Genomic DNA, 66148 nt, shown 5'->3' on the forward strand with positions numbered 1-66148 from the left:
TCACTAGGAGTATTTTTTAATCCTTGTGGCATAACATTCCATTCATAATGCCCAAATAGTACTATAAAATCTGTTTTATATCTATCCTCTTTTAATTAGATCTTGTTTATTAGGTATATGATATCTAATCCATTTTAAGAATTTATTTAATAGTTTGTAGTTAATGACTAGTCTTGGAGCTCCTCTCTCTTGTTCTAAAGCTTTATTAACATAAAATTATGTGCAACTCCACAGAGGTTTTGATATTCTTATTAAACCTTTTAGTAAATATTCTTCTAATTCTTGTTTACAATATTGTAATTGCTCATTATTCATTTGTATTAGTTTAACTTTAGTTAGAATATTGTGTTTATTAAAATCTTCTTTATAGGGTAGACTGATTTCATATTTTTTTCATGAGTGAAAAGCTATTGGATTTGTATCACAAATTTATTTTTCAATTCTTTTTTCGCAAATTTTAATAATATTTTTTTTATATTGTGGCTTTTTAATTGTTCTATTTTTTTATAACTTATTTCTTCTTTAACATTTTAATTTTTTTATATTTGCTTTCTACTAAGGAGATATTTTGAAGTCTATTTAATTGTTTAATCTTAGGTATATCTAGAAATTTAAATTCTAATGATTTTCCTCTTATTGCATAACCTATTATTCCATTATTATTAATATTACATGGATATAATAATGTCAAAAATGGAGTACCTAATATTGTAACGCCCCGAATTTTGTAATATAATTTAATGGTATGTAAATATAGATGGATGCGTGTTTTGCCACGTGTTGGTGTATTGATTGACTTGATGGTGATATGAATGTAAGGATGTGCCTTAGTTTGATGGGATTGTGTGTGTGAATACAGATATATGTAAATATATATATACGTGTGTGTGATTGGAATTTGGATTGAAAGAAATAGGTTAAGTCTTGGTGCAGGGCATTCTTACTGTAGCGAGATAATTCTTGGTGTAGCGAAAGGTCACTGGGAGGAAGGCATGCGATTGTCGTCTTCTCGCTGTAGCGAGAGACGTCTTGCTGTAGCGAGAGAGCGACAGTTTAGGGTGCATTTCTGGGTGCAATGCTGTAGCGAGAGGGTCTCACTGTAGCTAGATTCTGCAGATACCAGAGTGCAAATTTGTCTGAGTTTTTCGCTGTAGTGACAGAGGGCGTCGCTGCAGCGAGGCGCTGCAGTGAGAGGAGTTACTGTAGCGAGAGTGTCGCGACCAAAGGGGTATTTGAAGGGTTAGGGTTCGAGGAGAGGGTTATTTTTCACGATTCTCTCTACCCAAACCCATTCCTATCGATTAAAAGCCCTCTAAGGACTTGATTGAAGGTTGGAAATACATTTGGAGTCTTTGGAGGTAAATTCTAAGGTTAGGGTTTCAGTTTTCGTCCCTCTCCTTCATTTTCTGAAGCTCCCCCTAAGTTTCCTCAGGATTTCTGTGTGCTTTAGGGATGAAATCCGTGTGGGGAGGCGATTCCATCAACGTTTTGCGGCGGGCCTTCATTTTGAGGTAAGGGGAGGACTTTACTCTAGTTACCTTTGTTCGGAATAATTTTATTCGAATGAATATGGTAATGTGATAGAAATAGGAGGTGAGGTTATGTATCTTGATGGATTGTACGAGTTGGGCTGAGTCCGGAGGTGTCCGACCTCCGGTACATTGTGTGAATTGTGTGATAAGTTGAATGTGGTAGGCATTGTATGAGAAACCCATGTTGCATGTGATAGAAATGAGAATGTGATTAATGTTGAGTAAAATGTGATACTAACTAGCAAGTGTACTAGATAGTTGTAGCAAGTAATAAAATTTGGAATTCAATATGAGCCCCAAGTATCATCCACAAGGATCTTATTTCAATTACCAATTCACAATTTAACAATTAGTTGAGCAAAACAATTCATTTGAGAGGTTTGTAACATGTAAAAGTAAGAAATAAAAACAATAAAAGGTAATAAACTTGCTGTAAAAACAAAATACGAATTTTGTATTGAGAATGCTATATGGAAAATAGTTAGGAATTACTTTACCAGATTTTCAATTGCAATGTAATCATGTTCTAAACTCTTGAGAATTTTAATTGATTGATAATCAATTTCACTTCTTTAACCAAAGGACAATTCCTTGCCTCATTAATCCTAATACCTAATTAAATCTCTCTAATCCCTTAGGTAAAATTTAATCAAATACTACATTAAGTTCTGGAAATTATAGGATTACTAGATTATGATACTTATTCCTAAGATCTCAATAACCTAGGTATATGATTCAGATCTGAGAAACAAACTCAATTTCCATTGATGAAAATTCCTCTAAATTCAATTGAATGAAGGATTAATTCATAACTGCATTAAGAACAGAATCACATACTCAATTCAATTAAAATCTCAAGATTCAATCCACAATTACATCACAATATCAAACCTGGATCCATAGATCCCTAACCAAAAAGGTTTAGAACAACATTACAATAGAAGAAGGAGAAGTAAGAGAAGAAGAAGACAAGAAGCAAAAGAACATCTTCCAAGACCCAATCTTCACTTTGATTCCTCTAAAAATGAAGCTTGAAAGTCGCTCCCAATCTTTCTCTCTGACTTCCCTTGGAAGTTAAAACAGTTACCAAGTGAAAAATAACAAAAATGAACCAAAAGTCCTATTTTCTGAACCTCTAACTTCTATTTATATGGTTTTTCCTGCCTTTTTCCTTTCTACATGTTAATCTCTGAAAATTCTAGCATCAAAGTTCTTCTAGAAGCTTCTAAAACTGATTTAAGAACTCAAATCATCTAAAGTTGACACTTAGAAGTGATATTTAAAATTATGTTATTTTTGCTTAGCTACTCTGAGCACTTGAAGTGGCTATGCGCTGACTGCGTAGCTACTCTGGGCACTTGAAGTAGCTACACGCTCAATTGCGTAGCTACTCTGATCACTTGAAGTAGCTACGCGCACTATGGAGTTCTGAATTAGCCTTGGGCGTAGCTACTTTGAACGCTTGAAGTGGCTACGCGCACTGCGTAGCTACTCTGAACACTTGAAGTAGCTACTCTCTTGATCTTTATAAATTTTTTTCTTCAAAGTGTTCACTCTATGTACTCAGAGTGATTATGACCTTCATATAACACTTGTTTTTCATCTTTTAAGCTCAATTCCTCTACTTTCTTTACTTCAATCTTCAACTCAAATTCTTAGCTCAAGCTTTTGCATAAGGATTAAGTCATTTTTAAGTCAAATTGTTCAGAATTAGACTAAAAATCTAAAAATCAAAACTATTTACACAATTATGAATATTAATGTAACTTTTATGATATTTTCAAGTTTACTTAGCACTTTACTACTTATTTATTAACAAAATTATACTAAAAATTATGGTAAAATGTGGATTTATCACCACCCCAAACTTAGAATTTTGCTTGTCCTCAAGCAAATCAAATCATATAAAGGGAAAAAATTTATCCACTAATTGAAATTAAGGAACAAAACTGACTTTTTTAAAAAAATTTCTATTTTTTAGTTCTATATTTTCTGATTTCTCATTCTCAATCAAGTTATTAATCTATTCAATCATCATGACAATCACACTGAATTAATCACATAAGCAACAAAAACTTGTCATCTGAGTTCAAGTAATTCAGCAAAATTTCATGTGAGTAAAATTGAAAAAAAAACATGATTCATAGCTCACAAGTACTGTTTCCCTCATCACTCAGCAGTGTTTAGGCTTAATGTTTGCTCTCAAAATCATCATTTTTACCACACTCTACCATAGGCTTACAAATATTCTCAATCTCCTCTGCAAATATACAACAAGTCACATATCAAGAGGACTTTTTTAGGTGAAATTGAGGTTAAAGGACAGGTAGGTGTTCAATCAATTAGGGAAACAATGTGGTTACTTCCAAACAGAAAAGATGCAATTCAAGTAGATGAATGTTCAAAACTTAAATTGAGGTTACCTCATCTTTCTCATTCATCCAAATCTGCACAAAATTTACAGAATTTTTGTAGCATTTAAAGAACTATCATTGCATCAATTATACAGAGAATTTATTTTTTTCAATTCTTTTCTGTTTTTCACACTTTTTAAAACTTTTCTTTTCATTTTTCTTTTCAAATAACTCAGAGCTTTGCTGTTGCCCACCCCAAACTTAGAACTTTGCTTGTCCTCAAGCAATACAAAACAAGAAGCCACCCCAAACTTAGTTTTAAAAAAATTCATCTTTGATTAAACTCAAATTGCCTCTTTCTACTTTAGATAGGATTCATGGTTTTTCAGCAAGGCTTAAATTGAGGTTTTTCGAAGAAAAAGGTTAAAGGCACAAAAGGGGTGAACTAGGATTCTCAACATAAAGGGAGGTTTATTTAGGCTAACTAAGCATGATCAAAGAAGGCCTCCATCATATATGTGAGATCTGCAAATTACATATTCAATTAAGAAATAAAGCAAGTTCTAAAGGTGCAACAACAAATGAGATTAAATTTCATACATCAAGAATTGTTATTCATGAGGCTCAATTCTCACCAAGGTATTTTAAAGTGAACATGTCAAACAATCAACCTTACAATTAACTATTTCAAAACTATATGCACACAGTGGCAAGACTACCTCATTTTGAAAATTACAAGTGTGACAATCATTTGAGAATGGGAAAAACAACTTAAAAAAAAATCAGAATGACAAAATTGCAATCAAATATAGTGTATTCATAAAAGTCAATTCATTATCTAATATAATATTTTTGTGTTTTTCTAGGAATTTTTTAGTGTATATGAAGCTAAACTCATGAGTAAGAGGTACAAAATTCACCCCCCTTTCATGGCAGCTTGTGCAAGTGTCAAATCCAAGTGCTTGGGTGTTGTGTAATGGTGACATATTCTGCACAAAACACCAGGATTCCTATCAATAACGCAGAAAAATAGAATAGTCAAAATACAGAAATATAAAACTAAATGAAATTTGTATTCCATTACTACTGAAAAAGTACTAAAATAAGTTCAAAACAGCTGACAATTAACTACTAAACTTGCAGAAATTAAAGTTCCTAACTACTGAAAATTACATAATCTGAAAAGTAAAAGAAATCTAGTGAAAACTAAATTCCTAAACTACGCTTCTGCATTCTCTTCATCTGAACTCTCTTCTTCTTCATCATCTTCTTCTTCTTCACTCTCATTATTTTCTTCCATTTCAGCTCTTGGGGAAGTGTTGAAGCAGGTGTTGAAGAGAGGTAGATTGTTGAATGTGGTGGCTAAAAGGCATTGGACATTTTCTACTTCTGACTCATAGAGTTGCTCTTTTGTCATGCCCATCTTTTTACCAATGTTCAACATTAAATTTTTCATCAAGAAAATTCCAGCCTTGTTGCTCTCATGTAAGGCATTCTGCCTCTCAGCCAAGAAGTCTTGTCTGTCCAAAATTTTCTGCAATTGAGCCTTAAGTTTGAGAGGATAATCCTTCTTAAACTTGGTAGGAATTGGTGAGACAACAGTGATTGGTGTGGTGGCATATATTTCTTTTATCATAGTTGCTGTAATAGGAGGATTGACTTTACTTTTCTCATAATATTCTCCAAAATTTACTCCAGCATCTTCACAAAGTAGAGCAATCAGCCCTGGAAATCCCAATGAATCCCTTTTCGTTTTCAAAATTGTTTTTATGTAGTTGTTGATCACTTCCTCCACATTGATGTAGAAATCACTTACTATGACAAAAATGAGTTCAGCTCTCTTGACAGCAATGGTAGAGCTATGGATTACTGGCATAAATGAGCTGGGTATAAAAATACTCCATACTTTTACAAAGGGCAGCAAATTTCTGGTCAGAATATTTTTTGGAGTAGAGATGTTTCTAGCTTCATCTCTTGCACTCAGCTCCCATGTAGTTCCAGGTCTGCCAATTTTATGGAGGATTTCAATGTAATCCTTATCCATAGCTCTCCCAAAATATGAGAAATCTTGCTGTCCTTCTTCTTTTTCCACATTGATCTTTAGGACTTTATTAATATTTTCAGCAGAAAAGTCCACTACATTACCTCTAACAGCAGTGTAATTTGGAGGTAGATGGTCTCCCTTGGTCCTTAAGGCATTAGCATAGAATTCTTGTGTGATATCCTTGGACCCTTTTCCAGTTAAGGTAGTAAAAATCTCCCATCCTCTTTTCTAAATCTGCTCAGAAAATTCAGGGTGCTCTTCTTCAGCTAGATCAAAATTCCTATCTTGAACTATTTTTCTCCTCAAGATATTGGCCTTAAAGTAGTTCTCATGTGCAATGCTCCTAAATCTAGGATCATGATCAGGTATAGTCCTTCAAGAAGGACCAGCTGAGAATCTTCCCTTTTTAGATCTTGGAGTTCCTCTAAGTGTGCTTGCCATGTCTTTTGCTGAAATCACAAAGTAATATAAAAGTTATGAATTTCAGAACTTGATAAAATTGTAACAAGTATTACAGCAATCTCAACAATTTTTCTAATTTGAAGCACGGAGAATATTGTGTAGAGGGACTACATACAATTTAAACAATTCATCAACAACTACAAATCATCAACAATTGATTACAATTGCAACAATGTATAGGTGCAAAATGTATGTTCATGCTCAGCTCATCCCTTATTCTTCATGTGCAGTCTATTAATATGCAGAGTGATACGATCAACATGTGTTGAATCAACATTTATTGAAAAAAAATGTGAAATTTAGAACCAATCAGTGTAGTGTATTGGATGAAAAATTTCAGAACCATCAGCTCACAGATTTTCACTGCTAAAAATCACATTAATACTTATGAAATTCCTTCTGAAAACCCTTTTTTGCACAACAAATTAATAAAAAATTATTTCAGAATATTTCCAGCAATTTCAGATATTAAGATACAGAAATTTCATAAGAATTTGCTTCAAAAATCACGTCTCACAGTCATATACAAGTGCAGCAATATGTTGATACGAAAATCCTTCATATAGCATTAATCTTCCATTAAAAATTATGATGTGAGCATGGAATCAACCCCATTAACTTTCAATTTTATATTCGCATCAATAATTTCACAGAAATTGCCCCTAATTTTAAATTCCCAAATTATGGTAAAATTGCCCCCAATTTCAGTACTTATTTATTAACAAAATTATACTAAAAATTATGGTAAAATGTGGATTTATTACTGACCAATAGTTTTATTGTCACTTGTAACGCCCCTAATTTTGTAATATTAATTATTGTTATTTATATAAATCTAAATATATATATATATATGTGTGTGTGTGTGTGTGTGTGTATGTATGTGTATTTTGGATATATGTTATGGATGTGTGTATATATATATGTGTATGCATGACTGGATAGGCTGAAAATAGGCTAAGTGCCTAAGTGCAGGGTGTAATATTGGGCTATTCTCGTTGTAGCGAGAGGGCCCTGGGAGGAAGGATTGAAACTGTCACATTCTCGCTGTAGCCTGAGACTTCTCACTGTAGTGAGAGAGCGACAGTTTGGGGTGCATTTCTAGGTACGGTTTCACTGTAGCGAGAGGGTATCGCTGTAGCGAGATTCTGCAAAAATCAGAGTGCAGTTTTGTCTGATATTTTCGCTGCAGCGAGAATATCTCGCTATAGCGAGAGTGTCATGAACAGAAAAGGATTTAAAGGGGGTTAAGGTTCAGGGAAGGTTATTTCTCCCTCTCTCTTTGAATTTTCTTCGATCCTCTCATTCCCAAACCCTTTTTCTACAGATTATATTGCCTCCAAAGCCGTTTGAAAGCTTGATTGAAGGTTAAATCCGTGTGGGGAACGCTTGGAGATGAGTTTTAATAATTAGGGTTTCCGTTTTTCAACCGCATTCTCTGTTTTTGTGGTTTCCTTGGGTTCCCATGGAATTCTTCCATGTGTTTAGGCCGCAATCTGTGTAGGGAGCACGTCCGTGGTCAAATCCGAATGTGAGTCTTCAATCCGAGGTAAGGGGGGACTCTATCTTATTCTTTTGTGCATGCATTGTTGTTAGTTTGCTGAATATTGTGTTGTGGCTGAGTTAGTGGGTAGAAAATTGTTGAGAAATGTAATATGGGTCGTGTGCCGTGATATGTGAACATTATGTGTGTTGACCCGAAATTGATGGATGTGGATTGTATGTAAATGTTGTGTGATAGAATAAGGGCATGTATACCGAGTGTTGTGAATGGGTATGGGCACTTGTGCCGTATATTTGAATGAATATTTTGAAAATGTGGGCCCAAGGGCCGTGTAATATAAACAATAATTGTAGGCTATGTGTCATTTGCTGTGAAATGAAATATGGGCTGTGTGCCGTGTGTAAGCATGATTACTGCATGCGTTAATGGAATATGTGTTAATAGATGTGTCAGCACTGTTGTAATGTGCTGTGAATGGTTCATCGATACACTGAGGGTGTGGAAGATGAGCACTGTAGAAATACCTTGGGGAAGAGGGAGTGGTTGTGACACCGATTGTGGAACGGGTGGACCACGGGCCACACACTCTCGTCCTGACTAGACCTTTGACGACCCGTGACTGCCCACGTGGTATTTGTGAGGCGGGGGTAACCGGAACCATTCATAGTGAAAATTTGTTATTACAGTGCCACAGTGGATGTGGTTGGCGTGCGTGTGCATGAGATTATTGTTAATTGTATTTTTGAACGTGAAATGTTGTTGGTCCCGTGAGTGCATTGATATTGAATGATAATGTTGTTTGTGTTTGTTTCTGCATAAATGTATTGAATTTGATTTGGAGGTGAGACTCTATGCCCAGTTGTGTGTTTTGGTAGTGTAAAGTACTCACCTTTACATTCATTTTTCAAGTAACCAAGACGATCAGCACCGGACTCAGTGAAAGGGGTGGATGGAACTGCTATAGGACTAGGATATAAATTTGAAAATAATGTATTTAAAAAGGTCCTGTAGTAGTGCTTGATGAAGATTGTAACCCCTTTTTCTTATTTTGAAATATTTGATGAAACCATGGGTCGAGAACTTTATTTGAAATGGAACTTTTATTATCCCGATTTTTCGAAATTATTATTTAATGAATATTGAAAATAAGGTGTTATACCACTCCCTTGTACTTATTAACGAACTACTACATAACACAGCTGACTAACGTCTAAATAGCTCTCGCTGCTATACTCGGACACTTCTTTCTTAAAAACGAATAGTTTTTTAAGAACTCTAAAGAAATTATCCCCAGAAATTTATAACCTCTTAGTAATAAGAGAGATGAAATAAAGACTAAACTTTACACTCTTATAAAATATTTAAACATTGTGCTCATGCTCGATCCTTCCCTACCCCCTTAGTAATAAGAGAAATGAAGTAAAGACTAACCTCTACTACCCTTTTAAAATCAGAACCCGTTTAGGCTTTGATACCAAGTAGGGAAGGATTGAGCACGAGCACAATGTTTTAAAATAATAGAAAATTATTTGTTCACAATCTTTCAATAGCAATATTAAATATACACATCAACTTTTAGATATTTTAAAATAAACGCTCGCATTGGAAGTAAAAAACAACAAGATATCAATTTTGTTTTTCTTTTTAAATCGAGTTTGATATTAAAAAAGAACAAAGTTGAAGCAATATAAATATGACAGGTATAGTTCAAAAAGATAAAGACACTTACACTTGAAGGAGTTGTGATATGTCTTGTAAAGTATCACCAACATAAACTATAAAACTAAAATCAATTGTGTGTTATGATTAATACTAATTATATTAGATTCATTAGAAATAAAAGCAAATGAACTATCTTTCTTATTAAGCCAATTTTTAAAATTTAGGTTATCGTGTCTTTTCTTTTTACAAAAGAAACACTTTAACTTTTTCTTTATGTTTGACTAAACATGAATCTTTTTCTTGTGATTAACTTGATTATTCTTATTATTTCCAAAAGTAGTCAAGTTCACCCTCTCTTTTTCTTCTATTAGTAACCTTTTCTTTTCTTAAACACACATGGTCAATAAATTCATTAATAAATCACTTATCTTTATATGTGTTATAAGATATTTTAAAAATGACATATTGATAAGCAAAGGTGCACAAAATATAGTGTACTAAGAAAGAACGACATGATAACTTCCAAGACTATCAGTTAGGTCACTATAATATATCTCATATGCACATGATGCGATTGCACACTCTTTCAATCTTAGTGAGCTTCATGGATAAAAATTGCATTATAAGGGTGTTGGTAAGAAATTTATCATATATAGTAAATTGCTCATCATTAGCCTTTAATAAATCATTGACATTATCATACTAATTGATAGGATCTCACATACTAGCAAGAATATTAATGTTTATGAAAGCAACAAAAAGACTATTAAACCTCTCATACTTTTCATAAAGATCAACTGCATCTACAATAATGGTCTTATTAACAGCTGATGGTTCTTCCTTCCTAATAGCATAATTAATGTCCATCCAATCTAAATAAAGAAGAACTCTCTCCTTCCAAATCTTACATCATCTTTTAACTTGGGAGTATCACGTTAATATTAGAAATATTCACAAATTGAAAAACAACAAAGTTCAAAATACATGATTATCATCATAACTTGCTCAAAATAAATGTCATGTTTCACCAATGTAAACATGTCTTAGTTCATGAATCTTGTGATATAAAACTTGTCTATAAGTTAAAGTTTTACTCAATCAAACTCATCATGTAATCTTATAATAAAATTATCAATTATGTTCCTTGCCTTAATTTATGGGGGTAAATTAAGAAATATAATAAAATTCTTTGGAGTAGATTTCATCATATTACATACAATTAAATATAACTAATATTTTCAATGTGACCTTAAAACTATATATAATTCTAATTAATTAAAGATATTGTGACTACTTTCTAATTTATTAAAATTATACTTATCACTAAGCATTGATTTGATCTAAAAATCCAAATATTTACATTAAAATAAAATAAAATAGACAATAATACATAAAGTTGCATGTATAATATGGATACGATATCCAAACTAAGCAATAATGTGCAACATACTATACTAGTATGTCCAGAATAATAAGATAAGTATACAATTGTATGCTAAATAAATCATCCAAACTCTTAAATATGAGCAAAACTAGTAAATAGAATATGCTATATATAACTTCAAAAGCAATAATTTGCAAAGCATAAGGACATAGCTAAGTGGTTATGTTGTTAAATGTGATATATTAAATACTAGGTTCAAACTCGTGTTGCATCCATATTTATAAAACACAAGTAACCATTGCACCAAGCACCATTTTAATTGATGAAATAACATGATCATTTTTCTTAAGCAAATATGGACTTGCTTAAGCAAAAATACAAAAAGTGATAAAAAGAATTTATGTAAAATTAGCTTAAACAAATTTTGCAAAATCGGGTATTGAGGAAAGATGGAGAGGTGGGTATGGGGGTGGAGTAAGGGTTGGAAGAGGAAGAGGGAGTTGGGAGGGAAAGTGAGGAGTTGAGCATGAGAGAAGGAAGAATGTTGAACATAGAGATTAAAGAGGGTTGAATATGGAGGAAGAGAGAGTTAGACATGAGAGAAGGAAGAAGGTTGAATATATAGATTAAAGAAAGTTGAATATGTAGGTCGAGGAGGGAGTGTTAGGCATGAGGAGAAGGAGAATAAATTCGCTTAAGTTAAAAGAATTCGCTTAAGCGAATTTGCAAAATTGGCTTAAGGCAAAAAAATTCCTTTAAGATAATTTTGTATAAAATTTTTTATCGTTTTCTGCATTTTCGCTTTAGTGGGTCAATTTTTACTTAAACGAAAATGAAACTTAATATCCATTTCTTGTAACATCCCAAATTTTTAGTCTTAAATTGCATAATTTATTAGTACAAAATCGGAATAAAATGCAAATTTTTGTATATGACAGATGTTATAAATGTGAGTAAATTAAAATCTTTTCATGAATAAAATTATTTACCAAGTTTGTCAATACGATGATATTAAATAAGGTAAACTGTAAATTTAAATATTATGGTATATCAAAAACATTTACAAAATATAGATACTAAACTTGCATTTACATTGAATGAGTATAATAATTTACAAACTGATTATCAAAATATGTGAGACTTAAAATAATAATTACATAATCAAAATAAACCAAGTCCCAAAGCAGTCATGACCCAAAGCCAAAATACTAAGGACTAGGCACTAATCATCCCCATGTCATCTCTTAATCTCCGCTAGATCTTCAGAATCTAGATCCTCATCATTTCCAAGATAAAGATCACCAAAGTTAGTCGTGACCTCAACAACTGGGACTTGGTCAAAGGTAACTTTGGTCAGCCTTCCGAGATTATTATGATCATGGTATATGCACAAGTATGTCACTATTGTTGGAGTCCTGACTGTACATCTATAAATATATATACACAAGGTAAGATGGATCCTATTATTTACAGGAAAATCTAAGGAAATATTGTAATATAATTCCATCTCTAAAATATAAATATGGCTGGATACATCATCACAATCTATGGCCAGCTTAAAATAACAAGTTCTCTAATACTCATTAAATACATGATTTAATCTACACTGTATAGAACTATCTATTGATCTAATTCTTTTTTGAGATATCGTCATCCTAGTTCCCTGAAAATTTTAGTAAGGATGAGCATCTACTTTATCATTTACAAGTCATGTTAGGAAAAATCATAATTATCACATAAAAGAAAAATAGTCATATCAACAACCAATTTATAGAATAACAACAATCACATAGTCCCAACAGATGAATTTGTCACAAATCATTTAATTTCTTTCCTTTAAATACGCACTTCTAGTGCACTGTTATCATAGAAATACGATGCCTCCAACACTTCTTGAGGTCTTACTCAACTAGGTAAATAGTCACTGGTTAGCCCATGCACACGATTACAACATATACAATAACGGAGTTATAGTCAGGAGTCTAGTTAAGAAACGAGTATGAGGTCATGTGACGTATTTGCTTTCAAAAAGAGTGTGTACACATACGCAAATATCGTTCACTACCCTATATTTCTCCAATTTCTTATTGTCTTTGAACTCTATATCCTCAGTATATCTCTACAACTATTCACACTAGATTCATTCCATATTCAACACTTACACTCATCCTAATAATCACCTTAATATAGCTTCAATCATTAAGTCATTCAAACTAATATCATTAATCTTTTATCACAGTCATGAAATTTTCATATGCATATCTCAAAATTTCATTCCAGACTAAGTTCACATAATTCGTATCACCTTAATATAGCTTCAATCATTAAGCCATTCAGACTAGTATCATTAACCTTTTATCATAGCCACAAAATTTTCATTTGCATAACTTGACATATAGTCTATACATTTCAAATCAACAAGTATAGTTTCATGCTTTCTCATAACATCTCATTATAGACTTCATATAAACCCCCTCAAGCCAAACAATCACACACACATATCATCAATTTTCCTCACAAGTGCTATTACTCTAATATCTATTCTCATACAATATTCACATAACAATACTCCTATGAGCACAAAATATACACTTTAATAAATGATAAAATATAACTCTTCTTACCTCGAAATGAGTATTCGGAGAGAGATTGATGAAGGGTCTTACTAAGCGATACGAGTTTTCTTAGATATCACAAAATAGCCTTAATAGATTAAAAACAAGAGAAATGAATGGAAAAAACAATGTTAAATCAAGAAAAATTTACTAAAAGTTGTTTAGATTTGACATCCAAGTTCAGATTCGAGAAGTGATCAGAGTTTGGAAGGGTTTTATCTAAGAAGAGAGAGTGAGAGTTCGGAGAAAGTTAAGAGAAAACGTAAGGTTTGGAATAAAATGAAATTTTCATACTAGAAATCTCTTAAATACCATTCGGCCCTGTGAGCCCCGACTCGTAGATCCAAATTCAAAAAAACTTGACTTTCTAACATATGTTAAACGCTAAATAAGATTATTTTTAAACATAGAAATAGACTTATATTCTAAAAAAATATTTCAAACTCTACAATAGAAAAGAATAGGTAAGGCAGAGACATATTACGACTATGAAATCAAAACATACGAACATATATAGTATTTGTAGAACTCTATCCATCATAGATTTTAGAAAGTAGAGACCTTTTGAGAAAACTAAAAGATTCACACAAAATCAGAATATTAAATAATGAATTGATTATAGTGTAAAAATAGATCATATAGAGTTAGCAAATTATATTCCTAAAAAGTAAGAAACGAAACTGCCAACATCGCGTTCGTACGTTTTCTTTCCCCCCTAGATGTATGTACCCTTCTCAAATTAAAAAAATAAATGTAATGTGAGAGTCAAACTACGATAACGATGAATTTAATAATTGAAATAGGAGCATGATTTCATAACAAAGAATTAAATATAACTACTTTTTGTGGTTGGTTAGTATGTTCTTTGACTATCCCTTCTTATATGAAGAATCAGTTTGTGTCTCTTAATGTTTCCTTACATTTGACTTTTCCTGTATCTTGTGATAGAAAGACAATGCACTTCTCCGACTCGTACTAGAAATTGGAGATTCTGCAAGAAGAGGGAAAATAATTTAGAATAGAAAATCATAAGGAACCTATAGAAGTGAATCCAACAAACGAATTGAAGAAATTGGCAAATGACAACTGAAGATGAATATCAGAAATGGCAAAAGAGAGTATTGTTACCACAATGGTGCATATGCACAAAATTTATATGATAATTTATCAGAAATTATAGTCTTTATATTTTGTCAGATTTTAATTTTATTTAAAAAATCATTTTAAATCTTGTCTTTAAATTTTATAAATTTAATTCTTGATTTCTTTTATTGACGTGCCATAACAAAAAATTATCATGTAATAAAAAATTTATATGATAATTTTTAATTAACTATATCGTTACTGGAAATTTATACAAAATTTATATGATAATTAAAATTATCGCGTTGACTATTGATACAAGAAATTTAGTCAACACGAATATTAATGCTCACACCTATTGCCTGAAAAGCAATGTGAACATATTCAATCAGTCCAGCCAGCCAGCCAGCCAATGTTTCAGAAAACGAGGGAAAAATCTATTAATTCTGTCGGTCCAATAGTTTCCTTCCAAATAGCCAAGAATTTAAAGAGATTTTATATTATTTTATAACTGAAAATAAAACCCATAAATTATAATTAAAAAGCTTCTAACTATCCGAACAATTTACTAAATTAAAGTATGACTATAACAAAAGATTATTTTAATTATAGTTTTATTTTAAATAAACTTTTAAACAAATTAGTTTGTTACAGCGTAGTATTTCAAAAAGAATGAATTAAATAACTAAAGAATCTCTAAAAATATACTTTTTTAAAAATTAGTCTTTATAAATTTTTTTATAAATTTTATTCCTAATTTTTTAAATAATTTTTAATATTCATTTAAAGTCGTTAAGTGATTACTAAATGTTTCAAGACCAATAATATTGTCAAGTTTGTAAGCTTATAATATATAAAAGAATAAAAACTCATAAAAGAGTAAACGAGATAAACATCACAGATGTTTTTTTTAGTTTACCCTATCTTTCAACGTCTCTTTTTTATAAGAATTTGGTTGAAAACTCAACATGCAAGTTACATTTAGAGACAATCATTACTTTTTTTCATGATGTAAAATGTTTCATGTTAAAGTAAAGTGTGCCTGAAAGCCTTAAACCTAAATATTGTCTGCGAGTTTCTATTTGTTAGGGTATTTTTTTTTTTAATTTTACTTTAGTGTTATTTCTTTGCTCAGGCATGTCCATGAATTGCTCGTCTAAATATGCTTTGTTATGTTTTGTAGTGTTCATAAATCAAGAAGTCTCGTCTTTTATCTCTATTTTCCGTTGTTGATCTATGAGTTTAGGAAGCACATTTTTTAGAAGGTTTTTTAGGAAGAAGTCTCTTATAGAGATTCACCACACTTCTCTACTCTTTGGAAAGGGCTATAGAACCTTCGAAATATCAAAATATGAAAGGAAAAAATCACCTATTTTATATCCTTTGTTCCTTATATAGTTCTTTGTCCCTTAATCCTCAAAGTAGCACAATGACCAATAGTGTGACCCTATTTCCATCATCTTCTATTTGAGACTTTTAACTATTTTTGGATATTGCTTCTCTTTATAGCCTGACCTCATTCTTATTACATGTCTCTATTCTTGAAAAAGTGTCCCTACATATCCTGTCCACATAAGAGTTACTAATATTGGTAATCAAGATATGCTTATCATCTTAGTCTTTACTTAATGGTTTAAAAGTTCATCTTGTCATTTATCACCCTGCTATAAAGACCTTTAACTTCTTAGACATCTCAATATTATAGCACTAGTATCACAAGCACTTGTGGCTTGGATCAGTTACCTTGTGGTTGCACCTCCTTTAATAGGAACATTCTTTGGGCATTACCCTTGCCACCAACACCTATATCTCTTCCAAATCTTTATTCAAATTATTAATGAATCCTATTTCTCTTCGTTCCAATTTTATCCCTAGTATTATATTTCATTCCTAATACTATGCAACAATATTTCACATAATATATGTCACATGAACCCTAAATCTTTGTTTTACATGTAATACTTAGATAAGTAATTAATCTCTAAAATATATATTTTTTTAAATTAATTTCTATTATTAGTTTTTATTTTAGTCCTATATAAATTTAAATTAGATAATTTTTCATTATTATATTAAATAATAAAGTATTTCATTATTTGAAATCTATCAACATGTAATGTTTCAAAGTTTTTTAGTTCTTCTGCTTTTATTACCATAGAAAAATAGTTTATATTCTCTTTGTTCATGATGAAATGGAACATAATAAGAGTAAACCTTTTTACCTCATATATAATGGAGAATCTCTATATAATCTTAGTTGGTGAAAAATAGAAATATGAGTTCAATAGAACATGATGGAGTAAGTCTATCTTATATAATGTAACTTTTTTTAACTATTTTAAAAATTCTCTCTAAAAAATAATATTTTAATTTTAAATCATATTACCTTAACAAGTAGTATTCTTAAGATAAAGATGATGTCTAAATCAAAAACACTGATTTAAGAGATAGTAGTAAAATTTATTTTCAAAAAATTAAAATTTTAAAAGACTAAACTAAAATAAAAGTTTAATAGGGCTAATTTTAAAAATATATTTTTTTAAGAACTAATTGCTTCTTTAAATTTTTTTCACATTTAAAGTTAACATTCTATGTGGTAAGTATTATGTGGAACATTAGTTACTCACTCATTATTTACAACTTTTAAGTAATGATAAAAACTATTTTAAAAAAATAAAATTATGCAAGACTAAAATTAAGTTATTTTATAAGAACTAATTCTAAAAGTAAATATATTTTAAAAACTATTTACTTATTTAAACAAAAAATAATTATCATATGAACAAAAACATCTTTTAGTAATTAAGTGATAATGGTAATTTAAACTATACTCTTAAATAAAAATATATGAATGTCATTACTCATAAAAAATTATACATACAAAAAATATAAATATTTTTATTCAACATTTTCATTACAGTTTATAATAATTTAAATAGTTTAAATTTTTGAACATTCAAGTAGTATTACAATTTATTTAATATTTCTTTTTCTATCACGTAAATTTATCTGTTTCTTCTCTATTATTCTTTTACTTCTAAGGTGAAGTTAATTATTTTAATTTGAAATAAGAAAATATTTCATGTACTGATATATATATATATATATATATATAATATTATTTATATTTTAGATGTATTTTTAAGATATGTATATGAAATTATAGGTGAGATATAACAATAATAATATATGACATTATAAATAATATCAATTTTGAAATTTCAAAACTGAAATGGATTAAAATTGTGATACTGATTTTTTACTTCTTATAAATATTATTTCCTTGAATTTTAGAATTTATAAAATTATTTTTTTAAATCAGTCATTTTTAGTTAGTTTTTTTACTTTATTTTTTTAATTATTTCATATAAAATGATGAAAATAAATATCACTTGATAAAATTATAAATTAAAATAAAATATCATAAAATTAAATAATTTACAGTTATAACTTACAAATCTAAAATAAATATCTACTATATTAAAATATCTACATAAATAGGCATAATGTCATATCAGCTCGGTTCCAGCGCACGGGAGAAACTTACGCTGATTTAGATTTATCAGTGTTAAATTTAAACACTAATATTATTTAATAATTTTTTATAAAATATAAAATTAATTAATTAAATTGTTAGTTTAAAATAATATATTAAATTATTTTATTTTAATAAATAATATACTTTAAATATAAAAAGTATTAAACTTTAAATGACATAAAATTACGTAAAATTTAAAATATATAACAATGATAGAAAATAATTCAATAATCTTATAAAAATTTAATAATCAGTGTATTCAAGTTTAATAAGAGAATGGATCGTAACCCATTTATACCGTTATACGCATATTTCCTCAGTATCGAACCTTAATATAAACTCAAGTGAAGAGAGCGGAGGAAAGAGACAACCACCATGAAAAGGATAGCCATAGCTACCATTCTCATTTTTCTAGAAACTTGCTATGCTTTGCCTATCCACCATTGTCATGTTTCCTCTTGCGGCAACATTGCCAACATAAGTTACCCCTTTCGACTCAAAAGTGATCCACTTGGCTGCGGCGACAAGAGATACGAATTGGATTGTGAGAACAACGCCACAGTTCTGACTCTATTTTCCGGAAAATACAATGTGCAACAAATCGATTACAAAAGGTACAAAATCCGAGTGAGTGATGCGGGTGTTGTGGAGGACGCTACTTGTTCCTTCATGCCTCAATATTTCTTATATTCTGCAAATTTCACTCAATTTATCATTGGTCCGGGGCCCGATCCGCTGAAGTTGGACCAAAATCTTGTTTCAATCGCATACTTCAATTGCACGAATCGAATCACAGATGATTCTAGATATGTTGAAGTGGACACCACTGGCTGTGGCTTTGGAGGACACATGTACGCTGTGGTGAAAGATTCGTCAAATGGTTTTGGTGTGAAGGACATCAAGGTTGGGTGCGAAATGAAGGTGGCTACTCTGGCAAATTGGGGAACGATGCAACACCACAAGACCCACAGAAACGTTTCCCTTGTTGATATCCGCAATGTGCTATCTCGTGGTTTTGGGCTCTCTTGGTTAAATGTTATCTGTGAAGATCTCTGTGGTGAAGGGAAGGATTGTCGAGTTGTGAACGAGTCCACCGGTGAAGTCCAATGCGATGCCCTCCTCCAAGACTGTCGCTATTTCTACACCGCAGACCAAGTCACATACGACTGCGGTAAATTCATTTACATTTCAATGCATTTTTTTTGCTTTCTTTTTCCCTTTATCCTACGATTAAAGAGTAATTCCTTTCACGGCATTTAGTTTATAAAATTGTATTAAGAGTATTATTTTAAAATTTTAAATATTTTTATTAAAATTTATGTTAATACTAAAGTTATAAAAAATAATAAATTAGTAATGCTTTCTAACAAAAAAATTGTACACATAAACATATCTTGTACACTAGCAGCAAAAATAAGTTATCAGAGATGATCCTTTCTTTATTCGGGAAAGAGAGTAAAACACCAAGAATTTTGACTTCACGTGCCTTAGTTACAATCTTTTCTTTTTATACTTCCTGATGTTTTTTTAATCCTTGTTTATAATATTCAACTGCATGTATGACTCTAAAATTACCTACGACAAAAGCTATGAAATGTGACCATTACTAATCCATCAGTAACGGTATCATTGTTTCTGTGATTTGAGTTTACTCCAATTTTATTTAATTTAATTTGGTTTGATATTTATATATAAATTATTTCAAGCATTTTGAACCAAACCAATTCTAGACTTTTTACTAAAAACTACATTTTAAAAATTTATTTATCAAAATAAATTACCTTCTGGTATTAAAGGATTCGACAAAATTACCTAAAAATAATTTAATGTAAAAAAAAATTTGTTTTAATTCGCTAAATTTCATTTCAATATTTCAGGTCGCGCAGGGTTGGACGTATTCAGCATTATATGTAAGGATTCCGTCTTTTCATTTCATTTGTTTCTTTACATTTTCGGGATGTCTTTACTTGTTTTTATGAGATAGAATAAATTAATTTAGATTATATAATCATACACTAAAAATAATTAAAACTAAAATTAAATATATTATTTCACTTAAGTTTTAATTTGATTATTTGCATATGTTGAATGTCTTAAATTTATAATTCTCATTGAGAAAGACCTAAAAATAAAAATTTGTGAAAATATAAGATACCAAAATAAATTTTTTAAAGAAACAAAAATAAAATAAAAATTATTAAAATTTGAGAACTAAAAACATATTTAAGGCTTTAAAATAATAATTATTCATACTAGATACATTTCTAATATATCTAATAAGAATTTTTTTAAAATTGTAAAAATTATAAATTAAAACTGTATAATTAGACATCAATAGTTAAGAATAAAAGTGAGTTAAATTGTCATTTGATCACGTAAAAAAGTTGTGATTTATTTTAAAATTTGACAATTTAAATAAGGTTTATAGTTTATATTGTTATTCTCATTGTCAAAATAAGGGTTATTGCTCGACATGAACACACTCACAAGGGGCATATCTAATGAGATGACTTTCTTAACATGAGAGTTCAGATGAATATGAATCTTAATTATATAGCTGTATATGGATGGTTAAGTTCAATTTCTTTTATGGTTACATTATCCGTTTAAAATGTCTATTAACTTGTATTTAAATTTATTTTATTAATGATTAGATACAATAATTAATATTTGTCTCTCTCATCCTCGAATTAAAATACTTTTCAATATTTAGTGCACATCCTATATATATAAGGAGGTAATAAGAAGGTTTTTTAATACGAGAGTTAAGAAGGATAAATTTTGACTGTACAATTTAATACATTCGCTGTGTATGAACTATGAAATGATATACCCTTTCTAATACATGGGGGAAGGAGTAGAGGTATATGGTAGGTTTTCTTTCTTTCTTTCTTTTTTTATCTCTCATTCCATTTTATTTCAAAAATCTCTTTACGATTTGTTGACTTCGATAAGTCTTCGTGCAGGTTTATTTTGCATCGGTGTTTATAAAGGTAATAGTTTACTCTATATTGATGCCACATGTTTTATTTTCTATAATGAAATTTGAACATATTATATCATTTAATCTGTTTTTTATTTAGTCAAGATTAATCTCAGTACAATCCACAAGCATATGAAAATATATATAAAAAATAAATCTGTTTCATCTAGTTTTTCTTAATCTCTTACTCTATTTTATCAAATTAAAAAGTGTACGTAATAAATTTTATTATAATTTGAAATTTAGATACTTACAACTGTTTTACAATAGTCGATTTTAATTGATATATAATTGGACTTGTAATTTTTAAGTCTTGTGGTTATAATTTGAATAAATTTAATCATCCGAATAATCATAGTCAGTTTTGGGGTGTTATATATGGCGCAGGACTTGTGAAGATTTTTGGTTTGAATAAAGCTGTGGGGTACGATGAAATTGAAGTTGAAATAGGAAAAGACACCGGAAGGTATGTCCTACCATACTTTATAGTCAGATTTTTTATTGGAGTTGTTGCTTTCATCGCACTGTTGATCTATAAATGGGCAAGGAGGCACACATCAAACTACGAAAATATTGAAGATTTTCTGCAAGGAAATGCCCTCATGCCGATTAGGTACTCTTACAAAAAAATAAAGCATATGACTAAGAGTTTCAAAGAAAAGTTGGGTCAAGGAGGATTTGGCGAGGTGTATAAAGGAAAGTTAAGGAGTGGATTATTTGTAGCGGTTAAAATGTTGAGAAAATCAAAGGCTAATGGACAAGAATTCATTAGTGAAGTTGCAACTATAGGAAGAATACACCATAACAATGTTGTGCGACTTATTGGATTTAGTGTTGAAGCATCAACCTGTGCTCTAATTTATGAGTTCATGTCTAATGGTTCTCTTGATAAATATATTTTCTCTAAGACAAATGATATCTCTTTAACTTATAAGCAAATTTATGAGATATCTTTTGGAGTAGCTCGTGGTATTGCTTATTTACATCAAGGCTGTGACAGGCAAATTTTGCATTTTGACATCAAACCACATAACATCCTTCTTGATGAGAACTTTATACCAAAAATTTCTGACTTTGGCCTTGCAAAGCTTTACCCTATAAACAAAAGCATTGTCACTTTAACTGCAGCTCGGGGAACAATTGGATACATGGCTCCTGAGTTATTCTACCACAATATTGGAGGAATATCATATAAGGCTGATGTTTATAGCTTTGGTATGCTTTTGATGGAAATGGCAAGCAAAAGAAAAAACTTGAATAAACATGCAGAAAATTCAAGTGAACTTTTCTTTCCCTTGTGGATATATGATCAACTGAATGGAGAAGTTGAGATACAAATAGAAGATATTACTAAGGAGGCAAATAACGAGGTAAAGAAGATGTTCTTAGTTGCATTATGGTGTATACAGTTAAAACCATGTGATCGTCCTTCAATGAACAAAGTAGTAGAAATGTTAGAAGGAGAACTCGAGAACATTGAAATGCCTCCAAAACCTTCTCTATATCCACATGAAATGATTCAAGAGAATCTAGGAAATAGCTCAAGCCAAACTTTATCAGATGATTCTAATGGCTCTACAAGTTATCTTGAAGAAAAAAGTATGTACTATTCATAATATATTGAAGTGTTCTATATGATAATTGTAATAATTAGTTGTAAACTCATGTAACACATCAAGCAATTCTTTTAATAACAAAACAACAAATTATCTTTTTATTTTTTAGGTAAATCATATTCACATGGTGAAAAACAAAAAGCACAGTTCATTAGTTTTAATAAATTTTTATATAGTGTATATTCTATTATTTGAAAACATTAAAATGAAAAGAATTACAACTTGTTAATTTATTGCCAAAAGCTTTGAATAATATAACTGTTGAATATGTAAATAGTCTGATTTATTAAATACATGTTTATACTAATTTTTCCTATAAAAATGAAAAATATAATAAACCAAAAAGGTATTTATTATACTAATTATAGACCTCTTTTTATTTTTTCAATAAATTTCAAGTTCTTGATTTGCTTTTACGTTCCTTGCTAGCCATTCTACATTTTCTTCTCATTCATTTTCTCTAGCTCATATAAATAACCAAAGTGTTTACCAAAATTTCATCCAATAAACCATAAGAACTATTTGTGAAAAGGATAACACAAACACAAAATAATAGAAGTTAAATTAAGTTTTTAAAGACAAATTTTTAACAAGTGTGTAATGAGAGGTTAACTTGGTAGGTTCTTAAAACACTTTTAAATGAAAATTTTGATAACAACTAAAGATTCGCAATTCAACCTTCCGTCAATTAGTAATAAAATAGTTAGGAAAGAAGGTTATGTACGTGTCATCGTTAAAATATCCTACTTTATCTCCACGATATTAAGGTTATATCTAGTCATTAATTTATAATGACATTAATTTACTCTTATTATTTCTTAATTAATTTTGTACAAGCTTTACTAACCTTAAAAAAATTTAGTATTCTTGTAACACCTTAATTTAATAACATCATATTTTTCCAAATAAATTAATTTTCACAATAAATAGAAATAATAATAATTTTATTCAAATGATTTCCAATATATAGTTTCATTAAAATATTTCAAAATGAGGGAATGTTACAAATTTGCATCAAAATAAACGCTATAGGACTAATTTAATTACATCACAATTTTTAAAACTAATTTCTTAAGTTCTATAGCAATTTCATCCCTCCCGTTCACTGAGTCTGGTACTGATCGTTTTGATCACCTGAAAAATAAATGTAAAGGTGAGTACTCTACACTATCACACACTCACAAGCATAGAAACTCACCTTTCATATTCCGCATATTTCTAACATAATTCAAATTAGGCATCAACAACATATATTCACGCTTTTCAAACATTCTAAACATTTCACACACACGTGCGCTCACTGCACGTTAGCCACGGTCACTATGATCACAGTTTCTTGATGCCCTCAACCTCAAGGACTTAATCAGTTTCACACCATAGATGGTCGCTGGTTAACCCCCGCTTCACGGATACAATGTGTGTGGTCATGGATCCTTTAACAAAGGTATTAGTCAGAGGCTGAGTCAAGAAGAAAGTATGTGGCCTGTCGTACACCCACGCTCACTGTTGGTGTCACGCTCACCCTCTTTTCCTCAAAGTATTTCTACCGCCTCCATCTTTCACAACCCTAGTTTATCGTTGTAACCATTTATAGTTTCCAACATTTCAAACACAACCACAATCACACTTAACATGACATTCACACATATTCTCACCTATTTTCTATTATTCATCATCAATCAATGGCATGTCAACACATACATTCACCCACATTTTCTATCACATCATAGTTTTCATCTTTACACATTACATGTACACACATAATCAGTCACATTACACTGAAATACACCACAATTCCATCACAATTTTATGTCAATCGAATCCATTCCATCACACACATCACCCAATAATTACTATATCATACTTCATATGAATTTCCATTAAAAACACACATTTTCCTACATTCTACCTCAATTACATTTCATTATCTAACATTATAATGAATTTCAAAATTAAAGAGATAGGGTAAAGTCTCCCTTTACTTTGAATTAAAGTTCCAACACGAAATAATGGTAGAAAACGTCTCCCACGCAGTATTTCATTCTAAACACATGAAAAACTCCATTAGAAACTGAAAAAAACAAAGAAGAGGGACGAAAAACTGAAATCCTAACTTATAAGACTTACCTCCAAGCGTCTTAAACACGATCTCAATCTTTAATCTTGCATCCAACTACTATGGAGGTAATTCAATCGGTGAAAATGGGTTGGTGGTCGAGAGAATCGAAGAAGGGATGAAGAGAAAGAGTGAGAAATGAGTTTTCCAAACTCTAAACCCCTCAAATACCCTAGAGTCGCGATATTCTCGCTATAGCGAGACAACTCTCGCTGCAGCGAGACATCTCTTGCTACAATGAGGCTCCTTTTTACTACAACAAAAATATCAGACCAAACCACTCTGGTTTCTGCATAATCTTGCTACAGTGAGATTGTACCCAGAAAATGCACCTCCTCTATTGCCTTCTCGATGCAGCGAGAACGCAATAGATGCACGCTCCTTGCTCAAGGCCTTCTTGCTACAGCGAGAATGCCCCTGCAATACACATCTAGCCTATTTCTCAATCAATCTAGCTTAACCACAAGTCAATATTCACATTTACACTTACATACTTATCCATATATATATATATATATATATATATATATATATATATTCATAAGCACATATCTACCTCACCATATAAATAAAAATGCACATTCAAATGAAATTTACAATTTATATTAATAATTATAATATTATTATAAAATTCGAGGTGTTACAATTCTTATTCAAACTTTGGCAACTTCACCTTCCAAAAATATACCAGAAGTAACATTTAATGTTACATGAAAATATGTAGGAAATGCTCCATGATAACTAACTAATGGTATGATAAAAAAGGATTTTGTTAAGATGTAAAGGTAGCCAACTGCAGTACTAAGATGAAAGAAATGAGTTGCAATCATATTAAGTGAATAGAAAAAAATTTCATATCAATTTTGAGAAGTATACAAAGCCAACAAATAGAAGGGTTTGATAACAATTATCTAACCAAGAGTTACAACTAATTAGATAGCCATTATAAACTTTTACACCTCAAAAGGTGTGTGGGTGGGTAAGGACTAGTACCATTTACCTTATTTTTGTACATGTAATGTTGAAATGTGATAGATTTATAATTCTTAATATTGTATCTTATTGCCAACAAAGTGTAAGTGTAGTTTGAAATGTTTAATCTAAGTAGAGAATATGAATTGAAGGATGAAATATTACACTAAGGTTATCATGGTAAATTGTAGGAGAATAAAGTATAAGTAAATTGATTTATGTCATCAGATCTTTTATTTAGAGTCATTTAGCAACTATTATTACTCAACTCTTTGTATTCAACTTTAATGCTACCTTGGTCATTTATTTTTTCTAAGACTAATAGACTAAATTTTTGCCAATATAGATGATGAAATCATAATTAGACTATAGTTTCATTTGAATTTAACTTTTTATAGAAGTTATTTACTCCTAAGTTTTTAGAAAAAAAATTAATTTTCAATACTTTAATTTAGATATAAACTTTGGAATTTTTAATGTAATTTACTTTAAATTACATGATAATTAAACTAATTCATTTATTTTTTATTCTTTATAAAATCATTGGAAGGGGTTAAAACTATAAAAAGTCAAGTAATATGAAGCTAAAAATACAAGCTTTTTAAAATGGGCATTGCAACACCTAGAAGATGAAAATATCTTATTGTTGCCAACTTATTGGCATCAAAATGCTAGGGTAGGTGTTTTGACGCCTATAATTCTATAGCAGCATGCATGGTTCTGCATCAAAACACCAAGGGTCAACATTTTGACGTTAAAGACTTGAAGAATTTTTCGTTCTTTGACTTTTATGCGTAAAAACATTAATAATAATATTTCAATACTGAATATGCCTCTAAAATTTATAAGTAGATGTCATGAGAGCTAATTTTAGAAAGAATTTGTATTTTGAGTTAAATATTTTTAATTATACAATTTTGCAGCTCCTTTTCTTCTATTCTCTCTCTCTTTTTCTTTTAGATTTCTTTTTCTTATGGATTGATGAATCTGATTTTGATATTGTAAATTGATTGTGGATCTGAATTTTAAAATCTTAATTGTATTGAACGTTTAATTATTTCCGTAATATAATTCTTGAATTAGCTATTCAATTGAATTGAACCTAGAGGATTTTCATCAATGAAAGTTGAATTAATTTCTCAGATCTGAATTGAATGTCAAGGTTATGGATGTCTTAAGGATAAGAATTGGTGATCTTGTGATTTCTTAATTTCTTATACTTAATGCAATGTTTGATTGATTTACACCTAAGGAATTAGGGTAGTTAATTGAATATTAGGATCATTGAGGCAAGGGATTGTCCTTTGATTAAATAAGTGAAATTGATCATCAATCAATTAAGAAACTTAGAGTTCAGATCTATTTCAATTTTGCAGTTGATAAAGAGGTGAAATCAGTCTTAACTCCATTCATACATCAATTCATTTCTAAATTCGTCACTCTATTTTGCTGTTATTTTTTAATTTCTACACTTTATTGCTTTTATTTGCAAATGCTCAAAACACTCCAAAATTCATTTAGCTCAACTAATTATTGATTTGTGAAGTGGTAATTGATAAAACTAATACCTGAGGATAATACTTGGGACTCAAATGAATTTTAAAGTTTATTACTTGCTACAACTACCTAGTACACTTGTTAGTTAGTATTCTCTCAGCTTTGTAACAGCAACACACTTTACAAAAAAATTGTGGTGTATTCTGTAAGTCTGATCAATAGGTACATAGAACATTCCACAGAAATGCATCTATTTGCTTCCAAAAGGATTCTTCACTACTTGTAAGGAACCAAAGATTTTGGATTGTTTTGTTCTACAAGAAAGCTAAAAAGTCAAATTTGTTAGGGGTTCACTGACAACAATTATGTAGGAAATCAAGATGATAAGAGAAACACTTCGGGGTGTGTTTTTACGCTTGACTCAAGTGTTGTTTCTTGATTTTCTAAAAGGCAACCAATTATTACTTTATCAATCACAGATACAGAATTTGTTGCAGCAATTGCTTGTGCCTGTCAAGCCATATGGCTAAGAAGAGTTCTTGAAGAATTAAAATTCAAGCAACTCGGGGCTACTCAATTTTTCTATGATAATAACTCAACAATCAAACTGTCAAAGAATCTAGTGCTACATGGAAGAAGCAAGCACATTGATGTGAAGTTTTACTTCTTAAGAGAAGTAAGCAATAATTAAGTAATTAATCTGATCTACTATAGGAGTGAAGATCAAGTTGCTGATATCTTCACCAATGCACTCATAAAGCACAAAAGGTCACTTGGAGGTTGCACACTGAAGTCAGTCAAGTAGGGGTGCGCATGGATTAGATTTATAAAAACCCAATCCAAGTCTATTTTAAATCCAAATTTATGAATTAGATTTTAAACCACTTTATTTTTTTTTTTAAAAGTAGTTTAAAAATAGTTTTAAAATTTGGATTTGGTTTAAAATTAGTTTTAAATCTGATTTTGGTTAAAACTGGTTTTAAATTTAGTTTTAGTTAAAACCAGTTTTATTCTTATACAATATTAACTTTTTTGGGAGAAAAAAACTTACTTTGATGATTATACATCAAATCTTCATTTACGATTACAATTAAAGGTTTTCTCAGCCGCAATGTCTCAAATATACTACTTGACCCTGCATAAAATTAAGAATATCTACTATTAGTTACATACCTCTACCCCCAATAATAACGATTACAAAAATACTGGTTACTTTAAGTTTCTTTTATTGTATGTTCTTTGTCCTTTCAAGGAGAATAGTATCTTTACAGCAAATTCATGTGTTTCATAGCAATTTATTATTTAATGCAAGATTTTATCAGTAAAATATCTGAAAAGGCATTTGAAGAATTAAATAACAATGCTTTCTTCTTGGCTAGTGTAAAGGAATAACATCCCTATGAACATCATCTCACAAAATCCATTTCAAATTTAAGTAAGTTACGACCTTGTGACCACTAAAGGAGAAAATCATAATGAATAATGTATTGGTAATTCAAAGTATTGGATAACAAGTTCAAGTTTATCTTAATATAGGCAGCCAATTGTGATGAAAGGCAATAAATGGATGCATGATTTTCAACACAAATAGGAATTAATATAGGAGACCTTGGGGCAGCACAACCAGGAATAGGAACACATCCACTGACAAAAAAAAATGCATACTTCCCTCCAGTAAACTAGTGTAGTCGGGCACAATTCTACTAATTTACACTGAACCAACCAACAGTTTTCTAAGAAAAATTTTGTACAGGCTTATAGGAAGCAATTAAGAGTAGCTAATTAGTTAGCCAGCTAGAGTAGAAGCAGAAAATACAATATTAACTTTTTTTGAAGAAAAAGGCTCTCTTTCTCGTTTGTCTTGAATAATGCAAACTAAAATTTTTCCTACCATGTAAAATAAGCAAATCATAAAAACAAACTTGCAGACAACTACTATGTAAATGACATTAAAATATAAATGTAGCATAAAATTTGAAGCTTGAATTCCACTATCAAACATAGATTAGAGTAGAATGCAATAATGATTAAAAAATTATAAATGTATGCATTGCTAACCATAACAGTACCTGCTTTTCATTTAACAACTGCATTATCTGGCATGGTGGTGGACACAAGCACCTCTCGATATACAAAAGCGAATGCAAGTTTTGCATTGTAAAACCAAATTATAATAATTTGGAAATAAAACAAATCCACATTGCAAAGACTTAATATGCACAAAAGACAACAAATACTCAAAAGCATAAATTCTTCAACATTACACAAAATAATTACAGTTATGGCCCCGTTTTTTAAAAAATAAACAGCATCCATAACAGAAAATATTTTATATAGGACTATAATTTTTGTTATTAATTTATTCTAACAAATAAAAGAACAAATATAGAAAAATAGTGCTCAGCCCTGAAGCACCAGTGAGTAAAAAATAAAATAAAAAATTCACAAGTACTACAACAATTATAAGAAAAGGTGGAATACGAATTAGAGAAGAATAATGCGAAACACACCAATGGAGGAATGCAAAACACACCAACTCAGAAAACATGTGCAAGCACATAGCACAAACACATTGAAAGATGAGTTATATATATCAAGTGCAACCAATAATATACCATAGTTACTCTTTGTACTCTTTTTAGTCCATTTAAGAACCATATTTGATCCTAATCTTTCTCCAATCCATAAAGGCATTCTTATTGATAAAGAAATTCGTATAAAGAACATTGATAAAAGAATCTAATACTGTGGAAAACTCATTGAAGAGGAGGGTACTTACCTGCGATGTTGCGATGCTGAACCGGTATTACTAGCCAATGTTGATAGAGATCTCAAGTTTAGAAGAAAGAGAAGTAGAAATATGGTTTTCTCAAATCATATTTACTTTTGATATATCAGATATAGTTCATATTCAAAATTTTTTTTCTTATCGATTGAGTTATCTGATTTCTTAAAAAATTTGGATTTGAAAATCTAGTTGGGCTTAAGTTATGGATTGAGCCTGTATATTTGAATTTTTTGCTCACCCCTATAGTCAAGCCATTAAACTGAATTGTAGCAAATATCAGTTTAACGAAGGGTTTGTTGGTGTATTTGTTTTTTAACATGTTTTTTGGTTGTTATTTTGTTAGGTCTTAATGGTCCTTTTCCTTAGGGATATTTTTATGGTAATTAGGAGTTTTTGAATCACGGCTGTAGTGCATCCTATTTTGTTGGTATTTTTCAGTTGTGTACTTGCCTATATAAGTACTTTAGTTATTTTAAATAAATGAACCCATCTTGTATCTTTCTGGTTTACTGTTATTCTTTCAATAGGTACCAATTTGGTGTTGAACTTATGGTTGAACTTGCAATCAGTAAGAAAAAGACATATGAACTTGTTCAACCTTCTATGACAGCCGCAACTAATCCACCACCTACTTGCTAATGATTCTCACATGCTTGAAGTAAAAAATTTGGATATAATGCAATTTATTCTCATTTCAACCATCTAGAAGCAGCAAGATTAACTTGATAGTTAACATTGTCTTTTGTATGAAGTATGTAATTTGTTATTTTATAGGTAATTATGAAGGGTGTTGTAAGTAAAATACATGTTAATGAACAATGTTGTTTTAGATATAGATATGTAAAAGTTGTTATCCCTTTTGAATATTGGTATTTATAGAAATATATCTCAATTAGCACTAGCATATTGTCATTTTACAATGAATGCAAAAATTGCCTTAAAAGTCTTATACATTTAATTTCATTCATTGCTTAAAATAGGACATAAACTACCAATAGTATACTACATCATTAATACATAAACTATTACCCATGCTACAACTATAACATACATTTTACTTCAATAAGTTAACCAATCCAAATATTATTATCATAATGACCATAATACACTATACTATTACACAACATTTGAATCCCTTAACTTTATCTTCTAGACTTGTAATCTTCAAAACAACTTGTATTTTTCATTTATGTGCAACTACTGCATGTAAACTTTTGTTAGGAATATTAATATTATCTACTTCTATTACATTATCAACTCAACAAAAGTATTCACAATAACTAATAACCTAAAAAAACAAAAACAACTTTTATTATCTTGTAACTCTATTCTCAGTAAATTAACTCATTACAAGTATTAACCTCACCATGTCCTTTTCTCTGTCACTATAATTAGGGCATGCGAAGAACAATCTACTTATATTTGTACTAGTTCTTAATCTCTTCATGTAATGAACATAAAAAACTAAATGATTCTTTCACTATTGATTCTGGAGAAATGGTATGCATTTCCATCATTGGCCATGTGAAAAGAAGATGGAAATTTATAGTTTTGAAGGAAGAAAATGATGGAATTTGTTGACATAGTAAATAAGAAACAATTAGGTTTAACATTATGTTTTGAGAAAGATGAATTTATACAATAAAAAAAGTTGCAAAATAATGTCTTTTGGAGTTCACATGGATGTTTGTCACTTAATGTGATAAATTAATATTCTGTTATTTATTTTTAATGACGATAAGAACTAAAGTGACATTTGTTAATTTTAGAGATTTATTTTCAAATATATAATTTTGAGAATCAACTTTTAGTTATATTGCATATTTTAAAAATTAAAATGAAACTTTACTCGTTAATAAATTATTTCTTTTTTATATATAATTATTGATATAATTAATATTATATGGTTACCTACCAATTTGATCAAACATTTTATAAGCATATCACTTTTATAAGATATAAAAAATTATTGTTTAAATATTTTAAGTCGTAAAAAATAAAATCTTACGAAAACATTTTATAAAGTCAATTAAGATAAAATAATATATTTAAAATAAATTATTAAAAATTTTAAATTCAATCCCAAGATTTGATACAGTAGTGTAGGACTCTATTACGTTCACATTGTGATATTTGTCTATTTAAAAAAAAAACAAGCCTTATATTTATACCACATAATTTTTTTTCAGGTTAGCAATAATCACGAATTGTAGATAAAAATTAATTTTGGATCATTTATGTTAAAACCAATTTGTGATATTCAATATTGGAAAAAAAAACATTTTGAATTCTTTTTAAGTATAAAAAAAAGAAATTATTTACATTAAATAAATTTTATCATTTAAAATAAATAATAAAAGATAAACCTTATAACTATTAAATATAAAAAAAATCCATGCATAACAAGGATAAAAGTTACCCTAATAAATCCGATAACTAATTAAATATTTTCCCCTAATAAATTAGCAAGTGGCCATGTGGGCTTTGCTTTCTACAATTCGTTCAACATTCACAACTGGAATCGTGTGGTCTGTAGAGGGTCTATGCCTTTATAAATGATTTATTTTCGAAAGCACCGCTCTTCCTTATAGTCAAGAAAGTGGTACGTTGCCAGAACTATTACGAATTGGAACAGGGAATGTTTTTGAAATATTGTTTAAAAAACTTCAAATAATTTTTGTTAACACGTATTATTAATATTTATTTATTACTTTTTAATACAATTTTTAATAACAATATTATTATTAATTTTTAGTTATATTTTGAACAGTATTTTTAAATAAAAGATAACGAGTTTAGCATACCTTTATCCCTTTTGGCGAGTCTCTATCATTTTAATATTATTATTAATTCATGAAATGTTCAGAATAGAGTCGTAAAACAGACAATGTATCAATATCTTTACCCCTTTTGGTGAGTCTCTATCTTTTTATCTAATTGATGACTTGCAATTTTTGTAACTGAGAATGGAATATAGCAATTTAGAAATTGAATATTTGTACGGTGGAACAAGGAAGAAGAAAACGCGAAAAATGAGAACGCGAAAGCCTTGTGGGGCACTGTCAACAATGATACGCATATATTTTCAATTCGAAAAAGCAAAAGAAGATTAGAAGCACAACATCAATGTGCTTTTGTGCTTTTCAGGGATGGGAAAGGAAGGGTGGTACCTCAGTTGTTCCTGTGCTCATAGCCTTGTGTTAATATTTGCCACAATCCTTCTCCTATTCCAACAAAATTGCACCGCTAAGAACAATCCACCATGTCCTCCTTCATCATGCGGCAAAATTGGTAACATTTCTTACCCATTTCGACTCAGAGGCGAGCCAAGCCACTGCGGCGACCCAAGGTACCAATTAGATTGCGTGAACAACGCGACACTGTTAACTTTGTTCTCAGGGAAATACCATGTACAAGACATCGATTACAAGAGATATAAAATGGTAGTTAGTGATGCGGGTGCAGGGGAGGACGCCACTTGTTCCTTCATCCCTCGCTATTTTTTGTCCGATGGCAGTTTCAGGCCCACGGGCCTCGTTGGCCCAGATGATTTTGGATCACAGCCTTTTCTTTTGGACCCCATAGATCCTCCGAGAATAGCCTACTTCAACTGTACCAATCCAGTGACTGGTGATCCTCGTTATGTTAAGGTGGATACGAGTGGTTGTGGCTCGCGAGGGCATGTCTATGCTCTTTTGGAACCATCATTGTTTGATTACCGTGTGAAGGACATCAAGGTTGGGTGCAATCTTACGGTGGCTACCTTGGGAAGTTCGAGGAAGCTTCCGGAGACACAACAGGGGAACGTTTCCTATGATGAGATTCATAGGATAATTGTGGAGGGGTTTCAGTTGTCGTGGTTGCCTGTTATTTGTGAAGATCGATGTGGAAAAGGGACCAATTGCGAGGTTATCAATGAATCCAACGGACAAGTCCAATGTAACAAGCACTACTGTCACTATGCCTACCACACCACCGATAAGTGCGGTATGAATTGCTTCGCTATTCTTTTTACATCTTTTTAATAATTATTTGTTCCTTGTGTATCTATTTGTTATGTAAAATAAATAATAAATAATAGACATGCTTGTGTATCTTTTTACAACCCTGTTTTTCCCTTTCCTAAACTTTAATTCCTAAGAAAAGGCCTGTTTTTATGCAAGATAATTACTCCTATGCATCATTAAATTTCTCAGAAATATACATGCTTATTTACTTACACAAATCAATTTATAATTTTTTCGCCATACAAGTCTGATCTTTCGTTTTCAGAATTTTATTATATGCTAACATTATTTCTTTTTTTTCGGTGTCCCAGAATATTGGCAACAGATTATTGGCTATACTCGAGGTTAGGAACCCTTTCCATCTTTTCTCTTTCTCTGCTATTGCTATCTTTTCCACTTTCTAATTCTTTGTATTTAATAAGTATTTATTAGACCTTTTCTTCAGTGAAATAAGCACCTATATTTTAAACATGTTTATCAAATCGAAATTTATATAAATTATATGTTGGTTCAATTTGCGGTGAATACAATACCAAATATATCTGTACATATGTATCACAATATGAAGGTAGTATAAAAGTTCAAAATATGTCGGTTTTCACATTTATGCTTAGAGGCAAAAATAAAAAGTTGTGGTCAATAACATTATTTCCAATTTAAATTGGGGTGTGTTTATTTGTTGATAATTAATGATTACTTCATAGTTAAAATATAACTAGAAACATTTTGTAACTTTCATCTGATAGAACAGAACTATTTTTCTTTTATTTAGCTTTCTTGTGTCAATACTCAGTTACTTCTTTCTGTGAAGTTATTTTTAAAATTGTGTATCCTTTTTGGATTGACACGATCTTTTATTCTTTTTTACTTTGGTTTTGCAGCTTATCTTAGAGGCATTATATTTGGTAAGACCCTTCTATCTATTTCTTGAATAATGATTTCGCATCATACAATATTTGTCATAAGATTTTGTGCTTGAACGCAGTTCTAGTGAAGCAGCATGTTCCTTATTCTAATTCATATGGTGAAATATCCGTGCAGGAATAGGCAGCAGAATAACATTTAGCACGAAACAATTGGACAACCCTGTTGGACTAGAATATTTTGATGGAGGAATATTCATAGGACGAAATGTTGTACCAATATTTGTGGCTGCTAGATATCTGTTTGGAATTGTACTTCTCCTTGTTTTGTTAATCTACAAGTGGCGTCGAAGACATTTATCAATATATGAAAATATAGAGATTTTTTTGCTAGACAGCAGTCTAAATCCCATTAGGTATGAATACAAAGAAATAAAAAAAATGACTGGAGGTTTCAAAGTAAAACTGGGTGAAGGAGGCTTTGGCTCTGTGTACAAAGGAAAACTTCGAAGTGGGTTGGATGTAGCAGTGAAGATGTTGTTGAGCAAATCCAATGCTAATGGACAGGATTTTATAAGTGAAGTAGCTACCATTGGAAGAATACATCACGTGAATGTGGTACGTCTTGTTGGATATTGTGTTGATGGAAAAAAACGTGCTCTAGTTTATGAATTCATGCTTAATGGGTCATTGGATAAATATATTTTTTCTAAAGAAGGAAGTGACCCTTTAAGTTACGAGAAAATATATGAAATATCTGTTGGAATAGCTCGTGGGATTGCATATATACACCAAGGTTGTGATATGCAAATTCTACATTTTGATATCAAGCCTCATAATATACTTCTAGATGACAACTTCATTCCAAAGGTTTCAGATTTTGGACTAGCAAAGTTATATCCTGTGGATGATAGCATTGTCCCCTTAACTGCAGCAAGAGGAACTTTGGGTTACATGGCTCCGGAATTATTCTACAAAAATATGGGTGGAGTATCGTATAAGGCTGATGTCTATAGCTTTGGAATGCTTTTGATGGAAATGGCAAGTAAGAGAAGGAACACAAATCCTCATGCAGAGCATTCAAGCCAACATTACTTCCCCTTTTGGATCTATGATCAGTTTAAAGAAGAGAAAAATATTGATATGGTAGATGCCTCGGAAGAAGACAATATTCTAGCAAAAAAGATGTTCATGGTTGCACTTTGGTGTATTCAGTTAAAACCAAGTGATCGTCCTTCAATGAATAAGGTGGTGGAAATGCTTGAAGGGGAAATTGAAAGCCTTGAATTGCCTCAAAGGCCTTCTTTTTATCCAGATAATATCTATGTACATGATGAACTCAACTCTGGGCAAACATCATTTAGTAGTTCCAGTTATTCTGATAGTTATCATGATGAAAGCATAACTGGTGATTCACCAAGAATAGTACTTGACAGAGATAGGCAATCTATCTCGAATTAAGTATAGCATTGGGGAGTACTGAGGGGATTGGTGCTTGGATATGATTGATTTGGTACAAGTTATTTATTAAGTGTTGAAGTATTGTGTAGTTTGAAACGGTTAGCTGCTGTATAGTGCATGGCATGTTATGACCTGGTGGTGTAGATGATTATGGTGCTCCGAGACACCATCATGAAGTGTGGCATAACTGCAATTCCTCAACATGTTAATTTTTCCTTCCTTGATTTTGTTGTCATGATTTTGTGCAAGTGTAAATTTTTTATTTTATATACTTCTGATTCAAATTTCAGTACATGGTAAATTATCCAATCACACCTGTCAATTTGGAACAAGTTAAATTGATACATTATTCATTTTGAAGCTACCAATATGTTCGGATGATTTGTTTTTTCTAAAAAAGATATATATATTTACTCGTGTTGTTTTACAACACTCTCTTATTAAAAGATAAATAGGAAGAAAAGAGAAAAACGTATGAGATAAAGTGAAAGATATGATGAAGAGAAATAAAATAAATAAATAAATTTAAAAAATGTTTAAATACATTCTATGAATAAATTGATAATTTTTAAAATAAATTAAATTCATAAGTGCACTTCAAATATTTTGCTTTTGTTAGATATGCTGATCTTTCCTTCAGTAATTTTGCACTTGGAATAATTTTTTTCAAGTATATTAAAATAAATTCAGTCTAATAAAACTACTTGTTAATGCATATTTTAAATTAGTAGAATTATTTTAAATGTTATATAGCTTGAAAAATATTTTTAATGGACATTTCAAACAAGTATTAGGCTATTTTTAAAAAAATACAAGTATAAATACTATCTAAAGATAAACTTTTAGAAAGAAATATATGCAAAAGATTATAGTGATAATAATACATTTAATAATTATGTTATCCTATATTTTAATTAAGGTAAAAATAATTTTTTCCTCCTCTAACTATGTGATAAGTTTCATTTTTTTCTTTTAATTTTTTTTATTCATTTTTTTCTTTGAAGTTATGTTTTGTTTTGATTTTTTTTTACATTAGTCTTTTTTGTTAACTCTGTTAGATATCCTAACAAAGATATCTTATGTGGTACAGAAGTGTCATTAACGTCATTAACTAATCTCATCCGAATCTTTGAATAGGAAGTTCACCCTTGCACATGGAGAGACTGTCACATTGATTTCTTCAAACTTCCTTAAAAAGATTTTGTTATCTTTCTCAACCTTCTAAACAAACAAATCTTCTGTTCTATTGTCACTCTTTTCCAAGAGAATCATTTTAAATGCTAAGACACCTAATAATGATTCAGCGAAACTCAATTCCATGTCTTAACAAGCAGCTATTGTTCTTATATTTTCCTTCGCGAGTCTTAGTGCGAATTCTCAAGACATTTAATTCTAATTCATCTTCTCTCTCAGAACCTTCTCCTCACAACTAAATCTTGCTGTTTAAGGTGTTAATTTGAATCCTTCATGCTGTTTGTTCACTTTCTAGATTTAAAGATACGTTAACGTGGGTAAAATTTTGAAATGTTTTATTTGTAAGAGTTTAGTAAGAGGAAGCATCATATAATGATCATAAGTACAAAATCAACACCACACTATTTACCAATATAAATGAAATCATACCTTAAAATTAAACTATGAAATCAGGTAATTTCATGAAAAAATTCAACAGAAATAGTTGTCAAACATACAAGACCAAGGGTAAAGAACACTTTAATTGCACAATATTGTGGTGAGAAATTTAGGAAGATAAAAAGCGGCAGACCTTTGCATCATGACAATAAAATTGATACAGTAACACAACCATATGTTAGAGTGAAATTTCTACAAAATCCAAGCACTACACATTGCTACCCCAAAAATATATACACATTACTTTTTCAAAATAAGTTGAACCAAAACACACTAACATATGAATTTGAAAGGACATCATAAAGATTGCAACTGTTATAAGCACGGTAGTTAGTATCGCATGAAACGCGATACGAATCTACCGATTAAATACGAATCTTTGCGGCAGGGATACATATCAAACCAAGTATCGTTTTAAATTTGGAATCGCATTACGAATCGCATATATCGATCGAATCGCATGCTGAGACACGATTTAGTACGCGGCGCACGATTCAAGCGTAACCCGGCGCACGAAACAGTAAAAACCCTAAAAAAAAAATTTTAAAATTTTTTTTGTACAGAACTGCTGATTTTTACTTTAATTTTTTTCTGTTGGTACACCTATAAAATATTAAAAGGAAACCCTATTTTCTTATTTCCTTTACATTCCCGCTCTTTTCTTTTCTCTTTTCTCTACATATAGAGTTTAATATTCATCATATTCTCAATCCTTCTCACAACTTTTGGTCCCCTCTCCCTCTGCCACGGTTCCTTTTTTTTTTTATTTGGCTTCTCCTCTCTATTTTACTTGCTGTTTGCTATTTGGGGAGACAAATGGGTCCTACAAAAAAAAATAAAAGAAAGTGATATCACATGGAAACATTGTGAAAGTGTCCCTCCGCACAGGCTATTAGTAAAATGCAAATATTGTTCTCATTCTTGTTGGGGTGGAGTTGCAAGGATGAAACATCATTTAGCTGGAACAAGGGTAAATGTAAGTGCTTGTACAAGTGTTTCCCGATGAGGTAAAGGAGATATTCATCAAGCTATTACAAGAAAAAGAAAAGAAAAAAGATGAAAATAGCTTGGAGTTTTTTGAAGAAGCTGAGACTCAAGATGTAAGTGGTCATCAAAAGAAAAGTATGGATTCTTTTGTCAACAAAGAAAATGGAGGGACATCTAAAAATTTGAAGCAAACAACAATGAATACAATGTTTAAAGATAGAGATGTTGTCATTCAAGAAATTTGCAAATGCATTTATGCTAATGCCTTACCATTTAATTTGGTTAGAAGCCCCCATTTTATTCAAATGGTGAAAGCTATTGGAGAATTTGGCAAGGGTTTAAAACCTCCTACTTATCATGAAGTCAGAGTCTCTTTTTTGAAGAAAGTAGTTGATAGCATCCATCAAAATTTGGAGAAATACAAAAGTGAATGGGAGAAATAGGGCTGCACTTTGATGTGTGATGGTTGGACAGATGGGAAAGGAAGGTCACTAACTAATTTTCTTGTTAACAGTCCTAGTGGGACTGTTTTTCTAAAATCTATTAATACTAGTGATGTAATTAAGGATGCCAAGCAAACGTTTGAATTATTGGACAACATGGTAGATGAAATTGGGGAAGAAAATATAGTGCAAGTTGTAACAGATGGTGCTTCTAATCTTGTGGCAGCAGGAAAAATATTAGAAGAGAAGAGAACTAAATTATTTTGGTCACCTTGTGCAGCCCATTGCCTTGATTTAGTGCTAGAGGATATTGGAGAGCTTCCAATTTTCTATACTACCATTACAAATGCAAAGAAAATCACAACTTACATATATAGGCATACATGGGTCCTTAATCTGTACAGAAAGCATTCCAAGGGAAGGGAGTTAGCTAGACCAGCCGTAACAAGGTTTGCAACTGCTTATCTCACATTAAATTACATTATGCAACAAAAGAATGCTCTTAGATCTATGTTTGCTTCAGAAGAGTTTGCTTCTAGTTCTTATGCTAATAGAGTTGAGGCTAAGCAAGTGATGAGCATAGTGTTGAGTGATGATAAATTTTGAAAATCCATCAAATATTGTTTAAAGTGTGTAATTCCACTTGTGAAAGTACTTAGACTTGTAGATAGTGATTCAAAACTAGCCATGCCATATATTTATGAAGCAATGGATAGAGCCAAAGAGCAAATTGCTGAAAATTTCCAAAAGAAAGAGTCAAGGTATAAGAAAGTGTGGAAGATCATTGATACTAGGTGGAATTTACAAATACATAGACCTCTCTATGCAGCAGCATATTATCTCAATCCTAGGTAAGTAGACATTCTTAATATCTTAAATTTCATTTAGTAGCCTATTCATCCTGACCAATTTTTATTGTTTGGTTAGGTTCCATTATGACAAAAACTTTAATCCAGATAATGAGGTTTTGTATGGTTTATATGAAACTATTGAAAGAATGGTTTCAGATAGAAGGACAAGATTTTTGATTGATCAACAACTTAAGAAGTTTAAGTCAGCCAAAGGATTGTTTGGAATGAATATGGCAATAGACACTAGAGACAAGAAGCAACCCAGTAACTCTTCAATCTTGATACTTTGTTAATTTTACAAATAATTATAAACCAATAAGTAACATGATATACTTTGCTAATTGTTTATACATATTTTGTTTTGAATTTTAATAGCTCTTTGGTGGGAGAGTTATGGTGGAGATGGCAAAGAGTTGCAAAAGGTAGCCATGAGAATTTTGAGTCTTACATGTAGTGCAACAGGATGTGAAAGGAATTGGAGTACATTTGATCAAGTGCATACTAAAAGAAGAAATCGTTTGGAACAACAAAGACTAAATGCACTTGTGTTTGTTAAATATAACCTACAATTAGAGATGAGACAAAAGTGTAGAGAAGAGAAGGGAGAGACTTATGATCCCATATGCTTATCCAATATTGAATCAAATGATGAATGGATTGTTGAAAAAGAGGATCCATGTTTACCAAATGATGCTTCATGGATGGATATAAATGAGTGCTTTACTTTTGAAGAGGGAGCTTCAAGTAAGAAAAGAAAAAGAGGTATTTGTGCTGATTTAGAATTAGAACTTGAACAAAAAATACTAAAAATTTATTTATTCAAATACATATTGTCATGTTTGTTCCATTATTTTGGTTTTATAAGTGCAAGAAACTTAAATGCCAAAGCTGATAAGAAGGAAAAATCTATAATAGAAGATGATAATGAAATTGAAGGCATTATTAGAGATGGGGTGGAAGAAGAACTTTTGATTTTGGAAGATGAAGAGGATGAACTAAGTGACATAGATCTTGGGGATGATGAATAATCATATCCATTCAAACTTTTGCTATAGTGACTTACTGTCATTTTTTGTTTCTCTTTTTGAAAGACTTTATGTTGAATTTGAGCAGACACTATTTTTGATAATGTGACTGAGTGTTATGATTTGAATCTTAGTTTGCTTACAAGTATATGTCACATTGTTAATGATATATTATTTACTTCAAAATATTAATATATATATCTGTTTTTATATGTTAGAATATTCTTATATTTATATTTTTTATGTTTTAAATTATTGATCTTGAATCTTACGATTCAAAGTACGATTCGATTCACGATTCAAAAAATAGTTCATACGATTCACAATTTGAATTCCAATTTAACTACCTTGGTTATAAGTGACTAATTGAATACTCAAAGCAGCGTACCTAAAATTGATAAAGCAGATCCACAGATAATGCACGGTTCACAGGTAACATAAAGACTGCAGTTTGAGAAATTTTCAGCAACTTCAAAGATTGAAAGCCCATTTTTCTACCACTGCTCTAGAAGCACATCTACAGCTTCCATTTCAGCATGCCTTGTAGCCTGTAACAAATTATTTTGTAATAATAGCAGAAATTGATGGATGATAAAATGATTAAAATAATGTAGAAAAGCCAAAGAAAAGTAAAATTAAAGGATTGCACAAAGCTTTGGGGAGATATGTAATAACTGTTACTGAGTCTTGCAAGAAAGAATGAAAATTTATTGTTTTACAAGAACATGTTTGACAATAGAAAATTTCACTAGAACAGTTAGATCCTTTTTCTTTATGATTTAAAATGGAACAAAACCAATATTATAAATGAAAATACTTAACAAAGAATCTCATTCAGGGCCATCACGGAATGGTTAATTAAAAAAAAGGACCAAGTGAAAACAAATATTAACAAGTCATGTGATCACTCACCCCAAGTCCATAAAACCAACCAATAATCAACTAAAAAAATATCATATTTAAAATATGTGCAAATTGAAACCTATTACCACCGAAGCAATTTATTTAAGTTAATGTTTTCAACTTTTCAAATTTTTACATTTTCTGTTTTCCATTATCGGAAGACTGTATTTTATGAAGATGGGATTTTGCAAATGGCAATCTCAGCATGTTGAAGATAAAGTAAAACTAATATTTGCAAGCATGCTGGTTGTTCAAGGTCGTGTTCTCAACTTGCTCTACTTTGATGTGTGTATCAATGGGTAGTAGGTACATTGTATATAGGAAAACTGATTATTTGGCCTGATGGGTATGGCATGGTCTACAATGGAGTGCTAAAAAAATGTGAGGGTTGCTTTCTAGAGAGGTATAGGGTCCAGACAGGGCCTTCCTAAATTCCAGACTGAAATAGCAATTTTATCAAAATTTTGCCATAACCACCTTGTTTCACTAGTTGAATTTTGTGAAGAAAATTCGGTCAAAAATGACACTTTTCTACTAGTATAATGAGAAAAAGTCATAGGAAGTAGTGTTCGTATGGTTCCACACAACTCCCACCTCACCTCTGTCTTGGAAGCAACGTCTCGAAATGTCCATTAGTGCAGCACGAGATCTCCACTACATGCTCATACTGGTTTTGCTTCAGGAATCATCCACTTTGATATTAAATCAGCCAATACATTGCTTGATTAAAATTAGTGGTCAAGGTTGTTGACTTCTGTCTTTAACGGTCTAGGCATTTATCAATAAAATAAGTTGAGTTTTTTTTTTTTTCCACTTTCAGTAGATGATGTGGCAGCGTAAGAAGAAGCCATGGATGAATTGTATGGTCGTAGATTTGTCTCTTAAAAAAAAAATCCCGAACATTCAGTTTTGAAGGTACATAGATGTGCTATTTTCTTGCACCTCCTTAATGGAATTTATGTTAACACAATCAATTTAATTTTTAATTTCAATCATTTAATGTATGATTTCACGCTCTCATGCAATCTCGATTTAGCTTCGCAACCTTCCACCAACTTCATGTAGTCTATAACTACCACAAACCTATCACAGCCTTTATCATCTTCTCACGAAAAAGTGCTCCTACCGCATGTTTTACTAGATTGAGGTTGCTAAATCCAAGCAAAGATTGTCATTAAGGATCGAGAAAGGGATGCTCAGGTGGGACAACCTCTACACATGTAAAATGACCTTCCAATTCAAAGTTTTAGATAGGACTAGTTAATAGCCTTAAAAGCACTTCAACAACACATAAGATGTTTTGTTAAGTTTTAAGTTATGTAATGGAGTTATCGAAAATGATTTACATAAAAAAAAAATAAAAAAAACTTCAAAAATAAAAATGAAATTAAAACTTATTCTAAAGTTAAGTTAAGGGATGAAAATTTTAATTTTGCTTTTAATTAACTATAATAGGTTAGGATCAAAATTATGTGTACCCCGAAGAGAACTTTGAATCCATACTTATAAGCTTTGTAAAACAATAATTTTAATTATGATATTTTGAGCAAAAGAGTATACACTACTATTTTATTGTCAACTAAGTTTTTCACATACTACAAGTTGTCTAATGGAAAACAACTTTTATAGCCAAAGTTAGATGAGAGGAAGAATCACTTATTGGGCATGAAAAGAATTAATTAACTCATCATGACCATTTTGATTAAAAGTCCAACATTGATATCCACTAAATTATTTAATTAACATAATGTATAGTATGATATTATTCTAATGATTAAATATTTTTAATTCATAAAATTAAAAAATATATATATAACATTCTCACATGTGGATAACATTATTTAAATCATTAGACACATAAAATATTTTTATAATTAATTATGTCCAAAAAAACAACAAGTTTCTAGACGATAGAAATAAACACCATACATACATATTATTAAGAAACTCATATTTCATTCAAAGATGAATAACACAAATAGAATTTAAATATGCAATTCCACTAAAAGGTCTAAGCATTTTAATAATGTTATATGAGATATGTCAACGAAAAATGATATCATCATCTCTAAATAAAATAAAAAAATAATGTCGAGAAGTAAATATACATAATAAATTCTCATTGATTCAAAATATCAAAAAACTAAACTAAACCCATATGAACTACGTGATCATTGAAAAAGCTCAAATAGTTAAGTCTTTGGTTAGTGGATTTGTTAACATGCTCTATATAGCAATATACTGAATTCAAGTGTGAAATGTATATGCACTTTCTTGTGTACTGTAATCACAGTCAAACGATGCCTTCAACATTCATGAGGTCTTACATACATAGGTAAATGGTCACTAGTTAGCTCATGCACATAAATACAACATACAATAATAGGTCCCTTAACAAAAGTATAGTAAGGAGTCTAGTCGAAATAGCATTCACCACTATCATCTTTCCAGATTTTTCAAATCATCTCCAAACTCTATACCTCAAGTGTATCTCTATAACCATTTACACTAATTTCTTTCATCACCAACATTTATAAAACACTTTCATAGATACAACATACACAATAAGGGGTCCTTTAATTAAAGTATAGTTAGGAGTCTAGTTAAGAAATGCATGTGAGGCCTATGTAGCTTTTAGTCCAATCAGTTTATGCATAATCACTACAAATAGCATTCACCACTTTTATTTCTCCATATTTCTCAAATCATCTCCAAACTCTATACAACATACACAATAACAGGTCTCTTAGCAAAAGTATAGTAAGGAGTCTAGTTGAGAAATGAATGTGAGACCTATGTAGCTTTTAGTCTAATCAGTTTATGCATAATCACTACGAATAACATTCACCACTCTCATTTCTCTAGTTTTCTCAAATCATCTCCAAACTCTATACATCCAATGTATCTTTGTAACCATTTACACTAATTTCTTTCATCACCAACACTTATAAAAACACTTTCCATTATCCATTTCTCATCACTTAACTAAATAAATCATCCCTAAGGTCAAGTACATCTAGACTTAGTCCAAAACAGATATTTCAAAGAAAATACGTTTCAGTCATTCAATATCAACCAAACATGTATCACCAACTTTAACAAATAGCAAAACTCTAATTTAAACACATTCACGAGGCAAATACACACAATATTACGCTTTCATGAGCACACTGTATTCAACATTTTAACAATGAAATAGAGCCCTTTTATCTCAATGAGAAAATTTACTAGAAGGTTTGAGGAAGATATTGTCTAAAAGATCAAGTTCTTCATATATATTACAAAATAGAGCACTTTTGATAAAGGAGAAAAATGGAGAAATAGAAACAAAATTGGAGAACTATGCTTCGAGACTTATTTGAGGTTGAGTAGAATAGACGTATGGGCTCATATTCGAAGATAGTTTAGAGTTCAGGAGAGGTTTCTCTAAGAAAGAAGTAAGGAAACAGAGAGAAAAGAGAGAAGGAGTAGTTTGGCTTACAAGTTTTAAAATCGGAAGAGTTCTTAGATACCCTTTTTGGCATGCTAATTTTCGCTTGAGCAAGTGGACCCTCACTTGAGCGAGATGCATTTTCGTCTAAGCGAGACTTCTCTCGCTTGAGCGAGAACATCAAACAAAAATTTTACACATGTTTCTACTAATCTTGCCTGAGCAAGATTGGATCTAGAAAGCTCATATTTTATCCCAAATTTAGGATTATATCCATCAACATATTAAGGAAAAAATTTCGATTTTTTTTCTGGTTTCCTCATGTGATGATGCTTATCAAAGAGATATGCCAAACACAATATTGTAACAAACCAAGGGTTTCCAAATATACTCATGGTTTTTTGCAACACATGCCACAATGGATAGCTTCCGGAATCAATCAGCATTCATGAATGTGGAGTACGGAAAATAATTCCCTTTAAAAACATTCAGGATTGTTCATTTGTTGGTAACAGCAACATACGGTACTTTGCCTATATAGTTTAGTAGCTCAACATCATTTTGGTCTCCTACTAAAACTGCGCCAGGACAATTGATAATATCAGTTAGCAAATTGACTCATCCAAGTGTGTTGTTCATAATCTGCATTAATATAAAAAACAAACCCTTCTTTTCTGTGAGATGATATTTCTTCCACAAATGTGTTGTTCATAATATGCTCTAATTTGTTAATTTTAATTTTCTGGCAGATAATTTTAATGTCCATTGTAAAGGCTACATTAGAGAGGATTTTAAGACAACTACAACATGTGAAATCTAGCAGATAAGTGTCTCCAATTCAAACAAGAAGTCAAAACCAAACTTAATACATATATATTCAATAAGCATAATTTAAGAAACACAGAATACTGTGAAAATCGCAAGTAGACTAATAAGCCTGTATGGGTAATAACAGACTCATAGTGCGGATGTATATCTTGGAAGTTTTATTAAGTACAGATTACATTTGAAGGAAACCTAAAAGTGAGAGACTTTATTTACACTAGTTCATGAATAATTTCCAATTCGAAATTCTGGTGTCGTGCTGGAACAGCAGCATTTGTTCTAGAAGAACCGGCAGTGTCAAAAGGCGTAGCGGGTGCAATTAACTTGTCTCCATCTCCTTCAAGCATTTGCACCACAGTTTTCATGGATGGACGGTCCACTGGGTTCCACTGAATGCACCAAAGTCCTACAATGGCAAGTTTCTTTGCAATTTTAACATCTCCCTCGTCTTCAATACTAACTTGCACGTCTTTGCCTTCAAGCAAATTATGAATCCATTCAGGGTACAGAACTTGGAAACTTTCCTCAGCTGACACATTGGTATTCTTTCTTCCTCCTACCATCTCAAGCAACAACATTCCATAGCTATATATGTCTGCCTTGTAAGAAACATTGCCAAAATTTCTTGAGAAAACTTCAGGGGCAATGTACCCCAAGGTTCCCCTGGCTGCAGTCATAGACACTGTGCTCTGATTTTTGGGACACAACTTGGCTAGTCCAAAATCAGTAATTTTTGGCATGTAGTGATCATCTAGTAACACATTGTGGGGATTAATGTCAAAGTGAAGAATTCTATGATCGCAACCAAGATGCAGATACTCAATCCCTCTGGCAACACCAAGTGCAATCTGTTGCAACTTCTCCCACCCTAGAAAAACATCCTTGTTGTCTGGTGGAGCCAAGAATCTTTGTAGTGACCCATTTGGGAAAAGATCATAGACAAGAGCACGGTGGAATCCATCCGCGCAAAATCCAAGCAAGCGAACAACGTTAACATGATGAATTTTGCCCATTGTTCCAACTTCATTTATGAAATCCTTCCCATCTCCCTCTACATCGTTGAGTATCTTCACAGCAACGAGAATTTCTCGGGAGAGCATTCCTTTGAACACGGCTCCGTGAGCTCCTTCTCCTAAACTTTCACTAAACCCATTCGTGATTCTCTTAATGTCAGCATAAGTGAATCTCGTGGGCTTCATTGCTCTATAATCCTCCAAGAATTTTTCTATCCTAGCTTGGTCTTCTCCTTTCATCTTATAAAAGCCATACACATGAAACAATGCCTTCACTAGCAGCAGCAAAAGCACCAAACCAACTATTCCCCCTGTTTTGGGTTTCTTCTATTAGACATTATAAATAACCAAGAAAAGATAAATTAAAGCACAAAGGATATGTTGCATACCTGAAACAATTAGTATAATAGTCGACTTTGGAATTATATTTGTTGGGCAAATGAAACATTCAGTTTCATTTTGGGTACCATTCTTATATTTACATTTATGCTCTTGTGCTGCACAGGATCTGCAATCGGGGTTGGACCATTCCATAACCACAATGTTGCTCAAGTCATCCATCAAATCCCCCACGCGCCACTGGACGGACAAAACATCACTCACCTTTGTGCATGAAAGTATTTCAGGATCAACAAAGTCGTCATCAAATCCGAGTTGCAAAATGGGGCATGACTTTGAGTTGCAGCGGAAGAAGGAAACGTTTTGCTTGTCAGCACCAGCACCAAGTGATTGGAATTTAAACGGCGAAATAGATGAATTACCGAGTTTCATGAGCTCTTTGGGAAGGCAATTTTGAGGGTCGTAGATTTGGATTTGCTGTGACTTGTAATCAATGTTTTTGACAAATAATTTAATTGGAACGGAAGGGAGCTCCAGCACAGTCTCATCCGCATCAGTGCATAACAAATCAAACCCAAGAGGATAGTCTGTGGTGCGAACCAATTTGGTTGTTTTAAGGTAAAATGGAAACTGAATATGAACGCCTCCACACTTATCCGTGCACCCATTCTTGCCTATTACAGGATTCCACAGCAGAAACAACACCGTCAACAATAGAGAAAACTTTTGGAAGTTCAACATTGTGTGGTGCTAAACATACACGCTTTGCAGCCTCAGCCTCGTTATTATTGTGTGTGAATGCTGAATATGAAGGAGGATAGCCGCCATGTGCAGAAGCAACTGTCTTTCCGCGTTGGTTTTATTTGCTCTTGGGTCATTTTGCTTGTGCTGTACAAGCATCTCGCTTTAGGATATTTGCAACCTATGTGGTGCAGTTTTGTTTATTCTCTGCAATGCCAAAACATTAATATCGACTCAAATTTACTTTTAAATTCATATTTTTTTTGTAATTTTGTAATTTATCATAAATTTTAATTAATAATTAAAAGTGCATTGAAAAGATTACGTGAGAAAATGTATCATTAAAATAATAATATAATTTGATTTCAGAATTTTCACTAATGATTGTAATCAATAAGTTCAACGTTTAGCAAGTTTGAGTACTATTTTACAGTCATGGTCACAAAGTGTCAATATCTTTTCTTTTTCATAAATTATTCTAATGGGTACGCCGCCTTATTTGACCTTTGACTAAGGTATGTCAACGAAACACATTGTTGACTAATTCTTCAAATCATTAAGTATTCTGTAAAAAATTTAAACTTCATTTTTACTGGAATCAGTAAATTTAAACTTTATTTTTATTGGAATGAGTTTGGCTACGCTACGCTTTCAATACTTGTTCGCTATAATTGATGTTACATATTTTAATTTTATATTTATAGTTTTATTTTAATTTATAAATATTTTTTATATGTTTTATTTTTAGAGTTTTTATTATTTTTTATTATTTGAATAAATTGGATTTGTTATAAATAAATACTTTAATTTTGTATTTTTAGTTATTCTGACCTCTAATTACTTTTTTTGTCATAACTTTTTTTATATGTATCATTTTTTGTTAATTCCAGTTACATTAGATTCTACACGTCCAGTGCTTCAAAATGTGTATATGGATCATTGAATTTGGAGTTGTTTTTTATTTTTTATGATTTTTTAAAGTTAAGGCAGATTTGCTAAATATTATTGCAGGATTACATTTGAATCCCTGTTATTTAATAATTATATTTAGACTTTTAAATATTATTAAGACCCAAATTCAGCCACTTAATTCACCCTAATTAGAACTTATAAATAGACTAATAAGGTTCTGAATTAGGTGTGTGAGCGATTAGACATTTTAAATTTTTGAGATTTAGTCGAAATAAGAATTCTTATTTTTACTTTTTCTCGAATTTTTTTGTTATCTTCTCATTATTGCATGGGTTAAGTGCTTTGATGGAAGGCTAAATCTCCCATTCAGTTTGCAGAATCCAAACGCTGTACATCTGATTTGAGTTTTTGAGCCAAATTGCTCCAAGTTTGTCTTCTTTTTCTCTAATCTCATATTTGTATATTGCGATCATGATTAACTTTCTGTGGTTAGAATTTGAATTACGATTCGTTTGATATTCTAATTTGATAATTAATTCAAGTTAAGTTAAATGATAATTTAATTTAATCCATGATCTAGTTCAATTAGGTTATTCAATTGAATTAATAATTGAATTGGGTAAACATTCAAACTTGGATTAAAATCATTAGATATTGTGTTAATCAGAGTTACACGCATTTGATATTCTGTGGATTGATATTTTTTAATTTATTTTTACTCAATTTTAATTTTTTCATAATTTGATTTAATTAATTCGCAGTTTTCAAACCCCCAAAATCTCACTTTCATTCTTTTAAAAAACCTAAAATTGAATTTAATTGAAGCTGTATCTTTGTGAATCGACCTAGGTTGAGCTATATATTGCAAAATCCTTAGCAAAATTTAGTTATTTTGATAGCGACTCGGCATCGTCTATCAAAGTGAAACTACTGTCAAGAATACGTTGTCAATTTTGATTCATTTTAGAGTTTATTATTGCTTTTTTGTTGTTTTAATTTGTAGTTTTTGTTTTTATTTTTGTTTTGTTTTTGTCTTTATTTGTGATTTGGTATTCTTTTGTGTTGTATTAATTCGTTTGTTTAGATGTATTTAATTCTAGACATTAATAAGCTTAAATAATTGTCGCAATCGGGGTCACGATGGAACGGCGATGACAAAGAGTCACCACCAAAGTTATTAAAGAAAACGTTGGAAAAACTTTTGATAAAAAAAAATTTCAAAATTAAATTTAGGCTCGAGAGTCATTTATATGTAAGGAAGGTATTAGCACCCTACGACGTCTGTTGGTTAAAACGGTTACCTTCTAATTAATTATGCAAAATTTTATTTTAATTTTAACAACATTTATTTCACTCTAAAAGAAACTAATTAATCTTTTACAATTTTCAAATTTATTATTATTGTTATTATTATTATTTAGATTTATTTCTAATTTTTACAATTTTTTGAAAGATTTAATTTAATTTTATTTTTAAATAAGGAAACACAATAAAAATTATTTAAATTAAAGGAATGAGTTATTTGTAAAATATTATTCTTTTTTCATTTTTTGTATTAAAAAAATATATATTAAAAACATTTATCTTAACACTTTTATTTATTTATTTTTTTAAAAAATAAAATAAAAATTTTATTTTTAATTTTTATAAAGAAAATATGCTAGAAATTAATCTTAGTTTAAAACAATTTTAAAAATATTTTAAACCTGAAAATTTTTTTAAAAAAAATGGACTTGACGGGTCAGATTCCAGCTCCTACGTATCTTCCGTATGCAACAGAAGAATCAAAGCTACTACGTAGTTCTTTTGAAAATTAGGTTTGGATGAGTTTCAAAAGTGTTTTTTTTTTTTAGCTTAATTTCTACTTAGTTATTATTTTTTGTAAATTCACTCCTGCACGGGGTTCAAGTTAGTACACCACTACTCAATAAACCCTTACGATCCAAGCGATGTTGAAGGTGGATCCATCACTCTATCAAAATTACTTGGTTGTTGCGTTGATTTAAAAGACTATTTTTTTTATAACCAAAATGTCTTATTAATAAGAGATTTTTTTATACAATAAGAAATAAACGAGAAATATATAGAACAATAAAAAAAAATCCAAGAACGAACAAAAATAACAAGAAAATAATTATTGTTTGATTTAAGAATTAGTTTTTTGGGATTTGCAAAGAGATTGAAAGCCTACAAAGTGGGTAGGTAAAAGTCTATCGAATGCCACGATTATAGAGACCTATAAGAAAATACATAGAAACCAATGAGATGAAATTACGTGAGGGATTAGTTAGTAAGTGAGTGAGGCCTGTAAGAATAAGCGTGCTAACCTATGAGGTACAATAAGCTTACACGTTCATAAACATAAAGGTCAAAAGAATTTAATAAGCATAGAACCTATGTAGGCACGAAGGCTTGCATGATAGATAAGAGATAGATTTTTGAAAGTAACAAGCATGAAAGCCTATAAGGTAGGTAGGTAAGAGTCTATTAGATGTCATGAGCATAGAGACCTATTAGATTAGGAAAGTACGAGAACCTATAGGGTCTATGTAGAAGCATAAAGTTTGTAAGATGGAGAAGGTCCAGATACCTATGGATTAAAGTAAGCGTGAGGACTTAACACTAAAGCCTAACAAGTGCAGGCATGATGGCTTATGAGATACAACAAACATGAAGCTATGAGGTAAGTACGTGCAAAAACTTATGAGATGTAGCAAGCATGAAAGTCTATCAAAAAGCACGATATCTTATGAGACATAATAGGTATAAGGGCCTATGAGGTGAGTAGATGTGAGACATATTAAGTGGCGTAAGCACTAAAATTATTAGAACAAGCACGCTAACCTATGATATGTGCAATCTTAGGAGTGCATATGCAGGAGCCTAACTAGGCATAGGTCCTAGGTATGTGCAAAAGGGCCTATAAGAGAAGGTATGGACTTATAAAAGTAGAAAGCATGAAAGCCTTTAAAGTGTGTAAGTGCAAAAGCTTGTAAGATGAAAAAGGCATGGGAACCTATGAGATAAAGCAAGTAGAAGAGCTTTGAAATTAACTGACTTCAGAGTATGCAAGAGGAGATAGGCTCATAGGCCTGTGGCATAAGATAGTCATAAGACCTACGAAATGGGTGGGTATAGAAGTATGTGAGATGAAAAATATATAAGAACCTATAAGAAGAAGCAAGTACAAAAGTTTGAGATTAATTGATATCAGAGCTCATAAGATAAGATAGGCACATGAAACCTATCCAAGATGAAGAATGTACCAAAATTTATGCAAAGAAGCAGGCATAAGAGCTTGAGATTAGCTGGCATCAAAGCTCATAAAATGAGATAGGCTTATAAGCCCGTGAAATGAGACAGCCATGAGACCTATGAGATGAGTAGGTACAAAAGTGTGTGAGATGAATAATACATGAGAATTAATTAGAAAAAGCAAGCACAAGAGCTTGAGATTAGTTGACATCGTAGCTCATGAGATGAGATAGGCTCATAGGCTTGTGAAGTGAGATAATCATGAGATCTATGAAATGGATATGTATAGAAGTGTTTATGACGAAGAATGTGTAAGAACCTACGAGAAGAAGCAAGTACAAAAGCTTAATATTAGTTGACATCAAGACACATGGGCTAGTGCAATGAGATAGCCTTGGGACCTATGAGATTGGTATGTATATAAGTGTGAGAAATGAAGAATGTACAACAACCTATAAGAAGAAGCAAGAATAAAAGCTTGAGGTTAGTTGACATTAGAGCTCATAAGATGAGATAGATACATGGACCCGTGAAGTGAGATAGTCATGGGATCTATGAAATAGGTATGTACAAAAGTGTATGAGAAGAAAAGTGTATAGGAACCTAATAGAAGAAGCAAGTACAGAAGTTTGGGATTAGTTAATATCAGAGCTAACAAGATAAGATAGGCACATAGACCTACGAAATGAGATAGGCTTGGGACTTATGAGATGGGTATGTACTGAAGTTTGTGATATAAAGAAAGCACAAGAACTTATAAGGAGAACCAAGCACCACAATTTGAGATTAGTTAACATCAAAGCTCATAAGATGAGATAGATACGTGGACCTGTAGAATGCAATAGCCATGAATATATGAGATGGGTATTTATAGAAGTCTGTGAGGTGAAGAATGCCCAAGAACCTATGAGAAAAAGTAAATACAGGAGCTTGAGATTAATTGTCATTGTAGCTAATAAGATGAGATAGGCACATGAGCTTGTGAAATGGGATAACTATGAGACCTATGAGATATGCAGGTACAGAAGTCTGTGAGATAGAGAATGCATAAGAATTTATGAGAAGAAGCAAGTACCAGAGTTTTAAGATTAGTTAACATCAGAGCTTATAAGATGAGATAAACTCATAGACCTTTAAAATGAGATAGTCATGGGACTTATGGAATGGAGTAGGCAAATGGTCCTTCGTGGTGAACAAATATAGGCATGACAAGCTTATAAGGCTTTGAGGTGAGTAGCAACTAGAGCTATTAAGAAGTAATAAGCACAAGGTGCTATGGAATGAAATAGACACAAAAACCTTTCAAAGGTTAAAAAAAAAAGAGTTATGAGATGGAACCAATAAGACGATCTTTGAACCAGGAGTAAATGGTGTCCCTAATAGGAAGTGGGTACAAGGACTTGAACAACAAGAAATCTTATGATGTGCAACAAGTGTGAGTTTATGAAATGAATGTTTATCATATGCAACAAGCATAATGAAGATAAAATTATGAATGGCTAAGAGATCAAGATTATCCAAGCACTATGAAAGATAATTCTAGTTGAATTAATTGATGCATGATAACATCAATGATGCAAGATGTCAAGATGATGTAAAACGTAAAGAATGTAAAATGAATATTAACAAAAAAAATTTATTTTGAAATAGGTTGAAACCTATCATCTTTACAAAGTCACGCACCCTATGAATCAAATATGAGCAATCAAGATTATGTTAGAAAATGATGCAAAACAAGTTATTTTCATTTTTCAAATAGTTTGAAGCCCATCATCCTAATAAAGTCACACTCCTTATGAATCAAATATGAGGAAGGACTCATGATTTTTTTTTTGCTTGACTTGTGACTAGATGCTTGGCCAACGTGCTTTCGGATTAGCTTTTGCTAATATTCTGTGAGCTAAAATGATGATATGCTTATGTTGTATTTATTGAGAATCCAATGAACTTTTTATGACTCAAGACAAATCAAAATAATTGCAATGTTCTCTTCTTCTTTTTTTGTGGACACATGTTTCCCTTTAATATATATTTATCAAAATATAAAATAAATTAATGGTAAAACAAAGAAAATAAACAATTTATTTAAGAGAGAGATGAAACACATTGCAAATAGGGTAATGTATGGAGGATGATAATGAAATGCATATAATTTAAAGTGAATGGAATCAAAATGTAACATGAATGATTACAATGATTCTGGAGTAGTATTTTTTTTTTTATGAATAATGTTAGTAGCATATGTCAGTAACATTGACAACTCATTAACAAGCTTAAAAGTAGGTTAACTAAGCTTGTAGACTTATTAATTATCCTAGTTTGAAGTCAAGCACTTCAATTGGCTCTCCTTTGCCCCAATTTGCATTCATGTCATTTCATTCTTTTCATCTCAAAATTATTAATTGCCCTATTTTGAAAAGCTTGGAACACCATTTACCCCAATTTAGGGTTTGACACTTATCGATTGCCCCTGGTTGAATATATCATGCCAATTGTCCCAGATTAAGGATTTCAACACATCCATTGATCCAATTTAAGCTTTTACAATACTTTTCATTTATGATCCCTTTCAGTAACTTTTTTTTTTTTCATGAAACCTTTTTTTCTTTCTTTTTTTTTTTTTTTGGTAAATCTAGCAGTCAAGTCTCTCTTTTTTATTTTACGCTAACTTTTGCCTAGGTTGCTCTTTTGAGTTTTCAACCTAGCGAACATATTTTTTTATTTGCATTTATGATCCTTTTCAGTAACCTTTTGTTTTTATTTCATGAAACCTTTTTTTCTTTTTCCTTCTTTTTTGGTATTTTTTCAAATCTAACAATCAAATCTTTCTTTCTTTTTTGTCCATCCTTTTTTCTTTTGTTTTTTTTTTCTTGCGTCTTTACTTTTCTTTTTAAAGAGATCTCAACTATCATATCTGGGAGAAGTAAAGTCTAATCAAGAAATCCTTGCGGCATAATGTATTCAATTCTATCTCCAAGTGGGGTCAAATTTATAAGTATGATCACATTCTTCATTTCAAACCTGTTTCCATTTGTACTCTTAAAAACAAGGTTTTGTCATCTTTCGTAAGGAAAATTATTTTAATTTCACACAAAGTTGCCTTATTGCACTTATTCTTCTTTGATTCGAACCTTTTTCTTTCTCCCAAAATAATTGCTCCAATTGCAATCCAATCTCTGTGACCGTTCATTGCACTGATATTCATATATCAAGACAAAGCTCCAAATACATGCATTTTTCTCATTTGCTTGAATAATAAGACAATCAAAGTTACTTGATATGATACTAACATTGTTGCATTGTTTGGGATAAAAATTATGGATAGTGAACTTAAAACGAAAGATAATGGGTAAGAAAATAAAGTTCAAAATGTACGAAAAAGAAACATGTTAGTTCAATTTCCAAAAAAAGGGATACCCTAAAGCCTTAGGTAAGGCATTAGAATTATTGCAAAATTATTTTGAAGAATTAAAAATAAAAGGAAGATTGATGCTTTCTCAATTGTTAAATTTTTATTTGGCAAACAAGCATAGAAAAATGTCTTCCTTGGGAGTATGATATTCCATCTTAGGACTCAGTTCAAATTAATGAAATAAAGCTGAATAGGCATTGGAGAGATATCTAAAAAGAACCAATTTACTCTATTTCTTTAAAGATCGTTGTAGCTTTAAAATCCTGGTCATTTTTACCTTTGGTTGGTTGATATCCCTCTTCATCTCTTGGTTATGGTATTCTAACTCATTGATCATGTCCAATGAAGAACGTTCAATGTAAGGATGTAATATTTGAAATTGGCTTTAAAATCTTGGTCATTTTTACCTTTGGTTGGTTGATATCCCTCTTCATCTCTTGGTTATGGTATTCTAACTCATTGATCATGTCCAATGAAGAATGTTCAATGTAAGGATGTAAGATTTGAAATTGATTTATATATATATATATATATATATACACACAAAAGATAGGAATTGGTGGTGAAAAGACTTATATGTTTATTTTTTATTTAAAGAAGTTCCCTAAATTCTAACACTAGAAGTATGTTTCCTCTTAGGTCAGAAAGTGATTGACTCTTATTCTAAAGGAGCATTCATTCCTCAGTACATGAGGTCTATCTACTAGCAACGTGTAGAACATCATATATTTTCAATCAAAAGACTATTGTTCATCAATGGATATTGTCTAAATCAAACTCAATAATGAGTAAACATAATCTTGATATTTCTCATTTGCTAGTATAACATTGAACAACTTTAAATATTTTTACTCTAAAAGTAAATATTTTAAAAATAATTAGAAATAAGAAAAATGCAACTTAGTATGCTTCTAAAATGTGAATGGAGGGATCATCATTTTTAAGTGAATGCATTAATGACTTTGGAATATGTGAATGGAGGGATCATCATTTTTTTTTTCGTTTTACAAGTAAATGCATAAATCAATTTTTTTTTTGTATATGCGAATGATAGAATCATTTTTTTTTGTTTTACAAGTGAATGCATGAATCATTTTTTTTTTTGTATATGCGAATGCCTGGATCATTTTCTTATTTGAATTCATGAATCATTTTTTTTTGTATGTGTGAATGCATGAATCATTTTTTATATGTGAATGCATTAATTATTATTTTTTATATATGAATGCATGAATCATTTTTATATGTGAATGGATGAATATTTTTTTTGTATATACGAATTCATGAATATTTTATTTTTGTATGAATCAATTTTTTTTGTATATGCGAATGCATGAATCATTTTTTTTTTGTACAAAACGTGTAAGATGAATAATTATGAATGTGATTTTAAACAAATGAAGGAACATGATAAATTTTGTAAAGAAAATATATTTTATTTTAATTTATTTTAATTTTTCTACATTTCTATGGTAAAAACTCTAATTTTTGGAGTTCACTATATCCATTTGTTGATGCATGGTTTCATGGGTGGATCTAAATTTCTAATGGTCTGATATGGCCTACAGATTGCCCCTATTAAATAATAAGGACTTAGCTCATGACTTAGTCATAAGTAGGGACGTGCCCTCTCAATATGAGTAAGTCTATGTACTAGTAACAATATGAGTGGTAACTTAACAACTACCAAGTGGGCATAAAGCCCCTCAATAGTAGTTGTCAAGGCACCTTCTACTCCTAGGCTTGCACAAGCTCGGGTATGGAGCCTAAATGTGTGAGGTAAGTGTTAGTGATGTGTGTGCATGAAGCATACAAGTCTTTATCCTATTAATTATCCATCCAACATGGACTAACAAATACTGAACAATGTACAAGAGTCATCTACCCTAAGATTCATAATATAGCAAGAGAAATAATAGTAATAAATATTTACAAAAATAAATAAATAAACAATAAACGCAATAAAGATGAATACATGAACAAGAAGATGAGTGAAATAAAAAAATGTAAAGAATATTGCACAATTAATTAGATTAGACTTGAATCTCAAAAATGTCCCTAGTGGAGTCGCTATCTATCGCAACCGGGGTCACGACAGGACGGCCATGACAAGCAGTTGTCACCAAAGTTTGTTAAAGAAAATGGAAAAACTTTTGATAAAAAAAAATTTTCAAAATCAAATTTAGGCTCGGGAGTCATTTACGTGTAAGGAAGGTATTAGCACTCTACGACGTCTATTGGTTAAAACTGTTATCTTCTAATTAATTGTGCAAAATTTTATTTTAATTTTAACAACATTTTTTTCAGTCTAAAAGAAACTAATTAATATTTTACAATTTTCAAATTTATTATTATTATTATTTAGATTTATTTCTAATTTTTACAATTTTTTTGAAAGATTTAATTTAATTTTTTTAAAATAAGGAAACACAATAAAAATTATTTGAATTAAAGGAATGAGTTATTTGTAAAATATTATTCTTTTTTCATTTTTGTATTAAAGAAATATATATTTAAAAACATTTATCTTAACACTTTATTTTTTGTTTTTTTAAATAAAATAAAAATTTCATTTTTAATTTTTATAAAGAAAATATGCTAGAAATTAATCTTATTTTAAAACTATTTTAAAAATATTTTAAACCTGAAAAAAAATTTAAAAAAAAAATAGACTTGACGAGTCAGGTTCCTGCTTCTAGGTATCTTCTGTATGCAACGGAAGAATCAAAGCTACTACATAGTTCTTTTGAAAATTAGGTTTGGATGAGTTACAAAAGTGTTATTTTTTTTTAGCTTGATTTTTACTTAGTTATTATTTTTTGTAAATCCACTCCTGCACGAGGTTCAAGTTAGTACACCACTACTCAATAAACTTTTATGATCCAAGCGATATTGAAGGTAGATCCACCACTCTATCAAAATTACTTGGCTGTTATGTAGATTTAAAAGACTATTTTTTTTTATAACCAAAATGTCTTATTAATATGAGTTTTTTTATACGATAAGAAATAAACGAAAAATATATATAACAATAAAAGAAAAACCCAAGAACGAACAAAAATAACAAGAAAATAATTATTGTTTGATTTAAGAATTAGTTTTTTGGGATTTGCAAAGAGATTGAAATTTTTAAGATTTACAAAGAAAGAAAGAATTTTTAGGGTTTGGAAAATTTAGACTTTTATAATATGTGAAATGGTTGGAGTTTAAAAAAGGTTATTTTTTAGATCTTGCAAAAAATTGAATGATCTTGGGCTAGAAAAAAAAATATTATTTTTAGGGTTTGCAAAAAAAGAATAATTTAGAGTTAGAAAAAATAGTTTATTTTTAGGGTTTGCAAAAAAGGTAATACTTAGAGTTAGAAAAAAAATTAATTTTCATGAATTTGGATTTTATTTTTTAGGATTTAATTGAGGGAGAAGTAATTTAGGGTTAGAAAAAGTATTAGAATTTATAAAAAGGAAATTTTATTGAATTTTCTCTTTTTATTTATTTATTTATTTATTACACTTGCAAAAAGTGTTAAATTATGAAGAAGAAGAGAAGAACATGCAAAATAAATAAACAAAGAAGGAGAATCCTTAATAAAATAGGAAGGATGAGAAATGAACAAAGAAAGAGAATTCTTATTAGATAAAGGGAAGATGGAAACTGAACAAAGAAAAAAAATCTTTATTAGATAAAGGGAGGATAAGAAACAAACCAAAGAATAAAATAGAGAACACTTACTTGATGAAAGTTTTTTTCTTTTTCCCTTTATGGTTAGATCTCTCCTTCGATTTGTTCTCTGTAATCGATCTCGAGATGTGTTTTAGGACTTTTTGGCGTTGTTAGATAGTTTTCTCTGATCCCCTCTCCTCCTTTTGCTTTTTGTTTCCTAGGCTCTCTCTAGAGCTTTCTCTACAACTCTCTCTCTCTCAAAGAGGTTTCATAAAAATAAAAGGTGTTCACCTCGCTCTTTCTGAAGACTTAAGCTTCCTATTTATAGGCATTTTCTAAAATCCTAGATCTTATTTATTTGTTTATTTATTTATTTTTAATAAAGACTCCTTTATTTTCTGATGACCAGTAAAAAATCTACAAACTACTTTGACTATTTCTAAATCTAATTTTAAATTTAAAATTTGAAAATTTGAATTTAAATTTTAAAATAATTTTTTTTATTTTGCTTAACCTCTTTAAAAAAATCAAATTATATTTAATTTTTTATTTTGAAATTTATTTTTGAAAGGGACCCAGATAAAATTGAGTATTCACAGTAATAAAAAGAAAAAAAATTTGCATTCTATTACTTGTTAAATTCTGCAAGTTATTTCTGTCGTCTATTTTTGTTTTGTTAAATTTTGTTGTTTTAGTGCATTTAATTTTGAATCTAAAATTCTAAATTTTACGATTTTTGAATTCTGAATTTTAGATTTTGAATTTTGAATATTTAGATAATTGGATTAATATGATTACTGCAAAATTATCTGACTTGCGGGGATTTTGTAGAGATTTTGCGTAGATTAAGCAGTGAATAAGAATTCCTTGAATTTAGTTTAGATTAGATTTAAAAAATATAAATTTAATATATTAAAATTTAAATTTTAAATTATAGTTAAGATTTGATTAGTAGATTTAGTTTATTTTGGTTTTAAAGATAGGATTAATTTGTTTTTTTAGATAGATTAGTTTTGAATTTAAATTAAAAAAAACTTTATCTAATTAATTTGCTAATTTAAATTTAAATTTTAAATTTTAAATTTTTTAACAAAAAATTTTTTTTTGAAAAAAATTAATAAGTATTTAAAAAATTAAAAAATTAAATTAAAATAGTTTTAATTTTTATTATTTTCTTTTCTTTTTATCTCACTATCTATTGTAGTTTATTTGGTTAATTTTTATTTTATTTTTCTCCCTTGCACATTTTCATTATTTGATTTGTATAAAATTTGTTTGTTCCCTCACATACCACTAATCATGTATAACATGAGTGAAGTTCTATACCTAGATCAAAGTAAACTTTAGATTTAGAGGAGTTGTGTAGTGATAGCAATTTAGATGTACGTCCTATTTGTCTATCATGAGAACTTCAGCTAGAGCTTATCTTATCTATATAAGTCCTTCCATCTAGTAAACTATCTACTGATTGAAGATGACTTTATGGAATGGATTTTGGCTCTAGTAACCTTTTATCTTTAGGCTTACAAACTACCCAAGGTGAGAATGCATGTCATAGATCATTATGTTAGAGCTCTAGGAATCTTGATAGAACACTGGTGGAGCATATTCTTTTGTTACCTTGCTACAATTTTTTTTATTTATTTTGTGAGTTGTGAAAATTATTGATCTTATTTTATTCATTTTATGCGCAGTGATGCTCAAAATCCCAAGTTCCATAATTTAAAACATTTTTTATTTTATTTTATTTATTTGTTATTTTTTTATTTTTTCAAACTTTGATATCTTAAAAAAAATCACAAGAAAAAATTAATTAAAAATTAAAAATAGAAAATAGTGTATTTGAGCTGACTTTTATTGTTTTGCCTCTTGGTGCGTGACTAGAACTATTTTTGAGCAATTGCATTATGATACTATGGCTAATAATCAACATGAAAGAACTCTTAAGGAATTGGTTGCACCAAATGTTACCTACCAACCTTTTAGCATCGAGTATCCTAATATAAATGCTTCCTTTGAATTAAAATTTGGTCTAATCCATTTGTTGTCTAAGTTTAATGGTAATGCAGGTGAGGTCCCTCACAAGCATCTGAAAGAGTTCTATATAGTCTATTCAACAATAAGGCCTCAAGGAGTCCAAGAAGATCACATCAAGCCGAAGGCCTTTCCATTCTCCTTGAATGGTACAATGAAAGACTAGCTATACTACTTGCAGTCAGGTTCAATCACTTGCTAGATAATCCTAAAGAGAATGTTCCTAGAGAAGTTCTTCCCTGCATCCAGGACAGCGACAATCAGAAAAGAGATTAGTGGCATAAGACAATTGTCACAATTCAACTAAGAAAGCCTCTATGAGTACTGGCAGATATTCAAGAAGCTATATGCAACTTGTCCACACCATCAGATCAGTGACCTGCTACTTATTCAGTACTTCTATGAAGGCCTTGCTCCAATGGAGAGGAGTATGCTTGATGCATCAAGCGGTGGAGCTCTTATGGACAAAACACCATCTACAGCTAGAGCTCTAATTAGCAACATGACAGAGAACTCTCAACAATTTAATACAAGAGCCATGGCACTAGTGAGAGAAGTGCACAATATGGATCAACCAAATCATATAGTGGCAGACTTGATAGCAGAATTGAGGATCTCACTACATTTGTGAGACAACTAGCTATTGCGCAACAAACTGATCTGCAAGAAGGGATGATCAGAGACTGTCATATTTGTTCCTCTATAGAGCACACCTCAAATTGTTGTCCTTTGCTGCAAGATGGTAGCCAATAAGCTTATATCATGGAGTTTTTAGTGGAAGACAAGAGCAGTACAGAGCTTTGAATTTCTAGCAACCTTAGAGACAACAGCAGCAGTCACATCAATTCTACTACCAATCTCATAATCCTGCCTTCAATGATCATCCAAATATGAGATATGGTGCCTTTTAACAACAGCAGCAACAGACTAGCCAAACAGTTTACAGTTACAGACCACCCCCAATGAGGCAGCAACAAACACATAAGAATTCTGAGCCTTCGTTGCAGGAGTTGGTCAAACAAATAGCCAAGAGCAATCTACAATTCTAACAGAATGTAAATGCTTCCATCCAAGATCTGCAGACACAAATTAGCTAGCTTGCCACCATTGTAAATCAATTCAAGTCTCAAGGTTTTGAACAACTTCCTTCTCAATAAGAGGTTAATCCCAGAAACATGAGTTTCATAATATTGAGGAGTGGGAAAGAGCTGTCGGACAACCAGAAAAATAAGGAGGTACAAAATGATGAAGAGGCAGAGAAGCATCAAAACTTAGAGCAACAAACTACCCCTAGAATTAAGCTGTGATCTAGTTCAATTTGGTTATTCGATTGAATTAATAATTGAATTAGGTAAATATTCAAACTCGGATTAAAATCATTTGATACTGTGATAATCGGAGTTACATGCATTTGAAATTCTATAGATTGATATTTCTTAATTTATTTTAACTCAATTTTAATTTGTTCATAATTTGATTTAATTAATTCACAGTTTTCAAACCCCCAAAACTTTACTTTCATTCTTTTAAAAAATCTAAAATTTAATTTAATTGAATATGTGTCTCTGTGAATCGACCTAGGTTGAGCTTTATATTGCAAAATTCTTAGTGAAACTTAGTTGTTTTGATAGCGACTCGGCATCGTCTATCATATATAAAGTATTACTGTATGTTTTCTTTTCATACAATAAAAATTTAATAAATAATAAAATTAATTTTTAAACTATATTATTTGAGAGTGAATTATGAGTAAAGGTGTTAATACACTGCTCACCCATTCTGAAACAACTGCAAATCAAGTTGATTGCATCAATTTTAAACTAACTTTATGCTTATTGACTTTGTCTCTGTGTATTTCCTATGTTAAAGTTTACATCCATTCCAAAAGACTAAAAGTTTTAAAATATTCAGATAAATAAAAATTATTTAGTCTTAAATAAATTTTATGATACTATTTAATATATTTGTTAAATGTTTCAGTATAACTAATAGACTGGAACATGATCATTAGAGTTAATAGTATGTAAGTATGCAAAAGTTAGCCAACTATCTTATAAAAACACTATATCAAGCAAATTTTATTCGATTATCTGCTTATGAAAGAACAAAAACAAGAATTGACTAAAGAAATTATCCTTAAAAAAAATAATCATGTATATTTAGTAGGGTAATAGTATTTTTCTACTCGTTTATCATATCATGCTCCAAAATATTAGAAAGTTAAACATTGAGTCTGTATTTTCAAAATTGAATACTAAAAATCTTAATAACAAGTTAATGACTAAAGCAACACTGTCTTTGTTGGGTGGACTCCCATAAAATCACTATATTCTTTTGTCCTTTTATTCTTAATCTTTTATAAATGCTTTTATTTAAAAAGTTTTAGGTCAAATAAATATTATCATGTTGACTTTGTCAGTGATAAGGTAGAAAGAAAAAACTCAAGTAAAGCATGTTAGTTCATTAAACTAGGTAAAAGAAAAACTAAATTACCTTGTCGATTATAGAAACATAATATACATTAGTTATATGATGTTTTTGGTTATTATGGGTAAAATATTAACTCAAAAGATTAATCTCTATATGAACATATAATATACATGTTTATGTAATAATACATATATTATATATTTATCTAAAAATCTTATCCCATCATTTTAAGGAGAAAACATATAGAAATGAAGCTTTATTTAACCAAAAAGGAAATATTTGATATGCAATTCAATAATACAAATTACTAATAAGTTTGGACAATTATAAAATTCTTAGTTAAAAATATATTTAAAATTATTAGAAATAGTCTTCACTAGGATACTTGCAACTCATAATTTGTATGATAAGTGTTTGACCAAGTTGTTTAGACTAGTAAAGGACAAGGACTTCAATAAGACTAAAAACATTTTGATTTCTAAGTTGAACAAGGGATCTTGAACTTAAGACATAGAGTGTGTATTTTTAGATATGTAGCTCTTAGGCAAGTAATCTTAGAGGAAGCTCATAAGAGCACAATAGCTATTATTACACAAAACGCGATACAAATCTATTGATTCGATACAAATCTATGCCGCAATAATACAAATTAAGAGAAGTATCATTTTGACTCTAGAATTGCCTTTGTGAATCGCACAAATCAAATGAATCAATGAATTGGATAGCGTAAAAAGCAGGTCGGGTTAGCATGACCCGATTCAGAAAAAACTAAAATTTTTGCCTCAAATTGCTTTTGCTAGTCGACCCAATACTTAATATTAAAAGAAAACATATAACGTATCTTATGAGATTTCTAGAATTATCTGGTTATTCATTCTTTGGTTTATTTCTTCAAAGTGTACCTCTTCATTGAAGAAGTTGTACTTTGGTGTTATTTCTTGAGATTCTTATTTATTGAGCAAGTTTTAGTTATATTTTTTGTTGGAAGAAGAAGAGTTAGAGTTAGATCTAAGAGAGATTCTAGAGAAAGACATAATTATACTAACTCTCAATCATTACCATCACTTAGTTTCATAACAATATTTCTATTGGATTATTTTCAACTCATTTCACATGTTTGGTTATTGTGAACTTTTTATAAGAAAAATCTTTACCGTAGCCACCAACTCTTATGTTCTATTATTACTTTTGAACAAAGCATTGTCAAATGAGATTTATTGCCTTTCATCCTTGGAACTTATTGCTACAACAATATTCACTAGTAATAAAGAACTGTTGTGCTTCTGGTTAAGATTTTTCTTAAATTTAAATTTACCATAGTAAAATTATTGTACATGTTTCATATATGTGGAACCAATTATCAAATAATTCATACAAATACATTCTTACTTCTCCATCAGGCTCTGATACCAGAGATTCCCTAAACCCTTCAAGGTCTAGCAACTTCTAGTGTGTGTGTGTGTGTGTGTGTATAAGAGATTCCTGAAGTGGATCAAGAGCGAAAATTATGAAAGAGAAGTAGGCAGTAGTAATTGTAGAATGTAAATAAAAGTAAAATATTTAAAGCATAGAATTCTACAACGGTGGTATAACCAGCACATAAATAAAAGAGGGAGAGATAGGAAAAAAGTTGAAATGACAGTAGTTCGAACAAAACCAACTAGAGGAAGAAGAAAGAAATAAAATAAAGAAAAGAGATTTTATTCAAAGTGAGAAAAACTTACAAGAATATTAAAAGCTTCTCTCACTAAAGTCTCTCTTGTAACACCTTAAAT

The 66148-nt window shown here is 30.5% G+C and overlaps 5 protein-coding genes across 5 annotated transcripts; 4 read left to right on the forward strand and 1 right to left on the reverse strand.

The window, feature by feature from the left end:
- Positions 1–18544: 18544 nt before the first annotated feature.
- LOC113851976 lies at positions 18545–20702 on the forward strand. The gene is made up of 2 exons (XM_027482242.1): positions 18545–19349; positions 20638–20702. The coding sequence occupies exons 1-2, from the start codon at positions 18554–18556 to the stop codon at positions 20700–20702; spliced, it is 861 nt and encodes a 286-aa protein (XP_027338043.1). The 5' UTR covers positions 18545–18553.
- Positions 20703–21096: 394 nt separating this feature from the next.
- On the forward strand, positions 21097–22777 carry LOC113851978 (rust resistance kinase Lr10-like). The gene is made up of 2 exons (XM_027482243.1): positions 21097–21171; positions 21549–22777. The coding sequence occupies exon 2, from the start codon at positions 21764–21766 to the stop codon at positions 22775–22777; it is 1014 nt and encodes a 337-aa protein (XP_027338044.1). The 5' UTR covers positions 21097–21171; positions 21549–21763.
- Positions 22778–33036: 10259 nt separating this feature from the next.
- LOC113852941 (LEAF RUST 10 DISEASE-RESISTANCE LOCUS RECEPTOR-LIKE PROTEIN KINASE-like 2.5) lies at positions 33037–36787 on the forward strand. The gene is made up of 4 exons (XM_027483343.1): positions 33037–34137; positions 34469–34501; positions 35039–35062; positions 35199–36787. The coding sequence occupies exons 1-4, from the start codon at positions 33300–33302 to the stop codon at positions 36479–36481; spliced, it is 2178 nt and encodes a 725-aa protein (XP_027339144.1). The 5' UTR covers positions 33037–33299; the 3' UTR covers positions 36482–36787.
- A 3464-nt stretch (positions 36788–40251) lies between these two features.
- LOC113851979 lies at positions 40252–41422 on the forward strand. The gene is made up of 3 exons (XM_027482244.1): positions 40252–40394; positions 40471–40658; positions 40770–41422. The coding sequence occupies exons 1-3, from the start codon at positions 40252–40254 to the stop codon at positions 41420–41422; spliced, it is 984 nt and encodes a 327-aa protein (XP_027338045.1).
- Positions 41423–46609: 5187 nt separating this feature from the next.
- On the reverse strand, positions 46610–48884 carry LOC113846449 (rust resistance kinase Lr10-like). The gene is made up of 2 exons (XM_027474746.1): positions 47980–48884; positions 46610–47901 (listed from the first exon to the last, which is right to left on the reverse strand). The coding sequence occupies exons 1-2, from the start codon at positions 48668–48670 to the stop codon at positions 46790–46792; spliced, it is 1803 nt and encodes a 600-aa protein (XP_027330547.1). The 5' UTR covers positions 48671–48884; the 3' UTR covers positions 46610–46789.
- Between the last annotated feature and the right edge of the window lie 17264 nt (positions 48885–66148).

This window comes from Abrus precatorius, unplaced genomic scaffold (assembly GCF_003935025.1).
Source record: "Abrus precatorius isolate BTA unplaced genomic scaffold, Abrus_2018 Scaffold10, whole genome shotgun sequence".
Lineage (NCBI taxonomy): Eukaryota > Viridiplantae > Streptophyta > Magnoliopsida > Fabales > Fabaceae > Abrus > Abrus precatorius.

Coding starts and splice junctions, on each gene's coding strand:
- LOC113851976 (XM_027482242.1), top strand. CDS start 18,554: ATGAAAAGGATAGCCATAGCTACCATTCTCATTTTTCTAGAAACTTGC. Junction 19,350..20,637: donor CCAAGTCACATACGACTGCG/GTAAATTCATTT, acceptor TGTCAAAATAAG/GGTTATTGCTCGACATGAAC.
- LOC113851978 (XM_027482243.1), top strand. CDS start 21,764: ATGCCGATTAGGTACTCTTACAAAAAAATAAAGCATATGACTAAGAGT.
- LOC113852941 (XM_027483343.1), top strand. CDS start 33,300: ATGGGAAAGGAAGGGTGGTACCTCAGTTGTTCCTGTGCTCATAGCCTT. Junction 34,138..34,468: donor CCACACCACCGATAAGTGCG/GTATGAATTGCT, acceptor TCGGTGTCCCAG/AATATTGGCAACAGATTATT. Junction 35,063..35,198: donor TCTTAGAGGCATTATATTTG/GTAAGACCCTTC, acceptor ATATCCGTGCAG/GAATAGGCAGCAGAATAACA.
- LOC113851979 (XM_027482244.1), top strand. CDS start 40,252: ATGGATAGAGCCAAAGAGCAAATTGCTGAAAATTTCCAAAAGAAAGAG. Junction 40,395..40,470: donor GCATATTATCTCAATCCTAG/GTAAGTAGACAT, acceptor TTGTTTGGTTAG/GTTCCATTATGACAAAAACT. Junction 40,659..40,769: donor TAGAGACAAGAAGCAACCCA/GTAACTCTTCAA, acceptor GAATTTTAATAG/CTCTTTGGTGGGAGAGTTAT.
- LOC113846449 (XM_027474746.1), bottom strand. CDS start 48,670: ATGTTGAACTTCCAAAAGTTTTCTCTATTGTTGACGGTGTTGTTTCTG. Junction 47,902..47,979: donor TATTATACTAATTGTTTCAG/GTATGCAACATA, acceptor AACCCAAAACAG/GGGGAATAGTTGGTTTGGTG.